Below are 72089 nucleotides of genomic sequence, written 5' to 3' on the forward strand. Positions count from 1 at the left end.
GGAGCGAATTTTTTTTTTTTGAAACTGCACGGATTGAAGCCTAGATCGAAAAGGAAAATGCGAGGCAAAAAGGAGGGGTGCAACACGAGGACTTCCCCAGGAGGTCACCCATCTTAGTACTGCTCTCGCCTAAGCACACTTAATTTCAAACTTCTGATGGGATCCGATGCATTAGTGCTGGTATGGTTGCACCTGTCTAGTATTGCACAATTTATTTATATAAGCACACTTCCTAACTTCAGAGTTCTGATGAGATATGGTGCATTAGAGCTTTACTACTTGCATGATTTCATACACTTGCGATTCTGATCTCCAAAATAGTAGCTGTCATTTCTCCTTCTCTAATCCCCCTAAAAACTAATTAAAGACCCTTATTTATAGTTCTAGGGTTTGGAGGTTGATTAGGAAATAATTAAATTCCTTAAACCATTCAGATTCGGACTAGGAGAATACGATAACCCAAACATGCCTGTGATCCATAGTTGCGGCGATCAAAAATGGTCGCTGTGGTGATCATTCTTTCTGTCCCACAAGTCTGGAATATTCAGAATTTGGCAAAGTCATACACATGAACTTTGTATCTCTCTGAATAATCTTTCCAACGCCACAAGAATCATCGAATTCCGATTTCTACAGCTCAATTTATGATTGAAACATCGAAGCATGCTCATCTTGAAGGATTTTCAGGTTTTACGTTGTATCTTCAACACGTCACAACTTTCTCGTTTCAACTCCGATTCTTACACCGTTTGTTCCTACTCATCACGAATTCCATCGATATCATTCTTTTTCCTTCAAATGTCAGTTTTAACCTGAAAATACTCAAAATATACCCGTGATCCTGTAAAAGGTATTTATGAAATAATTAACTCAAATTTCACAAATTAAATACATTTTTCCACAAATAATCCAATTGAATCACTAACAAAATATATATTTTCAAGCTCTTATCAATGATGAACATGTGGCCTGATAATTATGATGGAGTTAAAGCCCTAGGATTCTTTGTATATAGTTAGATTTAGATTTACGTTAATGTCGATTTTATCTTTTCTTTTTTTCAAATCTTGTTGTTTTCACAAGGCTTAGTTACAAGGATCGCAAGAGCATCTCCGGTCTCTATGGGATCGACCCTTACTCGTGCACTATGCTGCGATTGTGACTTGTGCACTTGCGAAGGATTAAACCTTGTATGTTTTTCAATATATAGCAAGGAATTGGTTTTCTAGTATGTATAAATTCAAATATAAAGATTATGAAATATTAATTAACATCTCATTCACATCCAAACCAGGCAACATCCAAACTGCAAGAATTCCGATCTCCAAAATAATAGTCATCCTTTTTCTTTCTCTAATCCCCCTAAAAACTAATTAAGGACCCTTATTTATAGTGCTAGGGTTTGGAGGTTAATTAGGAAATAATTAAATTCCTTAAACCATTCAGATTTGGACTAGGAGAATACGATAACCCAAACAAGCCCGTGATCCATTGCTACAGCTGTCAGAAACGATCGCTACGGCGATCATTTTTTTTGTCCCACGAGTCTGGAATATTCAAAATTTGGCAAAGTCATCCACATGAACTTTGTATCTCTCTGATTAGTCTTTCAAACGCTACAAGAATCATCGAATTCCGATTTCTACAGCTTTAGTTATGATCGAAATATCGAAGCATGCTCATCTTGAAGGATTTCTAGGTTTTACGTCGTATCTTCAACGCGCCACAACTTTCTCGTTTCAACTCCGATTCTTTCATCGTTTGTTCCTACTCATCATGAATTCCATCAACACCATTCTTTTTCCTTCAAATATTGGTTTTAACATGAAAATACTCAAAATACACCCATGATCCCGTAAAAGGTATTTATGAAATAATTAATGCAAATTTCACAAATTAAACACATTTTTCCACAAATAATCCAATTGAATCACTAACAAAATATATATTTTCAAGCTTTTGTCAATCATCAAACTATCTTTCTTCCCAGCCCATTCTAGGGTTCATACATCATCGGGTTCAACCTAGTACTTTCATCATTTAAACTAGCTAGTGGCGTATAGCCTAGTCTAAACGATGAAGGAACCAATTCGCATAGACACAAATCATCCATTCATAGAGCTAATCAAGATAGGCACAACGTCTCTCATTTATAAGGTATTACTGCGGCCCCTAGTGTTTCCATCAACTAAACTAGCTAGTGGCATGTAGCCTAGTCTAGTAACGAAACCCCATTAAGCACAAGACGATCTTAAAGACAATAACCAATCTATACCTGGGCAGGACTACAAATCAATCATTCCACATACAATCTTGTCTTATACAATCAATTAACTAACATCAAGGTTGATCAGACCCTAATATCAAATAAAGATTGAATTAAACACAATGAACGAATCTAGAACATAATAGAATGGATCAACAAATAGATTAACAATAAAACACAAGCCTTCAATTAGATTGCATCAAATCCTTAGAAAACAAAATACAACATAAAGGAAAAGAAATAACACACCTGGAACCATAATCATGAAGAACAAAGAAGGAGAAGAGGAAGAGAACCTCCTCTCCTCTCCAAGCTCCACCTTTCCAAGGAGCCCCAAATGTATTCTCTCCCTAAAACGTGTATATCAAACCTAAAACTCTCTAAAAATGGACTAAAGCTGCCTTTTTATAGTTTTTAGACAAAATGGAAAACTTGTAAATACTGGTCGCCGAAATTAGGGTTGGAAATGCAACATTTTTACATTCGATTTGCGCCACGACATAGTTTAGTTGCGCCGCGGCTCGGTTTAATTGAGCACCGATGCGTTTACGCTACGGCTTAGTTTATTTGCACCCCGACTTGTTTACGCCGCGACTCAGTTTAATTGAGTCGCGATGCAAAGTTGGAATTTCACACTTTTACTTCTCGTCTTGATTTATCCGCACTCGAACGAGTCCAGGATGTCCGACCACCAACACAAGCACGAATAATACATTCTTTTGCACCTGAATACCTGAAAAACACACAACACCCGTGATTCCAAAAGATAACGAAACATCAAGAAATCACATCATAAATCATATATTAAACCTTAAATTCCTTACAGTTTCACACCCAAAATCACTAAATAAATCCACATTTCCAACACTCAACATATATGTTCAGCAATAACAATGATATTATATATAGTTACTTCTCTCATGGGTGTTTTGATTTCAATTTTCTCACATGTGAGAATTTTCAAGTAAATATAATAACCATAAGAAATTATAAAAAATACTCTAAATACATACTTCAACATTAGAAATAAGATGCAAAATTTATATAATAATTTTCATTTAGTTTATTGAATATACACTGTTTACATATGACATGTATAAGTTTTCCTTCATTTATACATCAAAATTCAATGAGAATGGTTATAAATATATTGATTAATTGTTTAATATATATGTTGGAAGTGGTTTTTTAATTTAAATAATGTTGGTTTGTAACACAAAGTTTAATTTTTTTCTCTACATTACAAAGATCAATAGTTAGTCCAAAAAACTTTCAAATAATAATCCAGTACATCTCTAAAGAGTATTATAATTATTCATTTATTTTCATTTTAAAAAAAAAAGAGAAAGAAAAATGTGTTGAAATTTTCAGGGACGGGACTACTATAGGCATGAGAATGAATTTTGTCTCTTTTGGGCAAGTTTACCTACCCCACCTCCGACCCCTAAATTTCGAGGATGGAGATGGCTTCAAGGATTAAGTTTGGTGCTAGGGGCAAGGACAAGGAAACCACTACCCATCCCCACCCCCAGAAAATTGCCAACCCTAGTTTTGGGGTGAATCAAGTAAATTAATATGTCCAATTTTAACTTTCCATTATTATTTCTATTGTTTGTGTGTTTGTTGGTCAAATAACAAAGACTTGATCTTGGATTTATTTTTCTGTTACCTTGTTTTAGTATTAATTGGTATGCAAGGTCCATTTGACCCATCTAAGATAAGGAAATATAAAATAAAATGAAAATCTGGTATATATAAAATGAATTTGTCTTAAATGTGAAAACTAACCGTACAAAATCACTAACTATATGCACACAGGAGCTTAAATATAAAGGGTAATTAACTTTTTTAGGAAAATTTTCCAAGATCTAGGTGCCAAATGAATATGTTCATAACAAATCATTCACTTACCTGGACGAAAAAAATGCAGTCAAGGATTGGATGTTGCTGTCGTCCAAGCCAGTAAAATTAAATTGTTCAAAGATCTGAACCTTTATAAGGTCATCTTGAACATATATAGAAAAGAAAGAGAGAGAGAAGTATAATCTTAGAGAAAAGAACAACTTCTCTTGCTATAGGGGAAATGAAATTATAAGATAAACTGTGAACTTAAGAAGGAAGTATGGAATAACTTCTTCCCGAGAGATCGAATCATAAATGAAGTATGAACAGATAAATGGATTATCCTTTTAAACAAGAATGCCTTTAACATTAGGAATGGTATTTTCTCTTCTCCTTTAAACAAAAAAAAAAAAAAAAAAAAAAAAAAAAAAAAAAAAAAAAAAGTCACAAATATATGCTAACGTGAAAGCCTACCTAATGTTTAAGCCATTTTTTAAATGGATAAAATCGAGCCTACTTCACAATTCATCTTTAGATATATATCATCCCCAATTCAAAAGTTGTTCTTTAATAAGGATTACGATCCATCATATACGTGTAATTACAATAATATTATGTCTATAATGTTTTCTTAATGAAGAATACTACGCTAACAAATACTTCTCACTAACTTTTTCTTATAAACGCGACGTGTCAGTTCGCAATAAGTTTTGCTTGCCCAACAATGGGTTTTGCCTGACCAAATACGACTGTCACGTCGTATTTGTGAGAGAAAATTAGTGAAAAATGTTTGTCAGTCTATCTTTATTCTTTCTTAATTTACTAATGAACAGTCTTATAATTTATTAAATTTTTTAATGGAAAGACAGATAAATGATGAAAATTTTAAACTGAAACAAATTTATTATATAAACTGAAAGCACCCTGTATTAAAAGTCACTAATCTTATACATTAAAAGTAATTTAAATGACATTGAGAAAAAAAAAAAAAAAAAAAAGAAGAAGGAGAAGAAGAAAAGTATAGACTCTAATTCAAGGACGAAAGCTAGAACAAGCTTTATGGAGATTTTTGATACTGTATTCCTTTTAGAGTTAGTAGCTTGACTTGTTATATGCTCAACATCCCTTTAATTTTCTCTTATGTTATGTATTATAAGATGAATCCCAAAGTCAGGACTCAGACCTAAGGAAAAAAAAATTGCATTAATTAGCTTCAACAATTTGTGAGTGCGATTTTATTTTATTTTTTCAGTAAGAGAGCTATATTTTGGGACAAAAAATAGGTGATTGTACAATAAGTAAAATATGTATAGTGAATAATATAAGTTGTTAAACACCATTGCCATGATTTTCATGGCATGATGGCGCCTAAGATTGTGGCTAATGGCCACATTTTGGTTGATAACTGTAAGTATCTTTATGAATTTTGTTTGGGCACATTCAGTTCTATTGTTTGCACATCATTTAGTTTAAGCACAATTGTTTTTATAGCTTTCAGTTGTCATGACACTCTGTGTTGATGTGCATACACTTTGTTAGTCTGTTTTTATGTATAACATGTGGGTACATCAGAGTCTAGTGTGCAGACAATCAGCTAGTCAGACTTTTCATACAAATGTCATGTTTTCATTTGTTGATTAAGATATTTTTTCAGACTTGAGATATGTGTAAGTGGTCCATATACAGATGTCAATTTCTCAGATGGTGTACTAGAAATCCATTTAGCTTTTTAGAAGTGGTTCCAAGAAAGTAATTGAAATCTTTCCCAAAATAGCTAAACTTGTAAGAGGTTGTCAGCTAGCTGTCTAATGCATTGTTGAGCAAGTTTTCTTTGTATTCTTAATCAACCTTGCATTATCATTGAAATCTGAATATTTCTCTTATTGTTCCCTAAATATCCTTTGAAGTTTATTTTGTTTTTGGTCAAGTTCCTTTGATGACTTTATTGCTCAAAACTCTTATATAATATTGTTTGTTTGATTTGTTGCAACATGGTTCCATTGGTGAATGCTTGAAGGAATTTCAAGTTGTGGAGCTGATGGTGTTGTGGTTCCATTGGTGTCTTGGATTCAAGCAAGCTATGGCAAGACGTGGATCGTGCAGAGGTTGAAGTTAGAGTGTTGTGAAAACAAAGAGTGCTTTACATCGTTTATGCTTAACTTCAACTTTGTAAATGAACCTTAAATGTTTGCTATAGTGGATTTATTTTGTCTGGACTTGGTCACATGGATGTAGGCAGTTGGCCAAACCATGTAAAAATCTTATGTGTGCTTTACATTATGTCTTGAATGTTTAACAAATGTGTTGATGATGAATGACCATACCCATAAGCACAAATGAACATGATTAATTTATTCCTCATAAGTTTAATCAACTTGGTTAAGTCATAAACTTTCAATAACGCTTAGAAATGAGGGAGAAATTGATCTCCTATGATAGATGAAGTGGGTAGTTAACTTGGAGTTTGGGGGCAAGTAGATCACGAGTGGTTTGAGGTGTTATCTCCTTGTGCGCCATGTGTCCTATCACTTGCTCACCTATGTTAACATATTTGGGCCTCCTTTTCGTCGGACATACTTCTCGAGTTTGGCCCATATCAGTACTTGATTCATTCCGGATCCTTATTAATATATTGTAGGCCCTTTATCAAGGACTTAATCATTATACTTCATCAACTTGGGTTAGGTTGAAAATTATTCCTCAACAATTGGAATCAAGAAAAAAAAAAAAAAAATGGAAAAGTGTGGGTGGAAATGTCGGCATATGCTGCAAAATTAGTGTGAATGGGGGCATCAGTAGAGAATTACTTATGTCCATTTTCTAATGACACATCTTAGTTTAAGTGTTCAATATAACGCAAATGGGAGAATAATTCATTAATTCCTTCGTATTTGAATGTAAAAAATAAGTACAATGCAATTGTACAAAGCTTGTTGCATTTGATGATTAAATTTGGAAAAATAATGATGTTGTGTCTTCGTTTTAATTATCTATAGATACCTCAAACTTGCATTTCTTTTATATCCTCTGCATTTTTCACTTAGCTTCTCTTTATTATCATTAAAAAAAATAAAAAAGGACAAATAAGGAAATGTTTTAAAGGAAAGAAAAAGGATTACATCTACCAAGGAACGTAATGAGCCTTATCATTTAAAATGCTAAATACAATGAAGTTTAAAGAAAATTACATAAAAAACATGGTAAAAAAAAAAAAAAAAAAAAAAAAAAAAAAAAAAAAAAAAAAAAAAAAAAAAATTAAGCAAAACAATAGACTAAAATGTTACAATTGTCATGAAAAGTAAAAAACTAAATCTGGAGGAGGTTTATGCCAACATTGAAGAGGATGAAAATTGGATACCAACATTCACTAGGGCGTCAGCCACCTTTACTTCAACGTTGAAGTAATCTCACTCAATAAGTCGATAAATAGTTCAATCTTTTTGGCCTATATATATATATGATGCATAATATTCTGCAAGAGAATCAATTAAATATAAGGTAGAATCTTGAACTTTTGAAACATTCTTTATAAACATATTCAAGAAGTACCAAATAAATCCTAATGTTAAAAATCTTGAAAAATTTCATTCTTAAAAGTTAATGAAGATTCTTTCATATTCACAAGGTTCAAGGAATAAGAAGTGTCAACATAGGAGACTTTGATCATCAACAACATCAAAGGAACTTAGGCTTCTTCTTATGTCTAGTCACATGGTTGAACTTGCCTCGAGTGAGACATGGCGACCCCTCCTTAGAATCAGAGTGTGGATAAAGTGGCACTTTCTTTGTTGTTGTCTCACCTTCGAGTAGATGCACCAACTCTGTTGGTGCTGCTACCCTTCCAAATTGAGAGTTGAAGGCTCCTCTATATGAATATCATTACTCTATGATGGTGTTGTGAGCGATGTTACTGCCACTTGTGGGGATGAATGTTGCGATGTTATTACTAGTTCCATTGCTTTTTGTTGTGTGCCAAGTCCTCTGTCTTGACCTTTGGCTCTGCCTCACTCTCTCAATGACATTTTGGTTGGCATTTGTATTATTGGAAGTGATAGCCCCTCCATAACATTAGCTTGTGAAGGAGATGGTGGTGCCTTGGTTATGGTAGGTGCTGGTATTGTCTCAAGGTGTCGAATCTCCCCAATCATTTTCAACAAGAGTGCACATAATGCGGATATCTGTCAATGACAACATATCACTTTCATTGGTAAAAGTACCAAGGGTTGTAGTGCATTGATTATGAATATTTGTCAAGCTATGGACCTTCTATTCCAAACATAGAAATCCAATCAATATTGACTGATAAGTAATAGAAGATCAATAATCAAATAACTTATAATAATTCATACCAGTAAATGTGACATCCCACTAGTAGGTTGAATTTGCTTATGAGGTCTTTTAGTGTGGGGTAATCAAACAACGAGTTATGCTTCGATACCGCTTCATGTATAGACCACAATAATGCATAGGGCTCTCCTCAGGCTTAGTGATCGATAACTATATATACTCTTCTCCCTAGATGCTCATAACTTGATATATTGTTGATAATATGCCTTCCAATTGTAACGATGTCAACTCCGTCTATCAATTGCATGGATTTTCACCTTAGTATCACACTGCACAAGAATTCCTTAATTGAGACCAAATTGGCGTAGCACTCTGTTAGCACGATGCCACTCAACAATGTCAAAGCAAATAAATGGTGGCAATTGTCCTCCACATATGCTGGTCTTTACCACATACATCTCCTAGAGACACAAGTAACTCAAATGTGTATGGCAGCCATATCAGCATCTAATGGCATTACTAGAAAAAACCTCATCATTGACAGAATAATTTGACAGATTTTCTTGACTATTCTCAAAACTGTCAAGAATTTTAATTCTTGACAATTTCTAAATTGTCAAGAATTTGAAATATTCATTGACATCTTTTGATGATTCTTGACAGTTATTAAATGTCAAGAATTTGGTAAAAAGTAATTTTATGAATTTCGCTCTTGACAATTGTAGTCTTAATCCTTGACCCTTTTTGACTGTCAAGGATTAAGTTGAAAAAACAAAAATTAAAATTTCAATAAGGCAAAAGTTTCCGACCCATTTTTCATTAAGGTAAAGGCAAAAGTTTCCCACCCATTTTTCATTAAGGCAAAGGTTTATAATATAAAATAAAATAAAAAATCCTTAAACTTTTCATTCTCTCTACCCTAAACTTTTCATTCTCTTCATTCTTCGTTTTCACCCGATTTTACAGGTTTGTTTTTGTTCATTTATTTGTGCATGTTAGCTATTTGATGAATTTGAATAAAACATGGGTTTTGTACTTGGGATTGTTGTGAATGTTGGTGCCTGTTCTTACCCAATTTTGGTGTTTGATGACTATTCCAAATTCGAATTTATTTATTCGATGAATTTGAATTAAACATTCGTTCTCACCTGATGCATCACACTAGCTTTCCATCTTGTCAATCTCAAGCTACAACACCACTTGAGTTAGTTCATAATGATGTTTAGGGTCCTGCCCCTCTTCCCTCTTCAAAAGGATTTAGGTACTATGTTCAGTTTTCAGATGACTGTAGTCGGTTTACATGGTTATTCCCACTTAGAACTAAAGCTGAGGTTAAATCTATCTTTATAAAGTTTCATCACTTTGCCGAGAGACAATTTGGTCACAAGTTAAAGTGCTTGCAATCTGATCAAGGGGGAGAATTTGTAGCTTTGCATTCATATCTTATAGACTTATGAATTCAACATTGTCATTCATGTACTAACATACATCAACATAATGGTAAAAGTGAGAGAAAACATAGAAACTTAGTAGAGACAGGTCTTACATTTCTATCCCATGCATCCATGCCTTTACAATTTTGGTGGTTAGCCTTTGAAACTTTTGTATTTCTTATTAATCGAATGCCTACTACCATACTTGATAATTCATATCCTTATCGAATGCCTTATAGACTTATGAATTCAACATTGTCATTCATGTACTAACATACATCAACATAATGGTAAAAGTGAGAGAAAACATAGAAACTTAGTAGAGACAGGTCTTACATTTCTATCCCATGCATCCATGCCTTTACAATTTTGGTGGTTAGCCTTTGAAACTTTTGTATTTCTTATTAATCGAATGCCTACTACCATACTTGATAATTTATATCCTTATCAAAAATGTTCAAAGACACTCCCTCTTATGAAAGTCTAAAAGTGTTTGGATGTTCCTGTTTTCCTTATCTTAGAAATTTCAACCACATAAGTTCAGTTTCCATTCTTCCAAGTGTGTATTTGTAGGCTACAATTTAGTCCACAAAGGGTACAAATGTTTGAAACCTGATGGCAAAGTCATTGTTACACCAAGTGTCAAATTTAATGAGTCTGAATTTCCTTTCTCTAAAGGAAGTGTTACTATTCTACAAAAAGAAAACATGTCCTCCGAGTTTCAGTCTAGCTCAACTCAACCTTCTTCATTTCTATTCATCACTGTTCAACATTCTTCTTCAGATACAAATGCTTTGGTTGCTTCTTTTATATTAATTAGCTCACAAAATAAGTCATTTATAAATAACACAGCAACTGGTAACAATTCTCATTCACAGTTCTTACCTCAGAATCAAACACAATCAAACTTAGATTCATCTTCATCCTCTTCACAAGCTGATACTAGTACTCAAACCATTTTCAAATAAGCTACATCTTTATATTCATCACTAATTACCTCACCTCAAATAAGTACTTCTCAAACAATTGATTCTAGTAATTCAGCTTCTTTTGATTCACACAAGTTACCTTTCCCAAAAACAATTACTCCTCAAACAGTTTCATCCTTTCCTATAATATCTTCATCTCAATCCTTACCATCTTGCTCACTTGAAGTTGATCTTACACTATCAAAGCTACCTACCTTTGCAAATGTACATCCCATGATGACAAGAGCTAAAACAGGTGTTGTCCATACTAAAAACAATAGTGACTATGATTATCTCACAACCCTACTTACAATAGGACAAAATTTAGTTGAACTTGAACCTAATTCAGTAACTGAAGCCCTTGCCAGTTTTGAATGGAAAGTAGCCATGCAATGTGACTTTGATGCATTGGTGAAGAATAACACTTGGACTCTTGTTCCTTTATCTCATTATATGAATACTGCAGGCAACAAGTGGGTGTTTAGAACCAAGTTTCATGTTGATGGTTCTTTACAAAAGTATAAGGCTAGATTAGTAGCTAAGGGTTTCCAACAAACTCCTAGTCTTGACTACTTTAAGACCTTTAGCTCAGTAATCAAGCCATCCACAATTAGAATAATCCTTACCTTAGCTGTTACTAATGGCTAGGACATTCAATAAGTTGATGCCAATAATGCTTTTTTGAATGAAGTTGTTTACATGAAACAACCAAGTGGATTTGAAGACTTTACTAAGCCTTCCTATGTTTGTAAGCTGAACAATGCTCTCTATGGTCTCAAACAAGCTTCAAGAGCTTGGTTTGATAAGCTAAAAATTGTACTTCACAACAAAGGTTTCAAGAATGCTGTTTCAGGCTCTAGCTTGTTTATTCTCAAGCAAGAAGCTTTTCTGACCATGCCCCAGTGGATGTGAATGACATTCTTATAACTAGTTTAGATTGTTCTTACATTGCTCAATTGATGACAAATCTCATGTTATTCACTTAAGACAAACAAAGTATGTGAAACAAGAATTGAAGAATTTGTGAATTCTTGCTTAATTTTATTCAATGGAGTAGGGATGAATTTATACATGATTTACAACAACACAAAGGAAAGAAAATAAACATAAATCAATCTAAACTAGGAAAGAATCACATTAGCAATATAGTAACTAAAAAGGAATGTATCCGTAAAGTTTAGGGATTTATTTATTGTTTCCAACACTCCCCCTCAACCTGGAGAATAGATGTCTATCATTCCTAGCTTGCTTACCAAGAACTCAAACCCAGGTTTGGGCAAAGCTTTGGTAAGTAAATTAGCTTCTTGAAACTTTCTTGAGACATATGATAAGCTGATTATCCCTTCTTCCACTTTCTCCTTAATAAAGTGCCTATCAATCTCTACATGCTTTGTTCAATCATGATGCACTGGATTGTGTGCTATGCTGAGTGCTGATTTACTGTCACTATAAAGCTACATAGAACCTGTCCATGGAATCCTTAAATACCATTAGTCGTTTCAACCAAAGTAGCTCGCAAATTCCTTGTGCTACGGCTCTAAACTCAGCTTTTGCACTACTATGGGATACAACTGACTGATTTTTACTCCTCCAAATGACCAGATTTCCCTAAACCTTAATGCAGTAACCAGTAGTAGATCTTCTATCTTCAACAGACCCTGCCTAGTCAGCATCTGTATAGCTATCAATCCTTCTCTGATCAGTCTTTCGAAATAGTAATCCTTTTCTTGGAGTACTTTAAGATGCCTTAGGATATGATTTATAGCATCAAAGTGTTTTTGTGAGGGTGCATGCATTAATTGACTTACCACACTCACTGCAAAGGCAATATCCGGTCTAGTGAGTGGTGACAGGCTATTCGCAAGTGTACGAAATCGTACAAGTAATAAAGCTCGAGTAAACGAGTGTCGAATCCCAAGGAAACTACCTACCAAGTACCAAACCAGTCTATTCTATTGCTATTTGATAAAACATAACTTTAAGAATGACTTTAATGAAATAAAATAATAAACTAAAAACTAAGCACTAAATAAAGGCAGAATTTGTAAACACTTTGAAGTAAAAATCAATATGACTAAACCTAGGGCATAGATTTCACACCAATTTAATCCTATGCATTGAAATATATTGTTAACCTAATCAAGCGTATTCTAAAAGCCAAATCCCCTATTATTCCACTAACTCTCTCTCGAGCAATTAGCAAATTAACCCTTAAGCAACAACCCAAGATATCTCTAAGTTGGATTTAGGAGCTAGGAGATCATTAAACTCTATGGAATTTACCGGAGCCTCACAGATCGCGGTAACCTATCTCTAGCGTTCGCTCAATCTATGGTTTTATTACCTAAGACAAATCAGGTTTCATCTCTCGATCTCAACCTAACCCATGATATCATTCAACTCTCGGGCCCTTGAGAATTGAAAGCATTATGCACAATAATAAAACTTAGAATTAAAAGCTCAATAAGAATTAACAACAATCCAAGTCAACACATATTCATAAATTGGGCTACATCTTGGCCCTAGAAAAGAGATTTAGTTCATAATTACAGAAATAAAAACAATCATTGTATTTAATAACATGAGTTCAAGAAAGAAAAATAGAAAAACTTCTCTAATTTGTGAACGAGAATCACAAGAATTCCGATCTCCAAAGTAGTAGCCGTCCTTTCTCCTCCTTCAAATCTCCTTAAAACTAATTAAAAATCCTTATTTATAGTGCTAGGGTTTAGAGGTTACTTAGGAAAAGAATTAAAATCCTTAACCCACTCAAATTCGGATTAGGAAAATGCAATAACCCAAATAGGTCTGAGACCCATCGCTGCGGTGATGAGAAACGATCATTGTGACGATCGTTCTTTTTGTCCCCAGAGTCCGTGAACTTCAGAATTTGGTAAATTCATAAACGCAAACTTTGTAGCTCTTTGAATAAGCTTTCGAACGCCACCAGAATCGTCAAATTCAGATTACCACAGCTCAAGTTATGATCAAAACATCGAAGCATGCTCATCTTGAAGGATTTCCAGATTTTACGTTGTAGTTTCGACGCGTCACAACTTTCTCGTTTCAACTCTGATTCTTGCATCGTTTGTTCCTACTCTTCACTAATTCCATAAAAATCATTCTTTTTCCTTCAAATATCAGTTTGAACCTGAAAATATTCAAAATACACCCGTGATCCCGTAAAAGGTATTTATGAAATAATAAATTCAAATTCCAACAATTAAACTCCCTTTTTCACAAATAATCCAATTAAATAACTAATAAAATGTATACTTTCAAGCTCTTATCAAGTGACAAGTTGATAAGTTTACCTATTAATCGTTGGTAGATTATCTACCGGAGGATCTTCTTGAGTACTCTTGCACTTCCAATTCAATTCTAATGGTGTACCAGCCGGTTTGCACCCTAGTTTACCAGTCTTTGTTAATAAGTCAAGAATATACTTTCTTTGAGAGATATAAATTCCATGTTTGCTTCGCGCCACCTCCATACCAAGAAAGTATCAAAGGTTTCCCAACTCTTTAACTTCAAACTTCGCCTTCAAGTATTTCTTCAAATTCCCAATCTCTTGCATTTCATCTCCTGTTATGATAATATCATCAACATAAACAATCAAGATAGATATTTTACCATTATGAGAATGCTTGGTAAATAGTGTATGGTCTGTTTACCCTTGATGATACCCGAAATCCTTCACAACTGAGCTAAACCTTTTAAACCAAGCCCTATGAGATTGTTTTAATCCATACAATGACTTTTTTAACTTGCACACCTTACCCCTTTGTTCTTCTTTCTCAAACCCAGGTGGAATCTTCATATAGATCTCATCATCAAGTTCTCCATTTAAAAAAGCATTTTTAATATCCATCTGATATAGCTCCCAATCAAGATTAGCAGCAAATGATAGTAATGACTGAATTGAGTTTTGCAACACAGGTAAATGTCTCCTCATAATCAATCCCAAATATTTGAGTAAATCCCTGAGCGACTAATTTGGCCTTATACCTCTCAATAGTTCCATCAGATGTGATTGTAATTGATAGTAAAAACCCATTTGCAGCCAATAATCTTCTGTTCTCTAAGTAAATCCACAATCTCCCAAGTATTATTATATGTTAATGCCTTCATTTATTTTATAACTACAATGCTCCACTCTGGGACCTGTATGGCACTCTCAATGTCTTTTGGAATCTCAATACCATCCATCTTTGAAATAGATTCCCTATATTGGTGAGACAGTTTAGAGTATGTAATATGATTCGCAATAGGATGTTGAGTGCAAGACCTTACTCCCTTTCAGATAGTAATAGGAATATCAAGGTCATTTTGCTCTTCATTACCTATCTTCGAATCTTCCACCATAAGACTAGGCTCCTCCGAATCTTCCACCACAGGACTAGGTCCAGGTTTGATGGTTTGCAGGGAGCAAGAGCTTTTGGCCTTCTAGAGTAGATAATATTCTTCCATTTTGAAGTCTAGGTGTCTATTTTGTCATGAGTTTCTCCCTCTAAACTAGGTGTTGTAAATGAAGGATCATTGTTATTCAAAGGAAGAGAAATTGGAAGAGAAATGGAAGGATCCCAATGTGGAGCTTCACTTGATTTCTCCCCCGAAAAGGAGCACTGGGATAAAATGGTTGGCTTTCAAGAAAGGTGACATCAACTAAACAAAGAATCGTCTGGAAGTAGGATTGTAACATTTGTACCCTTTTTGAGTAGGCAAATATCTAACAAAGACACGACGAATGGTTCTAAAGTCAAATTTGGAATGGGTTGGAGAATGGTTGTAGACATAAGTAGTACATCCGAAAAATTCCAAAGGTAAGGAAGTAAGAAGATGAACATAGGGAAAACATTCATTTAGTAGGCTAATGGGTGTTCGAAATTGTAGACTCTTAGAAGGAAGAAGATTGATGAGGTAGGATGCAGTTAAAGTGGCCTCACCCTAGAACAAGTTAGGAACATTATAGGTAAACATGAGTGACCTTGCAACCTTTATAATATACCTATTCTTTCTTTCAGCTAAGCCATTTTGTTGGGGAGTATCTACAGAAGATGTTTGATGAAATATGCCATGACAGAAAGGTATGATTGAAAATCATGAGAAATATATTCCCTGCCTCAGTGTGGAGAATTTGAATAGATTTCTGAAAAACAGTGTGTATAAATTTGTGGAATTGCTGAAAAATGGAACAAGCTTGGGATTTTTCTTTCATGAGGTATACCTAACAGACCCTTGTATGATCATCTATAAATGTAATAAACCAGGTTGTATGAGTTAAATTTGCAGAACGAGAAGGTCCCCAAATGTCACTATGAATAAGATGAAATGGTTGTGATGATTAATATGAGTGCAAAGGATATGAATGTCTAGATTGTTTAGCACGAAAGCAATCTTCACACTAAAAAGTTCTGATGTCTTTATTAATAAAAAGATGTGGATACAAATGTTTCAAATAATTGAAACTTGGATGTCCAAGGCGTTGATGCCAAAGAAACACCTTTTTATTAGAAACAGTAGAGACAGAAAGGGAAAAAAATTTTGAATCTAAAGGAGATGGATCACCCATGAGAAAATAGAGACCATTGCACTCCTTAGCATTGCCAATCATCATCCCCGAAACCGGTCCTGAAATTCATAGTGAGATTGAAAAAATGTTATTATACAATTAAAGTCCTTAGATAATTTACTGACAAAGAGTAAATTGCAGGAAAAATTGGGAACATAAAGAACTAAGTTTAACATTAGATTAAACACTTTAACAATCCCACAGCCAGCACATGGCAAACAGTAACATCTGCCATGAAAACGTTAAAATTAGCAGGACAAGGTTCAAAGGCAATGAACATAGAGATAGAACCAGTCATATGATCTGATGCACCAGTATCAACAACCCATACATCCTGTGGCAATGTGGAAGACAAAAGAGCATAATTAAGAATACCTTTATAAGCAACTGAAGCAGTAGTAGTAGGAGAATCTGATGTTGTATGGAGCTTAGTTTGACTTAGAAGAGCTTGTAGCATTTCAACTTGTGAGGCTAAAAGTTGAAGACTCTGAGTAAGAGTAGGCTCAACTATAGGAGTTGCGGTATATGCAGAACATGTACTATTATTTCCATCTCTTTTTTGTCCATTTCTTTGACTGCGTGGCTTCCAATCAGCGGGCTTCCCATGAAGTTTCCAGCATGTGTCACATGTATGATAGGGTCAATTATAGTGATCACACCACTGTTTGGAAGCTGTTTTTTAATTTCGAGCACTTTGTGTAGCAAGAGCAGAGGCTTGAGAAGCTGAGTTCATTCTAGAGTTGCTCAGCATAACCCATTTGTGACTTTCTTCTCTGCGGACTTCTGCAAATGCATCACGAGTGGAAGGAAGAGGTTTAGTTGCAAGAATGCGTCCCCGAACTTCATCAAGGTCAGGGTTAAGCCTTTAAGGAAATCAAAGACACATTCTTTCTCAAGTCTTTGATTATGTTTAGTACTATCGTCTGTGTAATTCCAATCTATCTCATAATATAAATCCATCTCTTGCCAAAGTTCTGTAAGACTATTAAAATAATCTTTAACTGTCATCGATCCCTGCTTTATGGAATGTATAGTAGATATGATTTCAAAGCTTTGAGTCGTGTTCTCCACATCAGAATACATTTTTTGAACTCCTTCCCTGTAACACCTACTGAAAAACTAGTACAATGCATGCAATTAACAATGAAAAATTGGGCCCAAAATATTTCTTTTCATTACAATTCACATGTCTTTTATACACAAAGGTTACTGTTTACAAAAGTGCATTTTAAAAGACAAAATAGGGGAACAGTGTAGCTATTGCTCCTCGCGCGCCGACGCCCCTCCAACCGCATCAACACCTAGAACCTGCATCCACAAAGGAAAATAACGGGGTGAGCACAAATAATGCTCAGTAAGTAAAACTCTCTAACTGTCTGTCCCCGTGTGTGACTCTTAATTCTTTCCTTTTCTAATTCTGTTTCTATTTCTGTTTCTAATAACATCATGGCCTCATCTTACCGGAGGTACGGCCGGATGGCGTTCACACAGCACCATCTCACTCTCTATGGCTATCGGGTGGAATTCACACAGTACCAACCCTTTCTTAGTGACTACCGAGTGAGGATCACAAAGCACCAACTCGGTTCCTCCTAACTATCGGGTAGAGATCACCTAGCACCTACCCGTTCCTCATGAATTTTGGGTAATGATCACCAAGCATTTACCCGTCTCTAGTCACTATCGGGTGATGATCACAAAGCATCAACCCGCTTCTACTAGCCGTTGGATGATGATCACAAAGCATCAACCTACATATCTCTTAACTAATCGGGTAGTGGTCACAAAGCATCTACCCATTCCTATTACTCATTGGGTGACGATCACAAAGCATCAACCCATCTCTAAGGGCTATTCGGATGATGTTCACAAAGCATCAATCCGATTCCCATAACGGTCGGGTGATGATCACAAAGCATCATCCCAACTATACTACTCTTCTAACTCATTCTATTGTAGCATTTTTCAATGCTCTCTACCCTTAGAGTAATTTTACCCACTAAGCTCTCTACTCATAGGGTATTTCTATACACAAAGTTTCCTACTCTTTCTTAGGTCACTTGTCAATGCATATAACAATGCACATGGATGATTCATCTCTACTAATGCACTTGTGAAATGCCAACATGCAATGTTGCAAGAATTAAGGTTCATTACTCACACTCAATTCTCTATTAGGCATTTCATCAAACAACTCATGTGCACTATAAAACTCTATCATAGCCATGAATCTAAAACTTTTCCTAACCATCCAAAATGGGGAAAAACCCCTTCACAAAGTCATAATAACCTGTCAAATAACACACTTCCAAAAAGGGTTCCATAACACCCCTTCAAATCCATCTCAACTACCTTGCCAAACCAACAACCCATTTCTCATATTTGCAAAGTAATAACATTCACAAAGCATAGAAATTTCTATTTAATCCTTCATACATGCCATATTACATGTATATCACATACATACATCAAATCTATCAAAACCCTAATCAAGAAATTTCATAAATCTCAACTTGGGTTGGGTTTTACTTACTTGCTATGGAGAGACTTCACCAAATCTTCTTTCCACTTGGTTTTCTTGGCTATTCTCTCTACTCTTAACCAAAAGAATGAAAACCCTCAAAAACCAAAATGAACTAAAATCTACAAATCACACAACTTAAGGAGAAATCCTTACCTTAGGAAGCCTTAGGTTGCTTTCTATACCCCCAAATCACTTCAAAACCCTTGAAATTCCTTGAACCAAAAGAAAAGAGAAATTGAGAGGAGAAGAAATGAAGAGTCACGTTTGAGAAGAAGAAATGAGGGGTTCTTTGATTCTAATTCCTTTTAATGAAATATTAACACACTCATTCCCATTTTGCCCTTGTTCTATTTTGGGAATTCCATCCATATCCTTTGATTCATTACAAACTCACCCCCATATCAACATATTCTCCATGTAAAATCCTTACAATTCACTCCCCACTTTTCCTGCTAATTAGGGGTAGAAGGGTCAAATTGTCCTTAGGGAAGAAAATGTCTAAAACTCAACCAACATGAAATTCGGCCCGTCGCCGCGGCGAAGAAACATTTGTCGCCGCGGCGAAACTGTCCAGAGAGTTTCACCCTTGGTTCAACCCATCTTCGCCGCGGCGAAGATTCTTCTTCGCCCCGGCGAAGCTTGGTACACTCAAATTCTTCTATTTTCAACCAATTTCAGGGCAACAATCAACATAACATTCAAACAAACAAATATAACAAAAACCAACTCGATTAAGGGCGAAAGAGGAAACAATAACAACGTACCTCAAGCGGGGCGTTACATTCCCAAATATCCTTTATAGTCTTGTAATAGAGATATGTCTTACCAATTCTTGGCTCCATTGAGTTGATAAGCCAAGACATAATAATTGAATTTTTTGCTATCCATTGATCGTATGCAATAGCAGTAGAGGCGGGTTGAGTAGTAGAACCATCCAAATAACCAGTCTTGCCCTTTCCACGAATAATCATAAGAACAGATTGGAACCACTCATGAAATTGGCTTCTCCATTAAGACGGTGCTTAGTAATTTGAAGGATATGAGAATCAACAATCAAGGCAACGATAAGTGCTGGAACTAAGAAACTAAGGGTGGTGGAGGTGGAACCAGCGGAGGTTCATGAGTTTTGGGAATCAGTAGCCATGGAGAAACGAACTGATCAAAAAATTGACGACTGATCTAGCAAGATCTGATAGCAGATCGACAACTTTTGAAGTTTTTCGGTGGCTGGGTTGAAAGGTCGATAGTTTCTATTTTTTTTAGAAGAGAATTTTTTTTTTTTTTCCAGAACCTAAGGCTCTGATACCATGAAACAAGATTAAAAAATTTGTGAATTCTTGCTTAATTTTATTCAATAGAGTAGGGATGAATTTATACATGATTTACAACAACACAAAGGAAAGAAAATAAAGATAAATCAATCTAAACTAGGAAAGAATCACATTAGTAATATACAGTAACTAAAAAGGAATGTATCCCTAAACTTTAGGGATTTATTTCTTGTTTCCAACAATATGCTTCTGATAAGCTCATGCCTGCTTAACTCCCATGGCTATAGGAACAAAACTGTTCTCAATTGATAGTGCCTTGTTTAATAACCCAAATCTGTATAGAAGTACTATAGGGGCCCTCCAATACCTTACTCTTATCATACCACATATAAGCTTTCCTGTCAACAAGTTGAGTCAATTTTTGCAAGCCTCTACTGAGCTTCAATGGAAAACTTGTAAGAGGGTTCTTAGGTATATCAAAGGCACTTTAAACCATGGTTTACAATTCAAACCAGCAAGTCTTCTACATGTTGAATGCTATGTTGATGCAGATTGGGGCAATAATTTGGAGGATAGAAGATCCACTAGTGGATATTGTGCTTACATGGGGCCAAACTTGATTCAATGGAGTTCTAGAAAGCAAAAGGTGTCAGAAATACTTTATATTTCACATAAGGTAGTCCATGTATTAATTTTATCCTATGGTAGTTTTGAAATACTTAAATTAACTGAAGGGTATGATGGTCATTTACCTTTGATGGAGAGGTTACTGTAGTTAATTAAATAACTGAAGTTTGGGAGTTAATAAATAATTGTCGTATATAAAGGGGGTCCTCTCTCTGCTCCAATATACGCATAACATTTTCTTTTCCATCAGAAGAAAACAAGAGACTTATAGAAAGGGAAAAAGAGAGAGATACATTGCCTTAGTCTACAATCTCCATTAACAGATTACTTATGGATTCAGGTATGTTTTACTATTTTTTTTATAAATAATGAAATTCAATCAAAGTTTCAGATCTTGGGATTTAAGATTATGCAATTTTAGGGTATAGAAATATGATTATATTATTGATTCTTTGCCATTGATGGAATTGATAAAATTGCTATTAAGATTTTACATGTGGTATCAGAGCATTAGGTTTAGAAACTAATGTATTTTCCATTAAGTTGTTTTTTTAATATATTAGGGTTCTTATAGGATGAAGAAACTGAATTGGGTTTGTAAATTTGATTGAGTTTGTGAATCTATTAAGTGGTTGGAAAGTTGGCCAAAATCACATTTTCTTATGATAAAACATGATTTTCCAGATTAGTTTTCAATAAAAATTTCCAAAAATTCGGATTCCAAATTTTTTCCAGAAATTTAGGTCAAATATTGACCCATATGTTGATCTAGCCCAATTTTTCTTTAAAGCCTATTTGTTTTAGTTTATATAAACCCAAATAAAAGAAGCCCAAGCCATATTTTTAAGTGAGCCCAATTCAAACCCAAACCCATTAAGAAAATTCAAACCCAAACCCATTAAGAATAACCTATAAAGAAGTCCAATCCTTTTTTCAAATGGGTAAACCCGATCCAATCAGCGATTCGGATTGGTTAACGGGTTAAACCACTCTAGACCGTTGACTAAACCGGTCAACCCTTAAAGTTAACAGTCAACTATCAAGTTTAACGGTCAACTGGCAAGTTAATAGTAACGGTCAAAGTTAACGGTCAATAGGTCAAATTGACCTAATTTTGACCATGGATAATATTATAGTTATTATTTAAGTTTGATATTATATTATGTACAATTTGTTAGTCACCAAAGTGGCAAATTAGAATGGTTATCTCATAGATATCAAACTAAGTTAGATTCAATTACTCATGATCATTAGATGCTTTAAAGAGATGACATGATGTATTTGACATGAGTAATTTGAAGTTCATAAATTATAGGATAGTTAAGGATCGCCCAAAGGTAGATCAGTTAATCCTATAATTATGAACATAACTGTGGTTAATTAATCTACTTGACTGGGTGTGTTTAGTATATCCAAAGGTAACAAACATGTCTAATGAAAGTACAATTGATTACTAATTAACAAAATTGCATCAATTAAGTTTAATTATCATATATTGTTTTATCTCCCAAAGGAGATTTTCAATATACATTTATGTTTTAATAATAATAAATTTTAATATCTGAACCTAAAATTATGTATTAGGTATAAAACTCAAAGCATTAATGTGTAAGCATAATTTTGTTTTCGCAGCATCTGCTCTTTATGCCTCATCTGTTGTTAAGTTTAATGGGTTCAATTATAATGAGTGGAGTGAGCAAGTTGAGTATTACTTGGGTGTTCAGAATCTCGACCTTTCACTCATGATAGAGAAACCAATTGATCTCACTGAGAACAACACTAATGAGGAGAGGTCTTTCCATAAAGAATGGGAGAGATCGAATAGATTGAGCCTGAAGTTTTTACAGATGATAATAGTGAGTGAAATTAAGACATAATTTCCTACCACAGAATATGCTAGGGAATTTATGAGATTAGCCAAAGAGACTTCTCAGTCTGAGGCCGCTGACAAGTCCCGTACTGAGGCATTAATGCGTAGGCTGACCACCATGAAATATGATGGTTCTCATAGCATGTATGAGCATGTGACTAAGATGTCAAATATAGCAGCAAGTATTAGAAACATGGTAATGTCTGTGGACGAAAATTTCCTAGTTCAGTTCGTTATTAACTCTTTACCTTCTCAATTTAGTCCATTTCAAATTAATTATAATATAATTAAAGATAAATGGACTATGACTGAGCTTTAAACTAAGTTAGTACAGTAGGAGGAAAGATTGAAGAAACAAGGAGTTCATTTAGTTAATCTTGTGGGCTCGTCTGGAGTTAAGAAGAAATCCAACAAGAAGTATGGAGAGGGCAAAAGGCCACTAAAGATTGATGAGTCTTCTTCCCAAATCCATAAGAAGGATAAGACTAAAGAAAAGTGTCATTTCTATAAGAAAGTTGGACACTATATGAGGGTCTACCTGAAACATAAGGCATGGTTTGAAAAGAAAGGTAAGCCTAGTGCTTTTGTATGTTTCGAATCATATTTATTAGAAATTCCTTATAATACTTGGTGGATTGATTCTGGATGTACCACTCATATTTCTAATATTATGCAGGGATTCCTTATGACCCAAACCATAAACGACAATGAAAGATTTGCATACATGGGAAATTGGGTCAAAGCACGAGTTGAAGTCGTTGGAACCTATCATTTAATTTTAAGTACTGGACATCATTTAGATTTGTTTAATACCCTGTATGTACCAGAGTTATCCCGTAATTTAATATCTTTATCTAAACTTGATTTAGAAGGATATTCTTTTAAATTCAAGAATGGATGTTTCAGTTTATTTAAACATAATTGTTTAATTGGTTCTGGTGTGCTTTGTGATGGATTGTATAAATTACATCTTGATAGTTTATTTGCTGAGACATTGTTGACCTCGCATCATAGTATAAGAACAAAACGTGCTTCTGTGGATGAGAAATCTGCTTATTTAGGGCATAAATGTTTAGGCCATATATCAAAAGAAAGAATGCAAAGATTAGTAAAGAATGAAGTTTTACCTAATTTGGATTTTATTGATCTTGGCATTTGTGTGGATTATTAAGGGAAAAACATACCACATCCACAGTTAAGAAAGCAGGCACTAGAAGCACATGACTCCTTGAACTAACACAGACGGATATATGTGGTCCTTTCGACGTACCTTCTTTTAGTGGGGAAAGATATTTCATCACTTTTATAGATGAATTTTCACGTTATGGATTTGTCTATTTATTGTATGAAAAATCTCAATCTGTTAATATCATAGAGGTATTCATTACTGAAGTTGAGAGGTAATTAGATAGAAAGGTGAAAGTAGTACTATCAGATAGAGGTGGTGAATATTATGGTTGATACAATGAATCTGGACAAAGTGCAGGTCCATTTGCTAAATTCCTAGAAAGTCGAGGCATATGTGCTCAATAAACAATGCCAAGGACACCGCAACAAAATGGTGTTGCAGAAAAGCGTAACCATATGTTAATGGATATGGTTAGGAGTATGTTGAGTAACTCCTCGTTACCCTCATCATTGTGGATATATGCATTAAAGACTATTGTATATTTATTAAACAGGGTTCCTAGTAAGGCAGTTCCAAAAACTCCTTTTGAACCGTGGATAGGAAAGAAACCCAGTTTGAGGCACCTGCATGTTTGGGGTTGCCCAGCAGAAGTCAGGATCTATAATCCACATGAAAAGAAACTATACTCAAGAACGATTAGTGGATTTTTTATTGGTTATCCAGAAAAATCTAAAGGGTATTATTTTTACTGTCTTAACCATAGTACAAGAATAGTTGAAACTGGAAATGCAAGGTTCATTGAGAATGGTGAAACTAGTGGGAGTGTTGAACCACGTAAAGTGGATATTCAAGAAATCAGGGTACAAGTTCATACGCCTATGATTTCTACTAAGGTTGTGGTTCCTGTAGTTGTCAAACGTTCTGATAACAATCAAGAACAACAAATAATTGAGCAAGCACTTCCTAATAATGTAGCAGTCAATGAGCCTATAATGGATGAACCACATAAAGTAATAATTGAAAAATAAGAAGTGACATTAAGAAGATATCAAAGACAAATGAGGTCTGCCATTGCTAATGATTATGTGGTTTATCTTCAAGAGTCAGAATTTGACTTGGGAATGGAAGCATATCCAATTTTGTTTTCACAAGCTCTTCAAAGTGATAATTCTGCAAAGTGGTTAGACGCCATAAAAGAAGAGTTAAAATCAATGGAATACAATGAAGTATGGGATTTAGAAGTATTGCCTGAAGGTTGTAGAACAATCGGGTGTAAATGGGTCTTTAAGACCAAGCGTGACTCTATTGGCAATATTGAACATTACAAGGCCAGACTTGTTGCCAAATGTTTTACTCAGAAAGATAGTGTTGATTACAACGAGACCTTTTCACCGGTTTCCTCAAATGACTCATTTAGAATTATTATGGCAATGGTATCCTATTATGATCTGGAGCTTCATCAAATGGATGTAAAAACTACCTTTCTGAATGGGAATTTAGAAGAAGAAGTGTACATGGAACAGCCTAATGGTTTTCCAATTGAAGGGAAGGAACACATGATGTGTAAATTAAAGAGATCAATATATGGATTGAAACGAAGCTTCTAGGCAATGGTACTTCAAGTTTAATAATGCCATTACCACTTTCGGATTTAAGAAAAACACTGTTGATTGGTGTATATATCTTAAGGTCAGTGGGAGCGCATTTGTAATTCTAGCTCTATATGTTGATGACATCTTGCTTGCTACTAATAATCTTGGTATGATGAATGAAACCGAGAAGTTTCTCTCCAAGAACTTTGAGATGAAGGATATGGGTGAGGCATCTTATATGATTGGAATTGAAATTGCTTGTGATAGATCACAAGGATAGTTGGGATTGTCTCAAAAAGCTTATATCAACAAAGTTCTGGAGAGATACAATAGGGATAAGTGCTCTATAAGTCCAGTTCCAATTTAGAAAGGTGATAAGTTGAGCCTTCAGCAATGCCCACATATTGAATTGGAACGTAAGCAAATGGAGCATATTCCTTATGCATCTATTGTCAGAAGTATAATGTATGCTTAGACATGTACCAGACCAGACATTAGTTTTGCGGTCGGCATGCTGGGCAGATATCAGAGTAATCCTGGAATGGATCATTGGCGAGCGGCAAAGAAAGTGTTGAGATATTTACAAGGGACAAATGATCATATGCTTACCTATAGGATATCTGATTATCTTGAGGTAATTGGATATTCAGATTCAAATTTCGCTGGTTGTGTAGACACCAAGAAATCCACATTTGGGTATGTATTTATGTTAGCTGGAGGAGTAGTTTCGTGGAAAAATGTGAAGCAGTTTGTCATTGCTGCTTCCACTATGGAGGCTGAATTTGTGGCATGCTTTGAGGCCACAGTTCAAGGATTATAGTTGCGGAATTTTATTTCAGGGCTTAGGATTGTCGACAGTATTGTCAGGCCGCTAAAAATTTATTGTGATAATGCCGCAATAGTTTTAAAAAACGACAAATATTCAAAGGGTGCTAAACATATGGAATTGAAATATTTTTCAGTTAAAGAAGGAGTTCAGAAACAGAGAGTGACTATTGAGCATATCAGCACAAATTTTATGATAGAAGATCCGCTGACTAAAGGGCTGTCACCTAAGACCTATAGTGAGCACGTTGAGAGTATGGGTATTATTGCCCGTTCTGACTAATTTATGATGTGTTGTATATGATTTACATTACGCTCCTCATGTTTTAGACACTCTGAACTCTTTTCATATAAATTATTCTGTTATGTGTTTCTTTATATTATGTTGTTTGGTATACATTAATGATAAAGATGACAGAATATGTCCTTGATAAGGGGTCCTCTCTCTGTTCCAATATACGCATAATATTTTCTTTTCCATCAGAAGAAAACAAGCGACTTACAGAAAGGGAAAAAGAGAGAGATACACTGCCTTATTCTACAATTTCCATTAATAGATTACTCATGGATTCAGGTATGTTTGATTGTTTTTTTTATAAATAGTGAAAATGCATCAAAGTTTCAGATCTTGGGATTTAAGATTATGCAATTTTAGGGCATAGAAATATGATTATATTATTGATTCTTTGCCATTGATGGAATTGATAAAATTGCTATTAAGATTTTACAAAAGGTAGTTGCTTTCTCATCTACTGAAACTGAATATAGAGCTTTAGCTTACATTGCTACAAAAATTGCATGGTTACAAAGTTTGTTTTTGGAATTGGGCTTAACCTTCGACACCACTCCTATCATTTGGTATGATAATGTTAGTGCAGGAGCCTTAACAGCCAATCCAGTATTCCATGCCTGAACTAAGCACATAGAGATTGATACTCACTGTATCAAACAACAAGTGTTGGCCAAGAAAGTTGCAATCAATATGTACCTTCCAAACTTCAAATTGCTGACCTCTTAACTAAACCATTATCTGCTACTCATTTCAGTGAGCTGAGAAAGAAACTTACTATCATAAGCAGAGAAGAAATGAACTAATTGCTTCATAAAGGTGACAAGGTGTGCTGGACAGAATGATTTTATCAATAATTGTCCACATTCAGTGACACAGCTGAGAGAGCAGCTAATTACAAGTTGCTGGTTACATTGATCAGTTCTTTGTTAAAAGCTTTATTTGTTGCTAGCAGCAAGAATTTGAAGTAGTTGTCCATACTCACTGGTTACATTAATCGGTTTCAGTAATCAGTTTTACTGGTTAAAATTGTTGATGAAGAGCTGATGATTGAAGTTGCAAATTATATTGATATAATTAGTTTTACTGATTTTAAATGTTGATGAAGAGTTGCTGATTGAAGTTGCAGGTTATATTGATCAGCTTTTATTTTTAATTGAAAATGTTGATGAAGAGTTGCTGGTTGAAGTTGATTGAAGAATGTTTTAATTTTTGATTGAAAATGTTGATGAAGAGTTGTTGATTGAAGATGCTAATTAAATTGATAAGTTCTTTGTTAAAGTTGCTGGTTACATTAATCAATTTCTGTTAAAAGTTTTGCTGATTGAAGATATTGATGAAGAGTTGCGAATTGTAGTTGATTGCAGCGACTAACTTCAAGTTCACCGATTAGTTTTTGGAACTATTGTTGCGCGCTTAAAGGAACTGATTACATTAATCAGTTGCTGAAGTAGTTGAATTTTGGCATTTCTAAAAAGTTGCTGAACAAAAAATATTGAATACTGCTGCAGAGTTACTGCTAAGCAATGATACAATGTTGTTGCTGGTATTAAATTCAGTTGTTGCTGAAAAGAATGTTTGTTAAGACTTTTCTTGAAAAAAAAAAAAAAAAATTTGCACAGAAAAGACTCTAAAGCCACATAGTTTAGCTTGAGGGGGAATGTTGACCATAAGAAGTCAAAGGGCAAAAGTGTAGTTTACCAGCTTGTCTTTGTTATAGACAAAGTATTGTCGTTTCAGTAAAAGAAGTAGTTGGATATAGTCAGCTTACTTCTGCTCTTACTGTAATCAATCTGAATAACAACAAATCACTTCAATCAAAGAATCATCTCTTTTTGCTTTTCTTCTTCAGATTTACACAATTGTGCTGGTGATCAATCACAGCACTTGAACAATTAAGTCCACTAAAATATGCTGCTTTTGAAAAGGGCAACAACTTTAATTAAGTTAGACAAATTGCTGGTATTTTTTCTTCAACAATTTAAAACTGGCCCCAAGGTTATAAAACAATCTACACGTGTTTATCACAAAATGTGCGTATCAGCGTGACCACTTTTAGGCCTAACCTCAATCCCTTCTATCACGACGCCATTACCGCTGAATCCCAAGAAATAAAAAACACGCCATTTCACCCTTTCCTCATCTCCATTTTCATTAAAGAATTCATTTATTTCAATCTCCATCCACCCATCTTCTGTGTCTTGAGATGGGTCTAAGAACACACTATGCTTTCCTTTTCTCTTCCTTCAAAAAAGAAACTGAACCGTACAGGTCCTTTTAGAAGCCCATCTAATTTAAACACAATTTCAGCTCTCCATAGGTGGTCTAGTGAAAAAATTTTGGTCTCTATCTTTACATTCATCCTATCCACCACACAAACACGGCTTCACAAACTTCCGAAAACCTGAAAGGAAAAAAATAAGAAAATTTTTTTTTTAAAAAATGGCCCTTAATAATGGCTATTTTTTAAAATAGTCAAAGTTATTTTGCATTTTCTTTCAAATTTTTTAACTTTTTCCTATAAATACCACATTATTTCTTTTATTTTTTTACACTCCAATTTCAATCTTCATTCTCCTTTCTCTCTCATTTTGTATTTGTATTAATTAAAAAATATATAATCACTACGAAATATAATAAAATAATAAGACATTGAAATATTAATTGAATTTCAACACTTTTTATTACTTATAATTATAAATTACAAATAAAAACTTAAAAATGATGATTAAGAATTAAAATTAACAATTACATCTCTATTGGAAATACAAATATATAAATACAATACAATTATCACAACTTTGATTCTAGTTTGTAAATATTCAAAGAAATTAATGAAAATGAAGATGTATGATATTTTTTTGTTCAATTATTTACTTTGAATATTTGTACACTAGAATAAAAGTTGAGATAGTTGTATTGTATTTGTATACTTGTATTTCTAATGGAGATGTAATTGTTAATGTTAATGTTAATGTTAATTCTTAATCCTAATTTCTAAATTTATATTTGTAATTTATAATTATAACTTATAAGTAATAAAAAGTACTGAAATTAAATTAATATTTCAATGTCTCATTATATTATTATATTTCATGTTGATTATATATTTTTTTAATAAATACAAATAAAAATGTCACTAAATATAACATATAAAATATTTTTATAATAATTATTAATTATAAATCAAAATTACCATAATTTATAAATATTAAAAAAAATTGTAGGCCAACCCACAAAGTACACTAGTCAGCCCGTGTGTTAGGCCCACGGCACGACACACTATATAGCGGGCTGTGCCGTGAGCCTTCAGATTTGACGGGCCAACACGACAGGACAAGATATGAATTTCTGTGGGCCTTAGCATGGCATGGCCTACGGCATGACGAGCCTTGAATTTTTAGGTACGACACGACCTATTACCGACTCTAAGGATAAGTACTGATATGACATTAAAATTTAACTTAAAACTGAGGTGGCATTAAAATTAATTTAAAAAGATGATGTGGCATGTTAAAAATTAATCAAAACACACCTACTCTTGGGATTACTCTTCCCCATCATATGAACACTATTATAGTAGCTCCATTCAGATTAATTTATGAAACAATTTTAAGTTTATCAAAGATTATAAGATTAGAGGATTCAAAATAAATCTTTAAAAAATTTCATGTAAGAAGAGATAGATTTTATAAAAAAAAAAAATAATAATAAAAAAAAATATATATATTATGCGAGAAAGATATTAATCTTTATTAAAACATCGGTTTCATATCCTCAAAGACAACTAACAGGAGATACATAAACTCATTTTAGGAAGGGCATCAGACACCTTTGTTTCATTTTGCAAGAAAAAATTCTGTAATCACCTTATATTAATTCCAGATCATTTTTGTTCTGTACATTTTGCTTCATCTGAATCTACCAAAAAGTAAGGACTAAATACATTTAGAACAAGTTTCATAGACTGGTTTATTGAAATCCACGGCCTGCTCAAGAAAAGGGTTTTAACAAATCAGACAGTAAAAAATGAATGATCGTGCAATAAGGTTTACAAAATAAAGATTTATTTCGAATCCTTTAATAATTATAATCTTTGATAAACTGTTTCATAAATTAATATTAAGAATTGTGAATGGCGTTACTGGAGTGATAGCGAAGAGTAATTCCAAGAGTATGTGTGCTTCAAAAGTTTAAAGTTAAAATTAAATTATTTCGTAAGGAAAGAAAGTTCAAAATGATGTAAATACAAAGTTTTCTCTTTTGTGAAAATTATTATAACTTACCAAATTACATTTCAAAATTGAAAAAAAAAAAAAAATGAAAAAGGAAGTGTTGAATCAAACCCAATTTATACACAGGTCAAATAATTTTGAGTTGAATTAGGTTAGCAAACGCTAACTCCATTTACAAATGAGTTAGGTTAGTTTTGGTCAAACTCAACCCATACCCCAAAAACTCTTTATCTAGACCATTAGATTGCAATTGACCCACTTTTTTTTAAAAATAATTTTTGAACCGTTACATTAATGCATTTAAAATTTTAAACCGTTAAAATTGCATTTAAGTTGTGTCATGTCTAATGTGTATTTGTGAGTTATATTGAAATTTGATAAATATTCATTAATATATATAATAGTGCAATTCTAAAGATTCAGTAACGGTAGCAAATATTAGTGTTATTTTTGAAACTTTAAGGAGATTTTGTATTATATTAAACCTTAAGGGGTCAACTAACTCTAGTAAATTACTTAAAAATAGTTATAGAGAAAGGATAATTACAATTTTCAAAATAAACAGGGAACATTTTCACATTCCATTCTATAAACTCAAAAAGAGTTTATCGATGACATAAAACTACACTTTCAAGACGGTATCTCAATTGCGTAAATTAAATAATGCAATATGATTTGTCACACCAATGAATGATAGAGATATTTTATTAATATGAATACACGAATGATTTGACAATTTATTTAAACCCAAATTTAAAATAGTTCGGATTGCATTACTATATATACTAAAGAAACCCAATTTGACCATTTTTTTTTTTTTTTTAAACGCAACTAACATATATTTAATAGTTTATTGCAACCAAATGATACAGAAATCAAATTTTGTGATTCTGCTGGTGTAGTCCAATATGCTGCTTTTGCAAAATCAGTAACTTTAATAATTTGCCTAAAATCACAGCACTTCAACATCTGTGCTGGTGATCAATTTTTCAAAAAAAAAAAAACACTACACTTAAACATTGAAGTCCACTAAAATATGCTGCTTTAGAAAAGCGCAACAACTTTAATATAAGTTTGACAAATATCGACTATTTTTTTCTTACAACAATTCATGTGCAATAATCCACATGTGTTTAGCACAAAATGTGTGTATCAGCGTGACCATTTTTAGGCCTAACCTAAGCTCAATCCCTTCTATCACGACACCATTATTGCTGAATTCCAAGAAATAAAATACACACCATTTCACCCTTTCCTCATCTCGATTTTGATTGAAGAACTCATCTATTTCAATCTCCATCCACCCATCTCCTCTGCCTTGAGATTGGTCTAAGAACATACTATGCTTTTCTGTTGGGGATTGATTAAACCACTTTGGTTTTGGATTACCAATTTTAAAGTGCAGTGGAATATTTATCAAGTAGATTAAGACATTTCCAAGTTTTAGCCACATCAAACACAAGTGCAGAAAGTAAATAGCACAGTCATATACATGATTAGACTAAATCCACTTTTAGCCTACATCTATGGGACCTTGTCCAGATCAAAGCAATCCATTAAGTTAAAAACACATTACAAGATATAGTTCAAAACTGATCTAAGTTACAGTAAAAAGAACTCTCTGTTCAACTTTACACTTAGCATCACACTCTGAATCCTTAACGTGTAGCAACTCCTTGGAGCTTCTTCTCGTCAAGAACACACCCAAGAACAATTTGTAAACCACAAGCTTCAAGCACCGACACCACACACCAGCATCAGCAAAGGAACCACGTTCCAAGAGCCATAAAGTCTATGTTTGATATGGTGAGGTTTTGGCACAAAATGGAAAATGAACCTTGAACCTTAAGAGAAAGAATACTCTAAGAAATTTAGAGTAAGAATGAAAAAAAAGATCAAAAGGTTAGATTCATTTACGCAAGAAAGAGTATTATATAGTATAGGATTTATTACTCAACAATATAGTGCCACATCAGCCAACAAGGGGCTGACCAATATTTGTTCAAATAAGGAAAGTATTCATTCTTTTTGGTCTGGACCACAAAACAAATCGGAAAAGATAACTTTATTCTCCAAGACCACTTAAGGATATTATGACACATGTAAAAGGTCCTAAATATCAAGAAACAAAGATAAACAATATCTTTTTCACTTTATCAGATACACAACTTGTGTTAGGTTGCAAAATATCTTAAGCGAGAGTATAAGCATAGACCGTTGTGCACCCACACTCGAAACAAAACAAGCCAAAACACAAGTCTGACAAACAGTGTGCACTAAGAACTGATGTCCACACACATAACAGATAAAACAAGCCAAATAAAAGGATTGGTAGCCAGTGTGCACTCTTAACTGTTGTGCACATACACAACTCGTAAGTTTAACAAAAATGAATATTCTACATTTTCCATGTCTCTTCCTTCAAAAAAGAACCTTAACTGTACAGGTCCTTTTAGAAGCCCATCTCCAAACTCTGGAAACTTAAACACAAGGTAAGATCCATAGTTTGTCTCTGGTGACAACATTTTGGTCTCTATCTTTACTTTGATCCCTATCTACCACACATACATGGATTCACAGACTTCCGAATATATATATATATATATATAGAGAGAGAGAGAGAGAGAGAGAGAGAGAGAGAGAGAGAGAGAGAGGCCAAAAATAAATATAATTTTTACACACTGATAGTAAGAACTGTTATACAAACTTTATAAGAAACAACTATAACAAATAGGAATATAGTTGACAAAAGTAATTCTCTAGTCCAAAACGTAGTGATATTAATTATGTCAAGAATCGTCGTAACAAATATAAAGATGTCCTGAATTCCTAGTTAGTAAAAACGCGTATTATACGCGAATTATACGGACAGCCGTATAATTCGCGTATAAAACGCCCGTATACGTATTTTTCAAAATCTGCCGAATTATACGCGTATTTTAAGCCCTCCCGAATTATTCGCGAATTATTGAAAAAAAAAAAAACAAAAGCGGTCACCCCCAAAACGACGTCGTTTTGTGGGTTTTTTAACTAAAAATTAAAGCAGATCTCAGTCTTCAGTTCTTCAGTTCTTCAGTCTTCACTTCTTCTTCGTTCTTCCTTACTTCAGCTCTTCTTCCTCAAATCTTCACGTTTTCAGCTTTTCTTCATCTCTTGTTCTCTTTCCAATGTGAGCGTATAAATAACTCCGGCCTTCACATTCACACTCTGAGAAATTGAAGCTTCGTTGCCTAGCCTTACCGCATGAACACCACGAGGCACCGCAAAGTAAAACCCACCCGGCTGAGGTCCCCCTGAGATGTACTCCACTAAGCCTTCTATTTCCCATTTGGGCAGCGAGTATTTGCCTATGATCACCGTTTTGTTAAGGTTTGATTTCTTCGGCCCTTGTTCAAAGTCGCCATTTGGAAGTAATCCTACAAAATATTGTAATATTGCAACATAAATAATGACATTTCAGTTACATATTCAAGCTGAAACTGAAATCATTAATGACTTACCATCAAGATATTTAGTACTAGCTTAAGTAGCTGCAAGGAGCACCATCGGAGAGAGAGAAAATGAGAGCAATCAAGCAAAAAGAGAGAACCCAATTCCCTTGTTTCGATGTGGTGGAAGCAGCTAGAAATGGGTTTAATTATATATAGAATGAAAAAGTCCACAAGTGGGAACAAAAGAGAAGATAAGAAAGAAGCCACGTTATGGGCCACTAAATTAGCCGTGAAGTGTCTTAACGTCATGTATTTTTCCAAATCTTAGTCTCATAATTATTAATGATGACGATGCTCTTTTTTTAGTTGTTATGCTTATTTGTTGTTTATATACTTTGTGAGTTTTTGTTCAAGCTATAATTTGAATCTTTGTTGTATTATTTGTGTATTTTATTGTTTGGAGCACTTATTCGATTTGAATTTTGATTTTGTTATGACTTATGTGTTTAATTTGATACTATAGTTGAATCTTGGCTAAATATTGTGTTTGAGTTTGGAGACTATAATTTGAATATCAGTTATGTATTATGTATTTGTGTTATTGGTTAATTGAATACTTTGCATTTGAAATGTTATGTTGATTTTAACCAGGTAGTCCATAAAGTGTTAAAACTAAGATTGATATTGCCGTATTTTCAAAACGTATTATTGACAATGCATCGTATTAAACCCGTATATACCCGTACCGTATTTTTTCCGTATCCGAATTTTATGGCCAATTTTATAACTATTTTTCACCATTTGCCATATTACCCGTAAAATTCCCGTACCGTTTTTTTTGCCGTACCCGTATTTACTAACTAGGGTCCTGATTAGAGAATTTTCGATAATGGACAATAAATGAAATTAACCTAGACTTTGGTCACTTTGCCATATCTCATCAGCAGTTCTTCCTCCCCATGTAATGTAAAGCCCTCTAATGCCAACCATGTAACATTTTTTTCCACTCTCTTGTCTAGTGCAAGCTGTGTCAAAGAATTACAAAGTCATTTACTTTTTTGTACATGATCCAGGGAAGGGTAATTTATTTTATTTTTTTACGAATTTGGACAAATGAATAGTATATTGTTTATGGGTAGATCAATTGGATTTTCGTGAATTGATAGCACACAGTCAAGGTAATACCAAGGTAGTTAAGTCACGATTTGTCCAGCATTTTATAGATATAAGTCAAGACCATATGATGGCAATCTCAATTGATTTCTAGCTGATAATAAAAGCAGCATTGATAAAGCACTTTCATTGATTTCTAGCTTTATAACCCAACGTACTAATCGTTTGATGTTCTATAAATTCAAAAGCTTAATGTTCTGTGTATAAGTTACAAGGTGAATAAAATGACATTCACTTACCATAGTACCATTTGATATGGTAGAAAAAAAGATCCCTCTTGGACGGTGAAATAACCGAAGAGGAAACCAAATTGGAAAGGATCTCCTGGTAATCAAGTGGGCTAACTTCTCGCATCTCCACGACTTGAACACAGGAACACCCTGAAACTTTGCATGCATCTCTTGGATGTAAGGAGATGATCTGGGAAATGCACTCTTCAGGCAAAACAATACTCATATCCATTTCACTTCTCTTAATATTAATTGCAATTTACAACTTTAACTATTTTATCATATGATTAGGATTAGATTAAGAGTAGGCAAGAATTTGTTAAGTCAATGAAGCAACGTATTTTATTAGAATTTTTGTAAGATTGACAATTCAGGATGCTCTTAGACACCCTCATGATTCATGCACCAACGGAAATAGTGGGAGACAATTATCTATTCTAGAAACGAGGTCAACAGAAATATTTTAAGAGTATTTTATCATTTTTTAGTCAAAATTCTTACTAATTTTCAACACTTTCAGATTTCTGAGTTGAAAATAATACTTATTCCAACCGTTTGCTTATTTCGAGTTAAAAGATTATGAGGTCTAATCCCAACAAACTGAAAGCACTGATAATTTTGATTTCTCCACATCTGCAAAATTTGACTTTTGAGCTACCGACTCGACACGGCAACTTTAAGACACACATTATCACGGTTTAGTAAGTTTTCAGGCTGTGAACATCAAGTACGCAAATTATAAGTTAAATAAATCTAAAAATTGGTAGTTATGGTGAATTTCTTCACAATCTTAATATAGTTTTATTACTTAATCAAATATTCACATTATGCGTGACAACCTGTTATTCAATAGACATTAATAAAAATAAGTTATTACTTACAAATAAGCAATATGTAAAGCGAGAAGGTCTATCTATTCAAACGATGAAAAAAGAAAGAGGAATAAAAATTAATATCCATATTCATGTATTTTAATGACAACAAACACGTCTTATCTCTTAAAATTTTAGATTATATTAATCAGACGTTGTCAAAGCTTTTATATATATATATAGAGTCGGTGATCTTTAATTTAAAATTTCTGACTTCAAACTTTTTAATCTATCATGTATCTTAATCCAATAATCATAATATTTAATGTCGACAACTCAACAACACTTCTAGACCTTCTGATTTTGATAGTCAATGTTTGAATATTAAACTAGGAATTTAAGTCAAAGTTAATAACACACTTAATGGAGTAAGGTTAGGCTGGTAAGATGTTTAATGACTCTAAAGATTAGATGAGATGCAAGTAAGTTGACTCGAACACCCCATATATAATAATAAAAAAAAAAAGTGGTGAAGGCTGATACTTGTTAAATTTTATAAAACTTTTAAGAGTATTGTAATAGTCATCCTCTATTTTTGAAACTTTAGGATTAATAGTCAAAAATTAAATTTACCCTAATTTGTTATAAAATCAAAGAGATTCTCTGACTTGGCTGAAAAAATTGAGTGGGGCTATTTTCACATTGCCATAACCCCATCAACTTTAATTATTGGTGAGATGGTCCAAAAAGCCAAAGTCACTTTGTTCACCTTTCAAACTTGTGGAGATTAATTGGGAGATAATCTTTTTGCTCCCCTAGTGTTTGGTCTACCTGTCAGACCCTGCAGTTTAAACTAATGGGATAGATCCCCCCTAATTCTAACTTATGTATCTACATAAGGGCAAATTGGGTATATGTATTTACTTGCTTTTTAAGTGAATTTAGATTAAGTTACCTCACTATTGGTAATGTTGGAGGTAATCTGATTACCCTATTTTCTTAGTATTTTGAGATTACCAGGGTTCTCCTTTTTTGTTACAATTTTATCCCTTATTATAATAAAATTTTGGACAATAATGCCCTCATTTTAAAATAAATTTACATTAATATCCTATTTCAATTTTACCCTTATTTAACTAAATTTTGAACAATAATGTCCTTGTATTTAAAACAATTTACAGACCACTGCCACTCAGCCACCACCACCACCACTGCCACCCAGCACCACCGCCTACAGCAGCCACCCACCATGGCGCCTCCGAAAACCAACCGGAGTCCCAAAAAAAGAACGAGTTTCAGTGGGAGGCTCCAGAGTCAGCGATATGGCCTTTTTCGGCCATATTGATGGCCAAAAACGGCCATATCAGGCCAAATCTGCGGTTAATGCCAATCCTGGCCATTATCGGCCAAATCTGAGTGAGATCTGGTCGTTAACAGGCCAGTCTATTCCACCGAATAGATTTGCTGCTAACGCCAGATCTATTCGCCGAAATAGATTTGGCTGCTAACGGCCAGGTCCTGGCCGTTAATGGCAGATCTCACTCAATCTTGCCGATAATGGCCAAGGATCTGGCCATTAACGGCCAGATCCACCGATCTGGCCGGAAATGGCTAGAATAGATCTGGCCATTTCCGGCAAATCTGCCTGATATGGCCGTTTTCGGCCATCAATATGGCTGGAAACGGCCATATCGAAGCCTCTTGGTCATGGTGAGTTGTTGATAGGGACTTTCGGAGACTTCCGGCGGTGATCTACGGTGGCACAGCGCGGCGAGGAGTGGGGGTGATTTCGTAATAAATTAAGTTTTATATAAGCAGGGTGTTTAAACTAAATCTGAAATATGGGGGTTAAAAGAAATTATTCAAAAATTAATAATAAAATAATATATATTAATATTTGTAAGGGGGCCCATTTAGTAATTTAAATAACATACCCACCAACTAACCAAACACATTTTCTTAAAGATTCCCAGTAATATTTCAAGGTAATCTACTTTCCAGTAATCCAACATTCCCGTATATAACTTTCCTAACCAAACGCCCTCATTGTATTTGAAGATTACCGAAATCTTATATTACTTGACAACCAACGTGGTAATCAAGTAATATAAGATGACATTACCCCAACAATCGACATTACCGTCAACAACGCCCCCTAAGAGGCATTTCTGTCTCTGCATAAGAAAATGTTGTTTCAGAGTTAAGTTAATCGAGGCTGTTACTTGAGGGGTATTTCTTAATATTTGAAAGCTAAGAGTCAGGACTTGACTAGTTGACCACACTATGATTAAGTCTTCTCTGGAAATAAAGCATGAACATGTAAAATAGATTTAAGCCATTAAATTTATGGAAGACATTTCTATAATTCTGATTTTTACATGATATTAATAATGATAAAGTATTTTAAATGCTAAAATACAGTTTGAAGATGCTTATAGTTCTTTCTCATTATGTGGCATCCGGTAGGATGTTTCTGGGCAACAATTTTATAAAATCTTTTTAACCTTTCGGATAATTATTTTATACATTTCCAATAATTGTCAACTATTAGGCTTCTTATATATATACCATCTTGTTGGAGCTTCCTTCACTAACCAAAGTCTTGTTCATCTCATACCGTAACTAGACATAACCATAAAATCAAGAGTTGAATGAGGAAAGCTAGAAAAAATCAAATGGATAGAGTGTTGTTCTTCCTGAAGAGTGTTTATCCCAAATCACATCCCTTACATCTCCCAGAATGCATGCAGATTATCAACAGTGTCACCTTTCTTCAAATCTGCTGCTGATTCTGATGCCGTCTGGGAGACGTTTCTGCCATCAATTACGAGGGAATCATTTCCAATTCGGCCTCATCATCTCTGTTGAGTACTTGCTCGTCCAAGAGGACTTTACTTTCATCTTTCCCATAAACCCATCTTCATCAACAGTGGCAATATGTAAGCAAAAAGACATTTTATATAACTTAAGCGATTACATTTAGGGAAGGCTATGATTTCTGTTTCTTGCGTTTATAAGCCCTTTTGGTTAATTGAAATTTGGATTGGTTTGTTCATAAATGGTTTATAAGTGTTGAATCAAATGATTCTTCCCCTGCATTTAAGGATATGTTGTGAGCCAACTTCCCCTGCTTCAAAATTAAAATTTCTGGGTAGTGGTCCATATTCAAAATATCGAATTCAATCCATATCTCTTTTTCGGTTTTTTTATTTATTTTATTTTATTAGTTTCTGATGTATACTTAAACGTGTGTGATTCTTTGACATAACGTTGCACTAGAGAAAGAGAGTGGAAAGTTTGTTGCATGGTTGGGCAAAAGCAGGGATCTCTGTCACATGGGGAAGTAATCCTATTGGACTGGCCATCTCTACCAGAATCCAGTTTGTTCTTCTGTCCCTTGTCCTTAAAATTCATAACCTTTTTTGCCTCCTATGATTAGTTCTTCGTAATTCTAATAGCAATTAGTATCTTTTCATTTAAGGTTTCCTGAAGTGCTGATTAAAGCCTGTTGTTGGTTCGAAGTTAGGGAAAAAATAAGACCAACTTTTGTCCCCTGAAACCACCTATGCAGCTTACCTTGTGTTCAAGTTTGCTGACTCCAGATGATTTGACACCAGCCTGTAGAGTTATGTTTCTACGTTGGAGGAATGAGGAGGAAGAAAGAAGTAAGGTGTTTCTTGACGCTCGGCAGGTGCGCCCAACCTTCTCAATCGAGGAGACGGGTGGATGGAGATTGAGATCGGTGAATTCTTTAAAAAGCATGGAGAAAATGAAGGCCTGGGTGTAAATTTGTTTGATTTTGATGGTTTCAGCATAAACATGGCCTGTTATAGAAGAATTGAGCTGAGGCCTACAAGTGTTGATAAAAGGGTTTGGACATATATACACAACTAATAATCATTTCCCCAAAATGTATAGGATTTATTTAAAGGACAAATCTTTTGTAAAATTCACTTACCAATTATATTTTTAATGAAATAACAAATGATATATTCTTAATATATAGGATATATATGCTAGACTAGATAGTTTCGAGTGTTTAGCATTTTATAATGATTTAATGTTTAATTAAAACATGCTAGACCATGCTAATTGATGCTAAATTTGGTAGTCAACGTATTTAGGCTATTTTCACCTTTGTTATTTTTATGGGCTATTATTTAGTTGTAATTTATGGTTAAATTTGTACTTTAATAGACCGGCTAATTGATGCTAAATTTGGTAGTCTAACGTATTTAGGCTATTTTCCCCTTTGTTATTTTTTGGGCTACTAAGTTAAGTTGTGTAATTTATGGTTAAATTTGTACTTTAAACTAAACCTTGACATTTTGGAAATTAAGATATTAAAGATCGTTATATTGGAAATATTTCTTGATATAAAAAGAACAAAATGATAGGAGGGAAACTTGGTAAATATTCATTAACTTATAATACTATAAGTTCTAGCAATTCACTTTGGTAGGAAAATTTATATTATTTAGAAACCTCAAGAAGGTTTTTGTTATTAAATTAAACCTTTGGACAACTAACTCTTGTGAATTACTAAAATCAGTTAATATAGTGAATAATAAATTACAATTTTCAAAATAAATGGGGAAGGTTTTTCACATTCATGAGTAGGGGTGAGTTGTTTCGGGTACCCTGCGATTTTTGGGGGAACCAAATCGATCAGTTTCCTTTGAAAAGACGGGAACCAGAATTGCCCAATTCCGATTCTTTAATTCTCGACCGGAACCTAAAATGCGTTGCGTTCCTAACACAGTATCTTGTAGAAAATTAATTACCCCCACACACTTAAAATTCTACAAATACACCCCTGACAAATTTAGAAAACCTGCATTTATTAGCTTTCAACTTTCATACCATTTATTTGTGTCCAATGTTCTTTAGACAACACGTGAATTCAATCAGTTCATCATAATTCACACAAATTTCAATCAAATCAAAACACAAACTTATTGAAATAAGAAAAGAAAATGAGAGAACAACTAAACAAAACAGCAGCACATGTAATACTTTTTTTTTTTTTTTTTTTTAATTCTTCTAATACATAAAATACTTTAATTGGATCATAATTCCAATTATACCTTAATTATAAATAATTAATGAATCTAATCTATTTTAATTCTCTTAAATTTTAATCACATGCTCTCAAAACTGTAACATTATAATATCTTTTTTTTAATAGAGAATAAAATATAATTACTAATAATTAAATTATTTCAGAAAAAGTTTCATACACAATAGTAAGTTGTTCTGATTTTTGTATTTTAATAAATTACGACCAATCTTATCTTTGATACTCGTTGAACTTTGATTCTTACTTGATTACCAATGAAGATAAAAATAATTTATATAATTATAATTACTGGAGTGAAAATGAAGTTTTTGAATTGTGCCCATAGTTAAATTAACATTAATTTTGAATTTGTTATTAATATAATATTAATATTATTTATGAATCTTTAATTAAATAATTAGTATGAACCTAACTCTTAGTTTGTTTTATGATTTCTTAATATACCATGACTCATCAGGCATGAGTTATCCTACTATAATATAATGTTATAATTAATTAAATTTCTAACCATTTAATTAAGTAATGTATTAATATTTATCAATTTATCATATATAATTAATTAATTACTGATTTACTATAGATATACTTAGAACTTGTTAATTGAAGTAAATAACTAAATATTATTCAATCAAATATACTATTTTATTCAAAAATAATTCTCTTAATAACATTTTAATTGGATCATAATTCCAATTATACACTTAATTAATCAAATAATTAATGAATCTAATCTGTTTTAATCCTCTTAAATTTTAATCACATGCCTTCAAAACTTTAACATTATTATATCCTTTTTTAATAGCGAAATAAAATATAATTTACTAATAATTAAGGGTGCGTTTGGTTCATTATTTTGGATAGAATTTTAGGGATATGATTGGATAGTTGAATAGGGTTATGATTACGAGAATAGGATTTGCAAAATATGTGTTTGGTTGAGTATTTTGACCTTGATATTTGTGTTGAATATTTGATTAATATATTTTTTTTATAAATGATTTATTAATATAATATTTTGTTGAATTTTGTTAAAATAATGTATTATTATATATATAACTTATCAAGTTACATTTTAATAATACTAAATATTTTATTGGTAATTTTGTCACCTGTAGATATTAAAAAACAAAAACTCATATTAATTTCAAGTACTAATCCAACTATTTAAAAACATCACATTAATACATATATCACAAAAGTACTAACTATCAACCCTTACAATCATTATTACACATATACTTCATTAACAACTACGATATGGTCCACTGTGCTGCCCACAGTGCATTCGTTATGTTATCCCGTACAATAGTCATGTTGTCTACAATACCTTGTTGCAGTTGACTCGGTCTTTCTCCATTTCGCCCATATTCTGCTCTGTTTTGACGATCACCATATACTTGCTCATTACGCGTACTATTATCGGTTTGTTCGAAGATACGGTTGTCCATATTGTACATTCTGATAAAATTATGAAGTACACAACATGCCATAACAATCTTCCCTTGTTTGTCTAACGGGTAATTGTTCATTCCATTTAGAATACGTAACCGTCTTTTCAAAACACCAAAGGTTCTCTCAATAACATTGCGGAGTGAAGCATGTCTGTAGTTAAACAACTCTTGTGGCCCTCTTCGGTTACGGCGGTGATCAGAAATATGGTAAGCCACTCGCCTATGAGGGGCGAGGAACCCATCTCTATTTGGATAACCCGCATTAACCAAATAGTATTTCCTTGTAATAATATCAGACATTTTATTTGAATTACAAGGCCTCAACAGTGGAGGTAATACGCTATAATATGTCAAGAAAATACTTATACCTGGTGGAGGATGTGGGAATCCAGAATTAGGATCATCAATAATTGAATTTAAAACTCTTGAATCATGTGCAGATCCTTCCCATCCAATAACAACATAAGTGAACATCATCTTAAAGTCGCATACAGCTATTACATTCTGTGACATCGATCCTTTGCGATTCCGGTACCTATCGACAAATTCACGTGGAACTGAAGCGTATACATGTGTGCCATCCATGGCTCCAATACAATCCTATAATGAAAATTGAATTTTACTCATATTAACCTACTATAAAAATTAATAATACAATGAACTTAACTATCCACTAATAGCAAACATAATGAACCAGTACCTTAAAGAAAGGGTAATATTTTCTGTTGGCTAATATTCCCATGGAACATCATTAAAGTCAGGTGGTCTGATAAACTCTGTCTTCAACTCACATATAGCGTTGCAAACTACAGTAACATGTCTAGAGATCGTCTCACCCGAATGTTGGAAATCCTCCATCATCGTTCTGATTGTCTCGTTTTTTCCAACGATTGTTAGAAATATCATAACTTGTTCTTCCAAACTTGTCATCCTGCTTGGTTGCAATTTGCCTTGATCGGACAAAATTTCACATAACAATGAAAATAGGCTTTCTCCATGCGGCACTTGTCATAGATCTTGTCAGGATGACCGTTTAGTACTTCCAACATGTACTGATGACCAGTTAATAGGGATGTATGTCGTCGTTGATGCCTACTTGCTTCTAACGCGGCAGCAGCGCAAAGTGCAATGGCTATATCTGTCATTATTTCTTTTTCGTCCCTCTCATCTGTAGCACGTCGTCTTCTTCATGTATGGCTAGAGGACGCCATTTAAACCTACACATTTGCAAAACAGTTATCAACAATTATCAACAATTAACAGTTATTGTACTACTTAGCAAAATATAATAGTCAATATTTAATTGTAATGACAATCGAAAACGGTGTTTACACATATAATATCACATAAATATGTTCATATAGTAGCGTTATAAATTGTAATTGTAATGACAACTGCCTACTAACGCATACAAATTTTTTGCCAAACACTTATGAAATATAGTGTAATCTACTTCTTGAGAAAGTTGTTATAAATCCAGTTAGCCTTTTCCTCCAGTGGGAGTTTCACGAATATCTCTCACCACCCTGGATTTTCATATAAGTACGTGACAACCGGCAGGTAAAACTGTGTCGGTACTTGCATGGCCGTCATGATGTCAATACAATTGCTCATGGAAAAAGGATCAGATGGAGCACTGGTGTTCTCTTCTTCCCTCTCATCTGCACAGCGATTGCTAGCCCTCAATCCCATAGTCGACTTCTCCACAAGCTTGTCCCTCAAGCTAAAAATGACATCCGCAATTGATTGTCCTGGGTTGCATCTATGCCTTCTATTTCTCGCTCTTCCATGGCCAGATGTGTTTGACCATTTTTCCCCTGTCGTCCGTTAGGATCAGGTTCAAAGTCACTATCATCCATAGGAACTGTGCTGGGATTGGAATAACTGGAGGTCTCCACCGGTTGGGATGTAGATGTGTACGCATATCTTCCAATGGCAGTTTGCTTCTCAAATATTATTTCATAAAGCTCCTTGTGAGGAAGTCCCTTGTGGTAAAATTGTTGCCCTAATGGGTTTTGCTGGTAAGTTAAAAGAATAATATATTAATATTTAGCAGTCCGAAAAAAATGCGCACATTTACGGTGTTATTGAATAATATTACTTAAAAAATATGAAAATATACCTTCACATATTCTTCCCACACCTCAACGGGACACGTTGGACTTTGTGACTCGTGATCCCACCCAAACCCCCTGTGTTGCAACAATTTACACCATGCTTGATACACTTTTCGCAGCCAAAAGAACTTAGAGGTTAATTGTGTGATGTTGAGTCTCCTGCCAGCAAGTGATGAAATGTCGTCCAACATTTCTTGGTAATCAGCTGCTTTTATTGCAGTACCGTGCGAAGTTTTGGCCCGCTCAGATAACAGGACCAGAAATCAGTGGGTCATTTAAGCAAACCAGGCCACAGAATCACTCATCTAAGGACGGTACGGTCAGGGACAACCAACATTGGGACACCATACGAATCACCAATCACATTGCAAAATATAATACTCATATGTTAATGTAATCAACTAAACACATATAAACTTATACCTCGTTCGATCCGACACTGCTTGAAGACGTCAATGCAGGGGAAGATATAGACAATGTCGACCAACAGGGTGTTTGACGAACTCCGAGTCTGGAAAAACGTCAAAACTTTTGCCTTTGCTGGAAGTAATAATCAATCCTACGACGTCGAGACAAATTATACTGACATCTGTGCATATGAGCGTAATTTCTTGTTACGATTAAATCATGATGTCGAATCTACAAAACAAATATATCAATTAGTGAAATCCAAATTAAAATATTAAAAACATGCTAAACAAAACAAAAATTATCATCAAGCTTAGGAAAATCAAAGTCCGAAAATTCAGCTTTATTAACTGTAGAATAGAATAAAAACAAAAAAAAGCTTTGCAAAATACTACTTTACCAAAGCTTTTAGGAACCTACTAGTTCTGGTTCCGTTGGTACCCTATATTGTTTACAACTCCTTTGTACAACCACACTTTCTTCAATTGATTCTTCTTCTTCGAATCAAAACCTGAATCAACAAATCTTCAGAATCAATCATTTATTTTCAAAACTAAACCCCCAATCTCAAATCCAAACCCCTTAACATTGAACCACATTCACCATTTAATGATTATTCAGTTTCCATCATCTGCCAACAACAATAGTCGATTAAAGCAACCAAAAAAAAAAAATATATATATTTTGTAAAAAATATCAGCTATTATCAAGTAAACATTGCGACAGAAGGACTAAATTTTAAAACCCCCAATTTGAACCCTAATATTCAAATTTATTCACACCACAACCACCAAAACTACCACCAATTTGCCACCAGCATCATCATACCACATCATTAATCACTCTATTATCACAAACATCCACTACCATTAAGTTCAATACCACCAATTATAACAATTGCTACACACGAAGTCAAAGAAATAGAAATAAAAAACTAAAAAATACCTTCGCCGAATAAAATTAATCAACAAACTTTGTATAAAAACAGTCGAATGAGAAGGAGAACAGTGGCATGGAATTGAGAGAGAAATCAGCTTCACAGCTTGTGATTTGCGAACGTGAGAAGAGAAGTGACAGATCTGGGTTCACGGTGACAAGATCAACAGCTTTGGGAAGTGGTCACAGGTGATCCTGATGAACGCCTCAGTTAGATGCAGTGTAGAAAAATGGTGAAGTAGTGATGAAAAGTGAAGAAAAATGGTGAAGAATGCAGTGAAGAAAATGGTTCACGCCTCAGTCAGATGCAGTGCAGGAAATGGTGAATCAGTGACGAAAAGTGAAGAAAAATGGTGAAGAATGCAGTGAAGAAAAGTGCAGAAAATGATGAAGCAGTGACACGAAAAGTGAAGAAAAATAAAAAATTGTAACGGTAAAAAATGGAGACTGAGAAAGAGCTGAGAAAGCTGTGAAGATGCACTTTTCGCAGTGAAGAATTCAAAATTGTGTCAGAATTGTGTTTTGGGGATAGAGTTTTGTAAAAAATGAACCAAACGGTATTCTAATAATCCGGTCCAGAATAGGGAAATTAATAATGAACCAAACGCAGTGTAAATTATTTTGGAAAAGTTTCATACACAATTAGCAGGTGGTTTTGATTTATGTAATTTAATAAATTAAAGACTAGTCATTTATCTTTGATACTTGGGGGGCGTTTGGTTGGGGGTTATGTGGGATTACTAGGGTTAAGTCATCTTATATTACTTGATTACCATGTTTGATTGTCAAGTAATATAAGATATCGGTAATCTTTAAATACCAATAGTGGTTACTATTAGTAATATTGAAGGTAATCTGATTACCTCCATTTTCTTAGGTATTCTAAGATTACCAGGGTAGTCTTTTTTTGTTACAATTTTATCCCTTATTAATAAAACTTTAGGACAATAGTGCCCTTATTACATGGATATGGCTTTTACTATTTCAACCCAATTAATTAACTTTTTGAACAAAATTACCCTTGAATTCAAAACAAATTGCAGCCCACCCAAGCCACCACCCCCACCCACCTGCCGCTGGCAACCGTCGCCGCGGTCAAAATGGCCCACGGAAGGTTGAAAATGGTCATCGTGTGCTGGTATGGTCATTTTCGGCCAGATATCTGGCCAAAAAATCTGGCCAAAAATGGCCAGATCGTGCCAAATCTGGATGTCAACGGCTAGATCCATCATGTCTGGCCATTTTCGGTTAGATCTCTAGCCGGAAATGGCCATACGGCGCACAAAGGCTATTTCTTGCCTTTCGTGTGTTATTAGGTTGTTGGCAGCCAGCAGTGGCTGGGTTGGTGGGGGTGCTTTGTTGATTTTCCAAACTTTTATTATAGGGTTGTTTTTGCTAAGTTTTTAAATGCAGGGGGGTTATAATACTCCAAATAATAATAATATTTAACTAGAGGACAATTCAGTAATTTAAATAACATACCCACCAATTTATTCCTCCCAACCAAACATATTAATATGACATACCCACCAATTAACCAAACACATTTTCTTAAAGATTCTTAATAATCTTTAAGGTAATCTAACTTTTCAGTATTCTAACATTCCCTGAACCAAATGCCCCCCTTGTTATTACTTATTAATAGATAAAAATAATTTATATAATATTATAATTACTAGAGTGAAAATGAAGTTTTTGAATTTGTTCATAAGTTAAATTAACATTAATTGTGAATTTGTGACAAAAGAATAAAATTAAATATTAATATTAATATGTTTTATGAATCTTTAATTAAACCATGACTCATGAGGCATGAGTTGTAATACTATAATGTAATATTATAATTAATTTCCATCCCGGGTACCCACCATTGGTTCCCATCCTAGGTTCTAGTTTTGGTTTCGGTTCCAATTCCTGCACATGTAGGAACTAGAATCCTACCCGCACAATGTCAGTTTTGGTTTGATTTCGGTTCTGGTTCTGATTCTGGTTTTACCCACTACTAATGCTCACCCCTATTCATGAAATAAGCTCTAAAAGAACATATTGAAAACGTAAGACTACACTTTCAAACAAGGTATATCAATTGTATAATTTAAATAATGTGATAGTTGATTTATCAACACCAATTAATGATAGGAGTGGACCAGGCCCTTTGAGGGTAGGCCTCAAATTAAAAAAAAAAAAAAACCAATTTTTTCTATGGAAAAGTCTTCCCTAGAATCTCTCTTTATCCTTTGGGATTTTACCTGTCTTTATTAATTTGACATTTTTGCCCTCTTCCTTTCCTTTAATTTAGTCCATATAACATACCACACAAATCACTGTAATTATGATTTTTAAGTCTATGACCTGACCTCACTATCATTTCATTTGTACTTATCTTTTTGTCTTTCATCCCTCTACCTAATTAATTACTTAACATACGCCAATTCTCTCTACTAATAAGAGATTCAATGCTGTAACTTACACCTCTTTTTAATAGCAATAAAAATTAAAAATTTATATAATTATAAACTAATAATCTACTTAATAATTATCATTATCTTTCAATGATTTTAATTTTAATAGATTTCGAATGTTTATGTTATACTCTTTTCACAAATTTATCCTCTAACTAATGATAATGACATGACATAATTAAAAAAAAAATCATATTATAATTCAATTTGAATCATTCATTGAACTTTAACCATGACAATCTAGTGTTAAGGGCAAACATAATTGTTTACTATTTAATTTTTTGAAGAACTTAATCATATAAAAAATTACTTTAAAAGTGCATATAACTCAACTCATTTTTCCATTCGGCCCTTACTTCTTCCCTTCCAATTTCATCACAAATTTCCATAAGACATCAATAACATCAAATTTTTTTTTTTTTTTTTTTTTTTTTTTTTAGGTATGTGAGATATTTAGGCCCACATTGGAGCATGCTTAATTCTCAGGGTCACGAAACACTCTACAAGCCCAATGAACCAAGGTAATTACACAATGTAGTAGATACCTCTCATGCGACTCGAATACAAGACCCCCTAGATATAGCTAACCCCAGTGGCTAAAGGGTTTTCTATCTGACCATAAGAAGAGAGGTAATAACATTAATTGGTATGAGAAAGATTTGAATTGAAAGTAAATTAGGTCAAGACATAGGGTTTAGGGTTTTTTGCTCTCCTCACATTGAAGATGTTTTTCCACGTAAAAATTTTTTAGTGTTTTCTTGTGAATTGGATATTATTGCATTCTTTCATTTCAGCTTCTTGATATTGTATTATTTCCTTTGTTCAAGGTTTACTGATTTTTTAAAATGTTTTCACTAATTGATTGGCAAATAATGGCAGAGTTGTAGAGGCCCCCTGGCAAAAATCCTGGGTCTGCCACTGATTATATATATATAGCCAAATCATTGACATTTTATAAAAAAAATATAGAGTTGAAATGGTTTGTAGGGATAGCATTATTATATTAAAAACTCCCAAATTTTGGATTTTTTTTTTTTTTTAAACGCTGACCAGCATTATATTATTTAATATTTTATATTGTAACCAAATGATACACAAAATCTTGAAAAGTGATTTATGCTTAAAAATACTGATGCCGATCTATCAAATTTTGGTTTATTCTGTTCGGTAGTCCAATATGCTGCTTTTGCAAAATCACCAACACTTTAACAATTTGCCTAAAATCAAGAAGTTCAACAATTGTGCTGGTGATCAATCACATCACTTAACATGAAAGGGCAACAACTTTAATTAAGTTAAAAAATTTCTGGTATTTTTTTCTTCAACAATTTAAAACCGACCCAAGGTTTAAATAATCTACATGTGTTTATCACAAAGGTGTGTATCAGTGTAACCCCCTTCAGGCCAAATCTCAATCCCTTCTATCAGGACGCACTTATCGCTGAATCCCAAGAAATAAAAACACAACCATTTCACCCTTTCCTCACCTCCATTTTCATTAAGAGTAATCCTCACTAACAATCATTTCTTACAAACTTCTCTTACAATCTTGATGTGATAACTCATATTAATTAGTAGGACCCATGCAGGACTCATGTGAGACGTGAATTGATCAATTATGAACTATCACATCGGATTGTGAAAAAAAATTTGTAAAAGAGTGTTATTAGTATATAGTATTCTTTCTTAAAGAACTCTATTTCAATCTCCATCCGCTCATCTTCTGTGTCTTGAGATGGGCCTAAGAACACACTATGCTTGCCTTTTCCTTCCTTCAAAAAAAGAACTTAACTGTACAGTCCTTTTAGAAGCCCATCTCAAACCTGGAAATTTAAACACAATTTAAGCTCCATAGTGATCTTTCTGAGAGACCATAACCAGAATTTTTAGCTAATGGGGTCAAAATATCAACCATAAATTAACCCCAAATCTTATCATTTAAGCTTTTCAAAAAATTTCTATCAACCCAAAAAATTTAACTCATAAACCATGAAAACTATCAAATCCAACTCTAAATCAATCAATTAAACATATATCAAAATTAACTAATCCTTAAATCTTTACAACTTAGGTTTTCATCAATTCTTTAACCCATTCAAAATTAACTCAATAATTAACCAAAATTTATCAAATCCAACTTAAAACAATAACTAATTAACCCATACCTAATATAAACAATATTAATCAAAACCCACATAAAAATTTAAAAATTTAATCTTCCAATTTCAAACTCAACAAAAACTCATCTCTCATATCTTTTATCATTAAGAAAGCTAAAAAAAAGTTTTAAGCAAAAATAAAATAAATAAATACACAGACCTATCTTACTTTGTAAACTTCAAGGGTAGCTTTTCTTGAGTATCCAACTAAAAGAAAGAAAGTAACCTAGAAAATGAAGAAGAGAGAAAAGGTAAAAAACTGTTAATTAATACAAATTTTTAGGATCAATAAAATTTAACTTAGGTACTATAAAATATAATTTTTTTTTTTTTTTTTTTCATTTTGGGGGTAATTGAACCTATATTTTATGTACTAGCTACGTCCCTCGTCTTTGGTGACAAGTTTTTGGTCTTATCTATCATTCATCCCTAATCCACCACAAATAGATGGCTTCACAAACTTTCGAAAACCTGCAAACAATAATAAAAACACAATGTTAACATCTAAATCCTGGTTTGGAACAACATCCATTATAAAGAGGCCAAAAATAATATGATTTTACGTGCTAGATAGTAAGAATTGTTGTACAAACTTAAAAAGAAATAAGTGAAACAAATAGGGATATAGTTGATTATCAATTTCTAATTAGTCATGTTTAATTACCATTGGATTCACTCATTGGAAAGTGATGACATTTTACAAATAAGAATCTAACAATAATTAAGCATGATCTTGATATAATTAATATCATAATGTCTTGATTAGAGAATTTTCGATAGTTGACAATGGAAGAAATTAGCATGGATTTCGGTAAACTTCACCACATTTGATCTATAGGTCAACCTCCCCATGCAATTTAAAGCCCTCTTACTCCAACCATGTAACAATTTTTTCCACTTTCTTTGTCTAGTGCAAAGTTCTGTGTCGAAGAATTACAAAGGCAATTAACTTATACATGATTCAGAGATTGGGTAACAAAAAATTATGAATTTGGACAAATTGTACATTGTCTAAGGGTAGAATTGGATGTTCTGTAAACTTATAGCATAAAAGTCAAGGTAAATCCAAGGTAGTTAGTAAGTCATGATTTGTCTTGTATTTTAATAGATAATAAGTCAAGGATCATATGATGGAAATCTCAATTGATTTCTAGCCAATAATAAACGCAGCATTGATTAAGCAACTTTTCAGTGATTTCTAGCTTTATAACCCAAAAGTCGTTTGGTTATGGTCATTATTTTAAAACTCAGACCGGAGGACAACCCGTTTTGTTGGCCGAGTCATAGGTTCATCGGTCCAACCGGTTTGACCGATAACATCAGGGGCAATTTTTTTAAAATAATTCTGTTAATCCCTTAAATTTTAATATATTACAAAAATTTCCCCTAAAAAGTTCAAATTATCCCTAAATTTTTTATTTATTTCAAAAAAGGACCCAAAAAATTACCAATTAATCCCTAAACTTTTGACATATCTCCAAAACACCCCAATAAAATTACAAATTAACCCTTTTAATTTTGAAATATTACAAAAATCTCCTAGGACCTGAACTGGACCGGAGAAGCTGTCAGCTTCCGGTCTGACCGGCTATGATGGAGATCTCAATTGATTTCTAGCCAATAATAAACGCAACATTGATTAAGCAACTTTTCAGTGATTTCTAGCTTTATAACCCAAAGGGCGTTTGGTTATGGTCATTGTTTTAAAACTCGGACCGGAGGGCAACCCATTTTGTTGCCCGAGTCACGGGTCATTGGTCCAACCGGTTGGACCGATGACATCAGAGATAATTTTTTTAAAATAATTCTATTAATCCCTTAAATTTTAATATATTACAAAAATTTCCCCTAAAAAGTTCAAATTAGTCCCTAAATTTTTTATTTATTTCAAAAAGGACCCAAAAAATTTCTAATTAATCCCTAAACTTTTGACATATCTCTAAAACACCCCAATAAAATTACAATTAAGCCTCATAATTTTAAAATATTACAAAAACCCCCTAAGACCTGAACTGGACCGGAGAAGTTGTCGGCTCCTGGTCTGACCAGCCGGTCTGGTTCGGCTTTGAAAATAGAGATTATGGTCCTAAGAAGATTACTCCAGTAATTTGTGTTTTAATCCAGACATTATCTTGTTTAGTTCATGTTTTAATCCGGACATTACCTTGTTTAGTTCAGAAGGTAACATGAGATTACAATAATCTTTTATTACGAGGTAATATTCAACGGGTATAAGAGGTAATGTGATTACCGACTTAGAGAGTTATATTTTAATATTATCTGGTAATCCTAATTTTGTTCCAATTTTATCCTTACTTAATAAAAATTATGGACACAAATGCCATCCTATTGATGTCAAATAGCAATTAACTCAATTTGTTGAATGACTTCTTTAACCCCATTAATTAACTATTTGGAAAAAAATACCTCATATATAATAATAATAATAATAATAATAGTAATAACAAATAACAACAACAACAACAATAATAATAATCTTGTAAAGGACATTTCAATAAAACAATATTTAAGTATTCTGTTTTTATTGCCAATTAAACACATTAATTATTTATACATACCACACGAACCAAACACAATAATAATTTATACTTATTAATCTTTAAAATTATTTATCTCACTGATAATTTTATATTTTTTGTAGTAAAATATTGTCGAAACCAAACGCCACCAAAGTACTAATTTGTTAATGTTTTATTTGGATTACCTACATTCAAAAGCTTAATGTTTTGTCTATGGGTTTCAAAAAGGTGAATAAAATGACTTTCACTCACCCTACTACCATTTTTGATGAGGATGAGATTACTGCAAAGGTGGAAAAAAAATATCCTCTTGGACAAGAAACCGAATTGGAAATGATATCCTGGTAATCGGATGGCAGAAACTTCTCACACCATCCAAATCTGCAGTTGATTCGAACAGAGGAGAGTCAGGAGGCACCGCTGGGACTTTTAGTGAACTTTCAGGGACAAAGCCACTAAGGGCTGAGTGGGGGCTCATGATTTGTATTTGTCCAAAAAGCCCCTTTCGTCTATGAAAGTAGTCCTTAAGTCCTTGTGCCACCACTTTTTTCTATGTTTTTATTTTTTTTCTTCAACCTGGAAAATAATTTAAGCTATGATTTTTTTTCCTCTTATGATTAAATATAGTATATCTATAAAATGATCACTATATGTTATAATTTCAAAACTAATTTTTCTTTGACTAAGTTCTTCATTTAATCAAGATAGAAATATTAATTGGTACCTCAAATTTTTAATTTTACGGTCAATTTTCGTATTTTTAATGTTCTAATCTTTTCTTTTAATTATCCCCACTAAAACAAAATCCTTCACAGGACACTTTGCATGCATCTCTTGAAGATGCAAGGGAGATGATCTGGGATATGCAGTCTTCGGGCAAAACAATTCTCATATCCATTTCACTTATTTTTAATTAATTTTCTAATTTACAACATTAAGTATTAACTATTCTATCTTATTCATATGAGGTTAGATTAATTAGGAGAAGACAAGAATTTGTTGAGTCAATGAAGCAACGTGTTTTATTAGTATTTTTGTACAAGATGACAATTCATGGAATGTTCTATAGACACTCTCATGATTCATGGTAGTTCTAGAAATGAAGTCAATAGCAACATTTTAAAGAGTATTTTATCATTTTTGGGTAAAAATTCTAACTAATTTTCAACAGCTTGCCAATTTCTGAGCTAAATAATAAGTTATTACTCCAATCGCTTGCTTATTAATTTGGAGTTAAAACGATAATAATGTGGTCTTAATCCCAACAGACTGAAAGTTGATAGAATTTTGATCGCCCATCTTTGTGAAATTTGACTTTTGAGCAACTGATTCTAACATATGGGAACATTTAGAGCACGATTATCATGGTTTTGTAAATTTTCAGGCTGTGAACAATCAAGTATGCAAATTATAAAGTTAAAAAAATCTTAAAAATTGGTAGTTATTGTGAATTTCTTCACAATCTTAATATATGTTTTAGTACTTAAATCAAATTAGTCAATATTATGCGTGACAACCTGTTAGTCAATATGACAATTGAATAAATATAAGTTATTACTTACAAAATAAGCAATATGTGAAAGCGAGAAGGTCTATCTATTCAAACGATGAAAAAAGAAAGAGGAAATAAAAATTAATATCCAATTCATATATTTTAATAAGAACAAAACAAGTCTTATCTCTTAATATTTTAGATTATATTTTAATCAAGACGTTGTCAAAGCTTTATATATAATAGAGTCGGTGATCTTTAAATTTAAAATTTCTGACTTCAAACTTTTTAATCTATTCATGTATCTTAATCCAGTAGTCATAATATTTAATGTCGACAACTCAACAACACTTCTAGACCTTTCTGATTTTGANAAAAGATGAAATTAAGATTTAAGCCATTAAATTTATGAAAGACATGCTCCACCATGAGGTTTTGGTCATTTGTGCTACCTGTCCTAGGTTTTAAAATAACTGTCAATTCAGGCTTCTTATATATAATACCATCTTGTTGGTAGCTTCCTTCACTGACCAACGTCTTGTTCAATCTCATACGTAACTAAGGCATTCAATACTACAAAATCAAGAGTTGGATAGAGGAGCAGAAGAAAAGAACTAATCAAAATGGACATGAGTGTTGTTCTTCCTGAAGAGTGTTTATCCAAAATCATCTCCCTTACATCTCCCAAAGATGCATGCAGATTGTCTGTAGTGTCTCCTTTCTTTAAATGTGCTGCGGATTCTGATACCGTTTGGGAGAGCTTCCTGCCATCAGATTACGAGGGAATCATTTCCAATTCGGCTTCACCATCTCTGTTCAGTACTTGCTCGTCCAAGAAGGATCTTTATTTTCATTTCGCAAATAAACCCATCTTCGTCAACAGTGCCAAAACGGTAAGCAAAAGTTATTTTATGATCAAGGCACTACATTTGGCGAAAAATATGCATTATATTCTGTGTTTGTGTGCGCTTTTGGTTCATAGAAATTCAGATTGGTTTGTTCATAAATGGTTTATAAGGGTTGAATCAAATGATTCTTCCCCTGCTTCAAAATTAAAATTTGGGGAGTGTCACATATTCAAAACTTTTGAATTCAATCCTTGCCTCTTTTTTCGGCTTTTTTTGTTCTTTTTTTTCCTGATGTATACTTAAACGTATGTGATTCTTTGACACAGATCTTTGCACTAGAGAAAGAGAGTGGAAAAGTCTGTTGCATGGTTGGTGCAAAAGCAGGGATATCTGTCACTTGGGGAAGTAAATCCTATTGGACATGGCCATCTCTACCAGAATCCAGGTTTGTTCTTCTGTCACTTGTCCTTAAAAGTCGTAACCTTTTTTAGCTCCCTATGATTAGTTCTTCAGTAATTCTAATAGCAATTAGTATCTTTTCATTTAAGGTTTCCTGAAGTGGCTGAACTAAAGCCTGTTTGTTGGTTCGAAGTCACGGGAAAAATAGAGACCAAACTTTTGTCCCCTGAAACCACCTATGCAGCTTACCTTGTATTCAAGTTTGCTGACTCCAGAAATGGATTTGACACAAGACCTGTAGAGTTATGTTTCTACGTTAGAGGAATGGAGGAGGAAGAAAGAAGTAAGGTGTTTCTTGACGCTCAGGCGGGTGCACCCAACCTATCTCAAGATCGAGGACACGGCTGGAGGGAGATTGAGATTGGTGAATTCTTTAAAAAGCATGGAGAAAATGGAGGCGTGGTATATAGTTTGTTTGATTTTGATGGCTTCAGCAGTAAACATGGCTTGATTATAGAAGGAATTGAGCTGAGGCCTAAAAGTGTTTGATAAAAGTAACACCTCCAAACATATATAATTCTTTTAAATAAGCTTTTGTTAATGTGCACTTCTAAATCAAGATTGTATTAATGATGCTTTTTGTTTTGTGTTCTAATTGTTCTCTTGAAAGTAATTTCGAATTCTTGCGCATATGGGTTTCTTTTACATTCTATTTAGGGTTGGGATTTGTCTCCGAAATTCTAGGGACCTGCCCCCTCGCCCCGCCCCATGCGGGGTGGGGGTTCCTCGACATAAGTAGCGATGGGGACAAAAAAAAAAAAAATTCGCCCATAGGCATGGGGCGGGGATAGGGATAGATGTCTCCCTACCCCACCTCGTTTAAACCCGAACCCGAATAGATAAAAATAGATTGACCCGAATCCAAGTAATAAAAATCTCTTTTCTCTTCCAGTTCTTTCTCCAAGTCACCAAACTGCACCCATTGCGCTGAACCAACCACCGCAGCCCCACATCGCACCAAAATCCGAACCCACCCCATTCCAAACCACCACTATAGCCACCACACCCCTCTTCGGAAATATTTCTATAACCATCCATCAAGCAACCCACCACAATTGGGGGTATTAGGTTCCGGGTACCCTACATTTTTTGAAGGAATCGAAACCGGAACCGACGATTCCTTGAAATTTGGAACCGAACTGGAACCAAAGGTTCCGGTTCCGGTTCCTAGGTACCTAGAACCAGAACCTGTAACAATGGTTTTGGTTCTGGGTATCCTATAAAATTACAATTATCCCCCAAAAATTTTTAAAATGACAAAAAAACCTTAAAAACTTACAAATACCCCCCTACTTGGCACTTGTTAATAAAAATGAAATTACAAATTACAAACTCCATTACTTTGTAAATGTAGATTCTCAAAAGTCAAACCAATTTACTTTAAATGTTATGAAATATAAATATAAATGTATTCACATTACTTTTTCTACAAAAGTTTTTATTAACCCCCCTACTCTTTAATTTTATTTTATATTAGTCTCAGTTCCCGGTTCCCAGTTCCGGTTCCTAATTATAAGAACCAGAATCGGAATTGCACATTAACAGTTTGAAAATTTTGGAACCGGAACTTACCCAGTGACGACCGGTTCCGGGTAGGAATCGAAACCAAACCCCGGGTACCTGCCGGTTCCGATTCCAATTAGTTCTTTTGAACACCCCTGACCACAATAGTGTTCACCCACACAACCAAATCACCATCGCACTCGTCCCTCCCCCCTACAAAGTAGCACCCATAGGGCCCCACCCACCTCTCCAAAACAATACCCACCATGAAGTAAATCAACCCAACACAAAGCAAGCAAATAAACCCAAATCCACACCATTAATTATTTAAAAAAAAAGGGGGAAGAAAAGGAAAATGGAGAATGGGATCTCATGGGGTGGGGAGAAGGTTGCTTGCAACTTGAATCTTTCTCTAGCCAATCTCATAACTCAGAAGTCGTTTGTCAATTCCAGTTTTCATCGTCTTGTTTAGGCTCATTAGTGAGTTTTCTCTTAGCCCTCGGGGATTTTCTCCCCGTAGTTTGGGACGAGGATGGGGCGGTGGAAGGGATGGGGATGGGGAATGGAAAACTTGACCCCGCCCTGCCCCCGTTCCCATCCTTAATTTAGTCAGTCTAGATAAATTTATCTAAATTCTTTAGTTATTGAATTGAAGTTTTATTTTAAAGTGAAGGTGTGTCTTGATTTTATATCAGTCAAATCTTTACCAAACTTCATACATTGAACATATATTTGGGAAGACAAAATGGATATTTGGCGATAGTTTTGGTACTATAGTCATTCTCTTTGACAATGAATAATATAATCAAACTAACTACCATAAATAATGATTTACCTAACAAGCCAATTATTATATAGGAGTTAATAATGGGCCAATTATCATATACTTCAAATGACCCTAAAACAAGCAAATATGATCACTTACAGTTAAACTATTGAAAATGTGGCTCAAACACATGAAATATTGGAAAATATGGTTTTTGCTTATATCCCACATTGGTTAGGAAACTAAGAAGTCAAGTCATGGTTTCCTATATAAAGGGGTGGGATTTAACTTAAGTCCCACATTGGATAGTTAACAAAAAGCTTTTGTTAGCTATACATAGGGATATTATGCTTTAGTTTGAGTATCCAAATCCATTTTTTGATCATCATAGATTTAGGAGTTTGCATTTGAGAGTTTTCACTTTGTTTTGGGTAATTATTTCTATGCCCATTAGTTTGGGTATTTGTAGTATTGCCCAAAAGTTTGTAATATTTTTTAGAAGATAGTGAAGTTTCTTTTGCAGTGCCCGAAGTGCTCGAAGACGTAGGTAACAATACCGAACCTTGTTAATTTATTGTATTCTTTATTTTCGCATTTATTTGGCTATTTATTTTTGCTTTAGTAGTTGTTATTATTATATTTCAATAGCTAGCATTAGAGTTTATGTTTCCGTTGCATAACAAGTGGTATCAGAGCATAGGTTTAGGACAGTGAGTAGCCATTTCTATGGTTATGTGCATGTCTAAAAAAAATTTGTCACCAAGACGATAGTAGTCTAAGGAGATTGGATTTTAAGTGGGACCATTTGTGACCCCTCCAATGTATCTTGAGAATTTTCCTAGTACATATTGAATCATTTCAACACTTACTATTATCTTGGGCTATTTTCTAATTTTTGTTTTTTTTAACTATCAAATGTGGGACTTAAGGTAAATCCCACCCCTTTATATAGGAAACCAAGACTTGACTTCTTAGTTTCCTAACCAATGTGAGATATAAGCAAAAACCAATATTTTCCAATATTTCAAGTGGTTGAGCCACATTTTCAATAATCACCACCTTGGCGAAAAACACAATTTAATTCTAGCTTGATGAGATTGTCTTTCAAATATTTTTCATATTCCAAACATCCTCTTGAATGCAAACCTTTATCACAACTTTCCAAAAGCTCTCATCAGCGCCATCGACATTGATAAAATTGCTTTTCATATTTCGAACATCCTCTCGAATGCAAGCCTTTATCACAACCTTCCAAAAGCGCTCATCAACTCCATCGACATTGAAGAAATCGTTTGTGCCATTGTCTTGGTGAAATAGTGATTTCTTCAATGTCGATGGTGTTGATGAACGCTTTTGGAAGGTCGTGATAAGGTTTGCATTTGAGAGTGAAAGTTTTAAAAGGGGTTACCAAGTGATTAAAACTTATGCAGAATGGGTTGCTTGTTCATATTGTGCATAGGAGTTGTTTAAGGTATAAATGAAACATCCATCAAACCAAGAAAAGAACACACTCATTTTTACATGGTTCGACAACTTGCCTACATCCATGGGACCAAGTCCAGAAGAAGCAAATCCATTATGAAAACTTATGAGTTCAAATACAAAGCAAGATAACCAAAGTTGCAAAAACACTCCCTGTTTTCTATACGACAACTCTACCTTCTTTGGTTGAACTTCAAGCCACCATAGCAAGCTTCACACACGAAACCACCAGGTTGCACTTGAGCTCCTCTCAAGTTTCAACAGCGAAGGATCAACTTCGGGACAGCAGTTGCACACATCCAAGCATCAACATGGAACCATGTTCCAGAATCATAACAACAAAGACAATGAAGAGAAGGTAATTTAAAGCCTACCAAAGCATAGAAGAAACTTTAAACGAATACAAAAACCACAAAGGATATTCAGTGATGAATCAAAGGCAATTAGGTTTCTTCAGGAAGACACCAGAAAAGTATGAATATATAGAGAATAAGGTGACTAGGGTTGGGGGACCAAAAAGTTAAAGTAAAACTTTTGTGTTTTTCTTTTTGCACAAGAAATTTAGGACCACAAGCAAAACCAATATTCATTTTCTCACACAACGAATAGAAAGTGGACAAGTGGAAAGGCACAAAATAGAATATCAACAAGGAATAATATTGTCCAAAAAGCAAAACGGGTACGTGATGTGTGATTGAGGAAAAATATTTGACAGATGCATTGTGAGCACACAGACTCTAAAGTGCTCACACTTGTGAAGGTGATCACCTTTAGAGAGTGTGCCCACATTGGCAGAAAGGAAAAGATAGTGCAAGACACAAAACAAGATCATAAGATGACAAAAATACTAACAATCTCCCCCTTTGTTAATCTTATGAACAAAGCACAATCTTTTCATTCACAAACCTGTCTAAAAAAAACAATGATCAATCAACAAGAGACAAACTTAATTAAGACAACACACAAACATATCTCATAAGGACATAATCATCAAGGCATAGAGATAAGTATGAAACAAAGACAACAAGCAAAACATAATCAGTATGATTCAATTAAAAACAGTTTTGCAAGATCAAAAATTAAACTAAAAAACTCCCTCTCAATTAGTATACTCCCCCTGTAACTAATCCAACATACATAACAAATTTACCAATCAATTTCCATAAGGGGACGTACAGTTCAAGTCACATATGGACTGAAAAGAATGTTATTTGCATATCAAGAGAAGAATTAGTAGGAATTCAAAAGCAAATAACAACACAAAGAAAATGCAGTTAGAATACAAGTATAAACAAAAATTACTGCACAAAACACAACTGCATTAGTTAATAATTGTAAGTAATTGATCTACCAAACACAGCGGAAAACAAAAAATTTCAATCGGTAAATCAATTACCTTTTTGCCAAGATTCGAGTATAGATTATACCGTTCACATGTTTATAAACAAAATCTGTATAAAATAAATCCATTCAAGAATTAGAATACTTACGTACGTTTGGAGGCTCCTCCGAATATCTTTGATTCCGGACATGAACATATTCACCGATTACTGTTCACCGCATACTGTTCACTGTCTACTATTCACGTGATTCTTCGCTAATTGATCCAATGTAGGATCGCACTCATGGAAGTCCACACGAAGATAATCCGAAGAACCGACAATTGTTTTGCTAGAACAATTGCCGGCATCAAGAATCAAGAACAATCAAAATTGAAAAATTTTCTTCTTCACTTGAAGATGAAAACGTGAGAGAGAGAGAACCTTTTGGGTGGCTAGGGTTTTTTAATTGAATGAATAATTCTATTTATTTTAATTTTAAGTTGCACTAATATAGTGCAACAATTAAAACCCTATTCCACTTAGGAATAGCCATGGGCTCCAACCCTAGTTCACCCTTGCAACCAAACTTGGGTTTAGTTCCGGGTACCCTACCATTTTTGAAGGAATCGAAACCGGAACCGACGATTCCTTGAAATTGGAACCGAACTGGAACCAAAGGTTCCGGTTCCGGTTCCTATTACCTAGAACCAGAACCTGTAACAATGGTTTGGGTTCTGGGTATCCATAAATACAATTATCCCCCAAAAATTTTTAAAATGAAAAAAAACCTTAAAAACTACAAATACCCCCCACTTGGCACTTGTTATAAAAATGAAATTACAATTACAAACTCCATTACTTTGTAATGTGATTCTCAAAGTCAAACCAATTTACTTTAAATGTTATGAAATATAAATATAAATGTTTCACATTACTTTTTCTACAAAAGTTTTATATTAACCCCCCTACTCTTTAATTTTATTTTATTAGTCTCAGTTCCCGTTCCCAGTTCCGGTTCCTAATTATAAGAACCAGAATCGGAATTGCACATAAACAGTTTGAAAATTTTGGAACCGAACTTACCCAGTGACGACCGGTTCCGGTAGGAATCGAAACCAAACCCCGGGTACCTGCCGTTCCGATTCCAATAGTTTTCTTTGAACACCCCTGACCACAATAGTGTTCCCCCACCAACCAAATCACCATCGCACCGTCCCTCCCCCCTACAAAGTAGCACCCATAGGGCCCCACCCACCTCTCCAAAACAATACCCACCATGAAGTAAATCAACCCAACACAAACAAGCAAATAAACCCAAATCCACACCATTAATTTTTTAAAAAAAAAGGGGGAAGAAAGGAAAGGAATGGGATCTCATGGGGGAGAGTTGCTTGCAACTTGATCTTTCTCTAGCCAATCTCATAACTCAGTCGTTTGTCAATTCCAGTTTCATCGTCTTGTTTAGGCTCATTAGTGAGTTTCTCTTACCCTCGGGTTTTTCTCCCCGTAGTTTGGGACGAGGATGGGGCGGTGGAAGGGATGGGGATGGGGAATGGAACTTGACCCCGCCCTGCCCCCGTTCCCATCCTTATTTAGTCAGTCTAGATAAATTTATCTAAATTCTTTAGTTATTAATTGAAGTTTTATTTTAAATGAAGGTGTGTCTTGTTTTTATATCATCAAATCTTTACCAAACTTCATACATTGAACATATATTTGGGAAGACAAAATGGATATTTGGCGATAGTTTTGGTACTATAGTCATTCTCTTTGACAATGATAATATAATCAACTAACTACCATAAATAATGATTTACCTAACAGCCAATTATATATAGTTAATAATGGGCCAATTATCATATACTTCAAATGACCCTAAAACAAGCAAATGGATCATTTACAGTTACCTATTGAAATGTGGCTCAAACACATGAAATATTGGAAATTGTTTTTGCTTATTCCCACATGTTAGGAAACAAGAAGTCAAGTCATGGTTTCCTATATAAAGGGGTGGGATTTAACTTAAGTCCCACATTGGATAGTTACAAAAGCTTTTGTTACTATACATAGGGATTTATGCTTTAGTTTGAGTATCCAAATCCATTTTTTGATCATCATAGATTTAGGAGTTTGCATTTGAGAGTTTTCACTTTGTTTGGGTATATTTCTATGCCCATTAGTTTGGATTTTTTAGTATTGCCCAAAAGTTTGTATATTTTTTAGAAGATAGTGAAGTTTCTTTGCAGTGCCCGAATGCTCGAAGACGTAGGTAACAATACCGAACCTTGTTAATTTATGTATTCTTTTTTCGCATTTATTTGGCTATTATTTTTGCTTTAGAGTTGTTATTATTATATTTCAATAGCTAGCATTAGAGTTTATGTTTCCGTTGCTAACAAGTGGTATCAGAGCATAGGTTTAGGACAGTGAGTAGCCATTTCTATGGTTATGTGCATGTCTAAAAAAATTTGTCACCAAGACGATAGTATCTAAGAGATTGGATTTTAGTGGGACCATTTGTGACCCCTCCAATGTATCTTGAGAATTTTCCTATACATATTGAATCATTTCACACACTTCTTTATCTTGGGCTATTTTCTAATTTCTCGTTTAAACCCGAACCGAATAGATAAAAACAGATTGACCCGGATCCAAGTAATAAATATCTCTTTTCTTTTCCAGTTCTTTCTCCAAGTCACCAAACTGCACCCATTACGTTGAACCAACCACCGCAACCCCACATCGCACCAAAATCAGAACCTGCCCCATTCTAAACCACCACTATAGCCACCCTACCCCTCTTTGGAAATATTTCTATAACCATCCATCAAGCAACCTACCACAACAATGTTCACCCACACAACCAAACCACCATCACAGTCGTCCCTCCCTTTTACAAAGCAGCACTCACAAGGCCCCACCCACCTCTCTAAAAAAATACCTACCATAAAGTAAATCAACCCGGCACAAAACAAGCAAATAAACCCAAATCCGCACCATCAATTATTTAAAAAAAAAAAAAAAAGAAGAAAGAGAAAAGAAAATTAGGAAGGAAAGGAAAATGGAGAAGGGGATGTCACGAGATGGGGAAAAGGTTGCTTTCAACTTGAATCTTTCTCTAACCAATCTCCGAACTCAGAAGTCGTCAATCAATTCAAGTTTCCATCGCCTTGTTTAGGCTCATCAGTGAGTTTTCTCCTTAGTCCGAGGATTTTCTCCCCATCGTGTGGGGAAAAATTTCCAATGCATAGAGCAGGGGTAGGGATGGGGACGGGGAATGGGAAACTTGACCTTGCCCACCTCGTTCCCATCCCTAATTTAGTTATCAAGATAAATTTATCTAAATTCTTTAGGTATTGAATTGAAGTTTTAATTTAAAGTAGAGGCGTGTCCTGATTTTATATTAGTCAAATCTTTACCAGAATTCATACATTGAACATTTGGGAAGAAAAAATGGATATTTGGGGATGGTGTTGTTACTGTAGTCATTCTCTTTGACAATAAATAATATAATCAAACTAACTGCCAAAAATAACGGTTTACCTAACTAGCCAATTATTACATAGGAGTTAATAATTCAAATGACCTTAAAACAAGCGAATATGTTCAGTTAAACTATTGAAAATGTGGCTCAAACACTTGAAATATTGGAAAATATTGGTTTTTGCTTATATCCCACGTTGGTTAGGAAACTAAGGAGTCAAGTGTTGGTTTCCTATATAAAGGGGTGGGATTTACCTTAAGTCTAGACCTGGCAAAATGGGTTTGGACCCACGGGTCGGTCCGTACCCAAGTAAAAAATATAGGGTACGGGTCCAATAAATTAAACCCATTTTTTGTGACCCGTACCCGTACCCGGTCCAATAAATCACGAGTCATACAGGTGAACCCGTGGGCACCCGTATTTGCCAAGGCTACTACTATTCACTGAATGTCTGAATCCCTAAAAGTCTTTAATTTTTTATCACGCAGAGATCACAGTTCACATTCACGCCTCCCTCTCACGCCTCCCTCTCACAGAGTCACAGTCATCACGAATCACGAATAGAGATCACAATTCACACTCACGCAGTCACAGTCATCACGAATCGAAATCACGAATCACGAATAGAGATCACAGTTCACACTCATGCAGTCACGCCTCCCTCTCACAGTCTCACTCTCATCTCAACATCTCATCTCTGATCTCTCAGTCTCAGATCACGGCCACATCTCATCGTCAGTGAGGAACCAGCTTCGATTCGTCACTTCGTCAGTTCGTCACTCGTTGCTTCGTCAATCGTCAGTCATTCCCATTCCTGGTTCGGGCCTAAATAGCAATTAAAAAACCACAACAAACTAAATAAAGCTACGAACTTTACCAGAAAAATCCAAAAAGCAACAAACCCAGTTGAGAAAAACCATCAACAAAAACAAAGCCAAGAGTTTTTCACTCACTCACCAATGAGAGGAACATAGAATCTGCAAGTCTACAAGCCATGGTTGAGCAGAAATGCAGAAATTCCAATTCAAAAGACCCCCACTTGGAGTTCGAATGAGTGAAAGGAGAGGAAGAGGGCTGAAGAGATAGGCTTGTGCTCTGTGTATTTGGACGAAGCAACCAAGAGGGTCAGAGCAGAAGCCAATACTCGTGGCTTTATAGGCCCTCTCTCCCTAAAAGTTTTTCAACTGTTTGATGTCTATATTGCAACTAGTAATCCTTTTATCCTTTGTGGATAGATTTTCTTGGGCAATTGCAACCATTTGTTGTTGTTGTTGTTGTTGTCGGTTTTTTTTTTTTTTTTTATTTACAATTATGTTTGATTTTATTTGTTTATACTAAATTAGAAATATTATTTTTTAGAAATAAACAATTATGTATTTGTTTATTTTAATTCGTATTTATAGTTTATTGACTTATTTTGTTTGTTTATGTGTAATTGTGTATTAGTGATTTTGTATTTGTTTATTTTGGTTGGTATTTGTAGTTTTGTATTATATGTTATTGTTTGTTTATGTGTTATTTATTTATTTTGGTTCATATTTGTTTATATTCTTAATTGAATTGAATTTAGAGTAGTTGATTTAGGGGGTGTAAATGTCAAAAATTAAAATTGCAGGAATTTTGGGGGTATAATTGTCATAATTGAAAACTGTTAGGGGTGAAAAAAAACTAAAATCTGGAGAGAGAAAAAACGGGTCTACCCGCGGGTCCACCCATATCCATATAGGGTAGGGCACGGATCCAAAATATTGGACCCATATAAGGACCCGCACCCGTATGACCCGTACCCGTATAACCCGGACCGTACCTAGCCCACCCACCCGTTTTGCCAGGTCTACTTAAGTCCCACATTGGATAGTTAACAAAAGGCTAAGGCTTTAGTCAGCTATATATAGGGACATTATATATAGGAATGTTAGGTTTTGGTTTGAGTATCTAAATCCATTTTTGGATCCTCACAAATTTGGGAGTTTGTATTTGAGAGTTTCTACTTTATTTTGGGTAATTGTTTCTATGCCCATATAGTTTGTGTATTTTTAGTATTGGCTAAAAGTTTGTAATATTCTTTAGAAGATAGTGGGGTTTCTTGGTAGTGCCCGAAGTGCCTGAGAACGTACGTAACAATACCGAACCTCGTTAATTTCTAGTATTCTTTATTTTTACATTTATTTGGCCATTTATTTCTGTTTTACTAGTTGTTATTTATATATTTCAATAGATAGCATTAATGTTTATGTTTTTGTTGCATACCAAGTGGTATCAGAGCGTAAGTTTAAGACAGTGATTAGCTATTTCTATGGTTATGTGTATGTTTAGGAAAATTCTGTCACCAAGACAGTAATAGTCTAAGGAGGTTGGATTTTAAGTGGGACCGTTTGTCACTCCTCTTGTGTATCTTGGGAGTTTGTCTGGTGCTTATTGAATCATTTTCAGCACTAGTTATTATCTTTGGCTATTGCAATTTTTTTTTAACCATCCCACATTTTTCAGCACTTATTATTATCTTGGGCTATTGCTATTTTTTTTTTTTTTTAATTATCCAATGGGGGACTTAAGGTAGATCCCACCCTTATATATAGGAAACCAAGACTTTGACTCCTTAGTTTCCTAACCAATGTGGGATATAAGCAAAAACCAACATTTTCCAATATTTCAAGTGTTTGAGCCATATTTTCAACAATCACCACCTTGGCGAGAAACACAATTTAACTTCACCTTGATGAGATTATCTTTCAAATAGTTTTCATATTCCAAACATCTTCTTGAATGCAAACCTTTATCACAGCTTTCCAAAAGCGCTCATCAGTGCCATCGACATTGAAGAAATCGCTTTTGATATTCTTAACATCCTCTCGATTGCAAACCTTTATCAGAACCTTCCAAAAGTGCTCATCAGCTCCAACGACATTTAAGAAATCACTTGTGCCATTGTCTTGGTCAAATAGCAATTTCTTCAATGTCAGTGGCACTAATGAACGCTTTTAAAAGGCTGTGATAAAGGTTTGCAATCGAGAGGATGTTTGGAATACGGTAACTATTCGAAAGACATTAGGGCTTTTTCATTACACCACTTTTCCCCAATTTCAAACTTAATTATGGTTTTTGTTTACACCACTTTTCCCTTAATTAAGTCTTCTGTTTACACCCATTTTTTCCAATTTCAAATTTGAAACTTACTCTATTATTCTTCAAGTTCATATTTAGATTCATCCCATCGTGTGTGGTTACTTTTTCCATGGCATTAGTAATATATTTTCATCAAACAAAGAATTATTTGACATAAAAAAATTGTTTCAATGATCTATAAAATTGAGATTTAGTATTTATTTAAGAATTGAAGTTTAAAAATTAAAATATCAATATAAAAGAGCAAATGAGTGTATTTAGATATTATTATGTTATTAAGGTTAAACTTATCAATATATATATATTAAAAAATAGGGGATATTAATCAATTTGAAGGGGGCTAAAAATCATTTAGTCTTATTTATAATCAAAAATTTCAGTTTTTGGATTTAATTATTGGATTGGGTAAATTTAATTTAATATGTTTTATTTATTTATTTGAGACGATAATTAAAAATTATATAAAGTATAAAGGGTCTAAACATAATAATTTCCAGATTTTTTTTTTTTTTTTTGAAAAGCCCAAGAGGATGCTGGCTCCTAGAGCTCACATTGGCTCTGCCATGATTTGTGTCTTTAATTAGCCTACTTTGGGTCTTTACAGCTTTTCTTTAATTTGTTTCATGGTTGTATGGGCCAAAATATTGCCTTGGGCTTTACTAGGTCTAAAACGTAAGACACCTACTTGGCCCAGGGACATGACCCAATTCCAATTGGGCCTACCATGAGATTCGTGCCATGGGCCTAGCACATCTACTAAATTGGGCCTAATCTAAATTGGGCCATATAGATTAGGCCTTATTGTCAACCCAGCAAGGGCCAGGCCCATCGACCCATGTTATCTACTAAGGGACCTAGAGTCCTACTCAGACTCTAGTCCATCTACTTCTTATTTCTGTCTTTATCTAATTCATCTAAGATCCTAAATCTTATATGAATTAGGAATCCTGATACTCCAAAGGTAAGTGCTTGTTTGCTTTGTGCATAGGTTCAGCGGATTGTCAATGGCCTCAATCTCACAGGATTAGACCTTTTTTCTTAACCATAGATTTTAGTAAGTATAGTTTGTGCCCACCGTGGGGCCTCTGGCAATCAACTCTTGCTCAGCATCCTGCTTTACAAAGAATCATGTCATGGCTAAAACCATAGACACTACCTTAACAGACCTTGCAACTAAGGTCGAGGCTCTCTCAACATTAATGCAACAACACGCTGACAAGGTCATGACACTGGAAGCTGAGAACATCAACATCCAAGCTAAAAACACCAAGATTCGGGCCAAGAATCAGAACTTACGAGAAAAGGTAACTCAATTTTACTCTCTTGATTTCCCATTCAACCAGATACTAGAGAACTGCTTCTACATCGTAGTGAATGCCATGCAACCACTCATGAGCCCAGACCCCAGATCCTTGGCCTCAGACCCTTAGTCTTCCCAGCTCTAGTTATCCATAACAGATGGCCTATTACCAGTCATGATGGACACAGTTGACCTAGCCATGCAAACATAACCCTTATCAGCCGACCTTTCAATCACCCATGACCAACTCTCAAACCATCCCTAGCCAGCGACAACAAAATATCATGACCATCAACCATCCCATCAGTATGAGTGATCCACTTTACATCCAAGACCCATCCGGTTTGGCTCTTCCCCATGGGTCAAGTGGCCCCCAAATCACACCCTTCACCGTCCATGTCGATGGAAGCACTTGAACTATTACACTCGGGATGACTCATCCTGAAGGGATGAATGGAGCCTCCAATACCTAATTAACTAACCACCAAGTTGCAGCCTATGACTCGACTCATCCTACTAGGCTAAGTGAGAAACACACCCATCACAAGTTGTCAATGTAGACTTACTATCCATTGCCACTCCCCTTGAGCAAATACTAGCAAAGAAATTGGCCGACATGGAAACTGTGATAAGGTGCATACCTGGAGTCCCTAGCCCAGCCAAGAAAGGCCTTCTCTATAGCTATGTTGACTCACCCTTTGTAGACTCCACAGCTCTAGTCGAGATGTCTCATAAATTCTCTATCCCAAACATGAGGCCCTATGATGGTACAACCGACCAAGATGATCACATTGCCTCCTACAAATAGAGGATGTTTGTCGTCTCCATACCTCGGGATCTTAGGGAAGCTTGCATGTGTAAAAGCTTTGGTTCTAGCCTTTTAGGACTGGTTATTCAATGGTATACAAACCTCCCCAACAACTCCATAGGTTCACTCGCCAGCTCACCAACACCTTCATTGAGCAATTCGCAAGCAGCAAGAAACTTAAGAAGCTGTCAGCTGACTTGTACAGGGTTTACGAGAAAAGAGGAGAGCCGCTGCTAGAATATGTCAGTCTATTCAGCAAGGAGAAGATATATATCCCATTCTATAATCTTGAAACAGCAGTGGGCGCTTTCAGGAAAGGGTTCTTCCTTGATGGGGAACTCTACAAAGATCTCACAAAACTCGATTGTAATACCATAGAGGATGCTCTAGCCCGAGCGATTATCCAAATTAGGTGGGAGGAAGACGAGATGAACTATAGGAGGTACACACTCTATAATGACACCATCGAAAGAACCAAAGCGACAGACACCCTGAACCTTGGCAGCATGAAACAAACCATCCACCATCACAACGCAACGCGGCTCCAGCAAAAACAATAAGAGATCACCTACTAGCTTGACCCGTATACCGACCCTCTAGTTGTATTCCATTCGTTGTCCTAGAGTACAACCTAAATATTGAACCGATCCAAGTGGTAGTAGTAATGAAAGGGATGGGTCCTACAATCAAATAGCTAGCCAAGTTAAATCCTGACATTAAAAGGGATACATCCAAGTGGTGTGAGTTCCATCATGACCAAGGACACGACACAACTGACTGCATCGCTATGAGATTAGAGGTTGTAGCTTTACTAAAGAGGGGACACCTTCTGGACCTAATGACAGACAAACGCAAAAGCACCATGAACAATTGAAGTGACAAAAACCGATGCTCCCTTCCCCCAACCCCAAAACCAAAAGGCTTCTACCACATGATATCCGACGAGTCAAAAGTTAGTGGAGTGAGTTACTTCTCGGCTAAGAGATATGCCTAAGCCAGCCATCACCCCTAGGCCCGCTCTGCCCATCCACCCACACAAACACCTACCAAGTAGGTCATCCAATTTGAGGATGATGAGCCAATTACCTAGACCACCCCACACCTTGTAGATCGCGAATATCTTAGTCAAGAGAATATTCATGGATGGAGGCCCCTCAACCAATATCTTGTTCTTGGAAACTGTGAAAACAATGGGCCTAGATGAGTCAAACATCAACAGACGCCCTACCGTTTTAGTCGGTTTCAGCTTTGAATAGAAGTACACAATCAAGGAGATAGCCCTTCTTTTCTATACCAGTTGTGTAAACTGACAAACCACCTTCCTTGTATTAGACTACCCTTCACCCTACAATGTCATCTTGGGCTAACCCTAGATCCATGACATGAGAGCCATCCCATTAACCTTCCACCAAACAGTTAGGTTTCCTACCTGATGGGGAGTGAGGGAGATTAGGGGCGATCATAAGGCTTTGAGGGATTGTTATAAGAATGCATTTAAAGGGAAATCCTACGCATTGTAGCAATTATAGACCCACCCGACTCTTCTAGTTGAGCCAGATCAACCATCCATTTAAGAGTAGGATGAGGTCTAGATTAATCTGGACCACACTAATTAGAAGACTTAGATTGGATCCCGATTGAGTCTTGAGATAAGAGAACAGCTCATTGACTTTCTCAAGCAAAACCATGACTACTTCACGTGGTCCCACGCAGATATGACAGGGATAAACCTTGATGCAATTGTGCACCACCTCCAGGTTGATCCTAATTGCTACTCGGTCAGATAGAAGAGAAGAAAGTTTGCTCCAAAGCGAAACCGAGTCATCAACAAAGAGGTGGAAAAACTACTAAGTAATGGGCTCATTTGGGAGGTGCATTATCCCGACTGGCTCGCTAATGTGGTCGTGGTGTGGCGTGTCTACATAGATTTCACAAACCCGAATAAGGCATGCCCCAAAGACTCTTTCCTA

The 72089-nt window shown here is 34.5% G+C and overlaps 2 protein-coding genes and 1 pseudogene across 2 annotated transcripts; 1 reads left to right on the forward strand and 2 right to left on the reverse strand.

Annotated features, from left to right (window-relative positions):
• Nucleotides 1-74: 74 nt before the first annotated feature.
• Nucleotides 75-194, reverse strand: LOC116109084 (annotated as a pseudogene).
• Nucleotides 195-28519: 28325 nt separating this feature from the next.
• LOC116108961 (putative F-box protein PP2-B12) lies at nucleotides 28520-35796 on the reverse strand. Its single transcript, XM_031395198.1, has 5 exons — nucleotides 35574-35796; nucleotides 35073-35186; nucleotides 33971-34146; nucleotides 33164-33285; nucleotides 28520-28739 (listed from the first exon to the last, which is right to left on the reverse strand). The coding sequence occupies exons 1-5, from the start codon at nucleotides 35794-35796 to the stop codon at nucleotides 28520-28522; spliced, it is 855 nt and encodes a 284-aa protein (XP_031251058.1).
• A 19659-nt stretch (nucleotides 35797-55455) lies between these two features.
• Nucleotides 55456-57003, forward strand: LOC116109060 (putative F-box protein PP2-B12). Its single transcript, XM_031395317.1, has 3 exons — nucleotides 55456-55914; nucleotides 56196-56314; nucleotides 56418-57003. Exons 1-3 carry the CDS (start codon nucleotides 55645-55647, stop codon nucleotides 56815-56817), a joined length of 789 nt encoding a protein of 262 aa, XP_031251177.1. The 5' UTR covers nucleotides 55456-55644; the 3' UTR covers nucleotides 56818-57003.
• Nucleotides 57004-72089: the final 15086 nt, after the last annotated feature.

Source organism: Pistacia vera, unplaced genomic scaffold (assembly GCF_008641045.1).
Source record: "Pistacia vera cultivar Batoury unplaced genomic scaffold, PisVer_v2 Contig570, whole genome shotgun sequence".
Classification (NCBI taxonomy): domain Eukaryota; kingdom Viridiplantae; phylum Streptophyta; class Magnoliopsida; order Sapindales; family Anacardiaceae; genus Pistacia; species Pistacia vera.

What these genes read in the sequence shown, in the direction of transcription:
- LOC116108961 (XM_031395198.1), bottom strand. Translation starts at nt 35,796, where the DNA reads ATGGATATGAGTATTGTTTTGCCTGAAGAGTGCATTTCCCAGATCATC. An exon ending in CCATATCAAATGGTACTATG is followed by an intron (nt 35,187 to 35,573) that starts GTAAGTGAATGT and finishes TCTTTGACACAG; the next exon opens with CTTGCACTAGACAAGAGAGT. An exon ending in AAAGGACCTGTACAGTTAAG is followed by an intron (nt 28,740 to 33,163) that starts GTTCTTTTTTGA and finishes TCTTTTTTGAAG; the next exon opens with GAAGAGAAAAGGAAAGCATA.
- LOC116109060 (XM_031395317.1), top strand. Translation starts at nt 55,645, where the DNA reads ATGGACATGAGTGTTGTTCTTCCTGAAGAGTGTTTATCCAAAATCATC. An exon ending in TCGTCAACAGTGCCAAAACG is followed by an intron (nt 55,915 to 56,195) that starts GTAAGCAAAAGT and finishes TCTTTGACACAG; the next exon opens with ATCTTTGCACTAGAGAAAGA. An exon ending in CCATCTCTACCAGAATCCAG is followed by an intron (nt 56,315 to 56,417) that starts GTTTGTTCTTCT and finishes TTTTCATTTAAG; the next exon opens with GTTTCCTGAAGTGGCTGAAC.